This window comes from Martes martes (assembly GCF_963455335.1).
Source record: "Martes martes genome assembly, chromosome: 8".
Lineage (NCBI taxonomy): Eukaryota > Metazoa > Chordata > Mammalia > Carnivora > Mustelidae > Martes > Martes martes.
The window spans coordinates 93,577,054-93,649,142 of record NC_137895.1 but is presented as its reverse complement, the minus strand read 5'-3'; positions in this window follow the sequence as shown (position 1 = coordinate 93,649,142).

Genomic DNA, 72,089 nt, shown 5'->3' with positions numbered 1-72,089 from the left:
ACATGGCCTATATCTTGTCTGTCCAAAGAAAGTATAAGCTCCTTGAAGGTAGAAAACATATTGTTTTTAGCATCCCGTCCAATGTTAAGCATCTAGAACAACTTTTTCCTAATAAGAACTTAGCAAATATCTGTTAATTAGAGAACAAGGACTCCACCTTAAATAAGCTGGAAATGAAGTGAGCACTTCCTTCATGGCTGGTTTTAACATCAGTCAAAGTTCGACACTATTCTTTCCCTTTGCTCTATGGTAGTGTTTCACCTAGTCCACATGTAAGTCAACATATCACTTTGTCAAAGCGTCTTATATTAACAATTCTTAGAAGCAAATCTTGGGATCCCCGGGGGGCCCAGTTGGTTAAGCCTCCGACTCTTGATTTTGGCTCAGGTCATGATTTCAGGGTCATGAAATTGAGCCTCCCGTAGGTCTCGCCATTGGGCTTGGAGCCTACTTGAAGTTCTCTCTCCCTCACTCTCTGCCTTTCTCCCCCAGCTGGGTGCTGTCTTGCTCTCTCTCTTTCTCTCTCTCTCTCTCTCAAAAAAGAAACAGCAAATCTTGTTTAGGGGAAAAATATAAATATATTTTTGAGATCCTTATTGAAGAATCTGTCAATAAAAAGGAAGATTATGTGCTTTTCTTTGTGTCTTGCAAATACTGGAAAATATTTCTTTAAGTGTTGTCCCCACTGAGGACACTGGAACTCATCTTCCGCCACAATCGTAGTCCTTGTGTACTTCCCAGAAACAGACAGGGAGGAGCATGTGTGTAGTCGCTAGGGGAGCTGAGCTTTAAACTGGTCCAAAATTCAAAACAAGGAGTAAAGATGAATGAGAAAGTGACACCCAGGAAGTAAATCCTGGGATGAGAGTTTTTGAGAAAAGAGGAATTCAACCACAGAAGCTGGAAAACCAGAAAGAGCAAAACCAAGAATGGCCAATGATGGTGGCAGTGAATAAAAACGACCAGGTCAAAACCAAGGAATATTGAAAGACATAAAGTGTACAAATTGAGAGACATTCCCGAAGCTGTCACAGAACTCTGATGACTCACTGTGGCCTTTTATTCCCCTGGAACGTGGTTTCAAGCCATGGAGTCCTTTACGGACATCAAAGGTTTCTTACAATATCAGATAATGACAATGAAGAACACTGTATTTTCTTCTGTTATGTATTTTGCCTCTTTTACAAGCATGCTTCATGAGAGCAGACCTTCTGCACTCAAAACAGTAACAAATTATGTCGCTGCCTAAGCACCCAGTAAATGTTGGGCAAAGAGGTATGATGGTACTTTACATGACAGCACTCTCACAGAAAAACCACTCCCTCTCACTGTGCCTATTCACCAAGGACTCCAAGGACTCCGTAGAGTCTTTGGGTAAGCAGCTTCTGGCTTTGAGATTTAAAAATAAAATACAGCTTATTTCAAGTACTCTTGTCCTTTCAAGAATGGCTTTAGCTCAAAAAATCAATCCCCAAAGTCTAGAGCATACATGAAGATCTTTTCACTTCTCCATGAACACATTTATTTAAATACCCTACCTATTTTCCATGACAATACAAGAACTCTCACTGAGTTTTGACACCTAATTTATCAGGAAATTTTTCCATCATTAAGAAAATGGCTCTCTACAGCTATCTTTAGCCAGTAGCAATTAGAGAAATTTAAGATTTATGAATTAAAGCTAAAGGAGTTGTGAAATATGAGGCAGTGGTTTGACCTCTAGTAGACCAGAAATCCAGAAGTTTTTGGTGGCTAGCTAGGAAATGTTTACTTCTTAGTCACTGATTTAAAAAAAAAAAAAATCACCACTAATATACAACTGCTCTTTATTTAAGCTCCTGAATTTTGTAACTTGCCAAGATGGTTAACCAGCATGTTTGAATATCACTGTTCAAAAAGGAAAGGACAGCTCTTCTGAAACCATTCTTGGTAGCATGCCGTGTTTTAAAATAAGTTCAACTTCCTCAGTTAGTATTTTCCACAAATTTCCTAATCAGTCTTTTTGTACTAATCTTGTCAATTTACAACTAAACTTGTTTATGGATCAGGGGTTGGAGGGTATACCATTATAAACAAACATATATTAAAGTTTGTATATATTTGTAATGGATGATTTTGTTTATAAGAATTTTACTTTTGTGGAAATGTCCGTTTGAGCATTTGTTGCTATTTTAGATTTGAGAATTTTACATAATCAATCTGAAGCTTTAGAAAGTGAGGTGGAGGGGCACCTGGGTGGCTCAGCTGGTTAAGCTTCTGCCTTCACTCAGGTCATGATCCCAAGGTGCTGGGATGGAGCCCTGCATCTGGCTCCTGGCTCAGCAGGGAGTCTGCTACTCCCTCTCCCTTTGTTCCTCCCCCTACTCGTGCTTTTTCTCCCTCTGTATCTCTCCATATCAAATGAATAAATAAAATCTTAAAAAAATAAATAAAAAGTGAGTGGGGGGGTTAGTATCCTTTTCATCTCCCAAAAGTCCTGCATCATGTGTGGCTAGACCTAGTTTAGTAGAAATATACTCGAAAGAATTCTAACAACTTAAGAAGCAGTCACAGAATCTTCCATAGCCTATGAGATGGTAGAGATGAAATATTTAAAAGATGGACCCCAAATCTCTGAGATTTTGATGGGATCCAGAGGAGAGACTTGGTGACTTTACAACTGAAGTGCTCTGACATCTGTTATCTCTGCCAATAGATGATTTCGTTTCCATCCCAGATCCCAAACAGGAAGTTACTCTTCCCACCAAAGAGGGCAGAATAAAACTCCCCAAGGACCAAAGCCCTGGAGCAGTCCACATATGAAACACAAGAAGGTAGAACTCTAACCCCAAGGTTTAGTAAGGTGTATAGTCAAGCAAATGTCCAGCAAGCCAGTGCCTGTGTAATAAAATCCCAATGAAAATCATGTTGCATTCACTCTAAGAGGGGAATCAAACTTCCTTAAAAATACATGAAAAGATTCGGTTCTGGGCAGGGGCAAAAATTCTATAAAGACTCCAAGTCAGCAGAGAATGATTCAGATTGATCACTGTAATTAATTAGAATGTGAATTTTCCAGGAGTCTAGGGACTATGGTATTTTCATCTGTGCATTCCTCATGATACTCACAGATATCTATAGATAACGTTCAATATGGTCAGAATTTTTTCATTTGGGTTGCTACTATCAATTATCTTCTCCCAGTGAATGTGGTTCTTTTAGTTATTAAGTTTCAATACAGTCTAGGAATTTCTAGTCAACTTGGTCTTCATGGAAAAAACAGACTTCAGGTATTTCCTGTCAGATGTGTAGATCTTGCCGCCCTGGCTAACATGAGCTGACAACTTCAGTAGAGTGAGCCTACAGATATTTCCACTTTCAAGTTTAGTATTAGTTCATTTAACTAATGCCTGCTACTTTTCTTATGAATGCTAATATACTACATCCTACTCACTGATGGAGGAAAAATGATGAATTTCTATTGTGTCCATTTGTTTTCCTCTAGGAATCAAAAGTAATAACTTTATTGTACTTTGATATGCTAGTAATAGTTAATGAGGAAAAGAAAAGTGGCCTTCATTATAGTAAATAGGGCCAGTCTCTTGTTTGGTTTACCCTTTTCAGTTCTACAGACTGTGGCACCACTGTAGAAATATGTAAGAAGTTGGCTACGTGTGTGTGTGTGTGTGTGTGTGTGTGTGTGTGTGTGTCTTTATATACATATGAGCAGACTCTTCTCCATATAACAGAAAACATCATTTGACATTTCCAAGTGCAAATTACATAAAAGATTATTCTTATTTAGAATTAGGAAGTAGACATATTAGTTGTAATATTTGACATGATATGGAATCAATCAGTGAGTTGGAGGCTTACTAGGTCCCTAAGAGCTGTGTGAAATATGATAGTTCATAAATAATGCATGAATAAAAAAATTGGCATTTGAAAGCAAATAATCTCAGGACCCAGAAAGCCCACTCTGAAAATTCAATCTCCATACCTGGAGAATTCAGCCTGTCATTTGCATCTGGCAAAGAAAGAGTCAGAGCATTCCGCTAATAATCTTCTTTGCTTTGGGTTTCCCAAAGAGGCTATTAATCAAGGTAAACATAAGTTGTGATATCAAACTCTCTTCTAAAGTTTCCCCTTTCTTGGGTGAATGCCAGTGTATTTGTTGAAGCAATGATTAATTATGTGGATTTTTTTCGTTACTATAGTCTAATGCTGCTACTACCTGCTTTGGCTTTGAACTTTTCAGGAAGGAACTAACACAAAAAGTTATTAGAAGTTTTCCTTAGAAGTTAAAAATTTGTCATACAAATGAAATAGGCAAGTGCCTAAATTCATTATTAATCAAAGATGTTAACCCTTTAGAAGCTGATTTTTACGTGACTTTCATGAATCCATTAATCAAGAGTTTACCAAGAGATGGCCAGGTTTCAAGTTTCAAAGATCTACAAGACACTTATTTTTAGAGCAATAAGACCATCTGTAACCTTTGAAGCTGTTATAAACCAAACAGAGGGGGCTCTGGAATTTCTATAAAGGAGGGCCTCAGGCAGCAGTCTTTTGGAATGGAATACTAGAAATTCTTTTGATGATATATTTCATGGCAAGCACATTCTTTTTCTTTGGATTGCATATTCATTTGGTACAGGCTGGAAGAGGCAGAGATTGATAAAGATTACGAGAAACTCAAACCTCCCTTCCCCTTGGCATCTCCAATGACTATCCTGGTTCATTTACTGTAATGTAAGGTGCGAACTTTACCAGTACATCACGCTTCATATCTAAGCCTCACAGACTTCTAGGCTTCACATAACTGCATAAGCCTCGCCAACCACAACAGAAACAGGGCAGTGAGGAGTCAAGAGCGTGGTTGCTAGTGCCGAGCAATCTGGTTTGAATCATGATGCCAGCGTTTATGGACTGTGTGACATTGGGCCAGCTAATCAACCTTCTTGTCACTCCATTTTCTCATGTATAAAGTGGGGGAAATTTACAGTATTTTTGTCACTGGATTGTTGTGAAGATTAAGTGAATGATTAAAACTAATAAGCACTATATATAAGTGTTAACTAGTGTTTTCATACATGACAGAAGGAAGTCCAAGGCTGGGGCCTCATGCTCCCAACAGAACAAATCCCATGAGGTGCAGGATGGTGCCATGTGAGAAGCATTTTATCTTGATGGTAATGGTTCTTCCTGGTGACCATTCCAAAGACAGAAAATAAATAGCTACCAAGGCACACCTCCTGAAACAGGCTAAAATCCAATACCCAGGATACATGATAAGAAGACAAAAAAGAACACATTTTATCTAATCCCGTAACTCCAATATGCAATGGAAATTATTCACGTAATGTTGGGTACACAAGAGCAACGGAATTACTAGGCTCTGATTTGTTTTTGTGCCCTGTATGCTCACAAATATGCAAAAGTGACTTGTACATTTTAAATGCTCACAGAGTGCAACAGCTGGTAATAAAAATTGGGTTGTCCCGCTGGGTGTCACATGCTAAACAAAGAGACATGAAGGGCCTGAGAGAGTATTACATGATGTTGGAGAGTCCAATGGAAGTAAAGGGAGGACCTGAAGCTATGACCGGATGTCTTAGCACCTCTAGATGGGGTTCCATTTTGAGAGGATAACAGGGTTCGTAGACAGAAAGCAAAGGATAACGGAGGACAGAGGCCAAGCAATCTTGACTATAGTTTTGGGAGGAGCCACAACTGGAAGACCTGAGTGTCTGGGATACATATTCAGATTTTGATGTTTCCCAGAGGAGTGCTGACCTTTGGGTGGGAAACAGAACACTGAAAAGAGATACTCCGAAGTATCTGAGAGTCTTCGTGCAGGGGCACCAGCATAGTCACACAATGGTAGCATGTAAACCCAAGTATCTTGCTCACGGGTAAAACAACTTTTGTCAGTTAACATCCAGAAATAGCTTTTAATCTCACTTGTAACACCTGGAAACAATTCTCAAAATCTGTACACTCTCAAACACCAGGCTTTTGTTTCTCCTAAATTATACCTCTGGTTGTTTTTTTTTTTTTTCTTTTAGCAAACATGTGAGCTTCATTTTTCCCTGTTTTGATTTTATTCTTAGATTATTTTACATGTTCCTCAAAACTGGTAAAAGAAAGAGGGATGACTTGTTGCTTTTATTGTTCTAGCAATTTCCCGTGCCTAAAACTTCTGAAGTATGATTAAATTACAATGTACAGAATAAACTGTGACTTAATCCTCATGGTTCCCAAATGTTCTCTGTGTTGTAAGATCTATTTTTAAGATCTATTTTTTGTAAGATCTATTTTTATCAATTGAGCAGTATTGCCTCTATTATTTACTAAGCACTGTCTATGCAGAGCTATAAAACCTAAGGAAGATGTCAGAGTTCCGCCCTGTGGTTTTATAACCTACTCATAAAAGTTGAACCATTTAGCTAAGTAAAAACTTTGATGTACCTACTCAGGGTCCCTCATGATCTCCTTTTGGGTCATGCAGATAAGCAAAATTAGACAGTATCTAAATGCTTTAGGGAATATGTGTTTTGTTACTTATGGCACACTAATCCCAATATTTCAGCTCTTAGTTCTTTTAGCCCCAAGGAACAGAAGTCACCCAATCTACTTTATTTATAAGAAAAAATGAAAATGTATAAGTCAGTAATTATGGGGCACGTGGCTGCCTGGTCATAGTCATGAATATGCATGAGAAGCTGGATCCTGCTTGGAAATCTACACCATTCACACCAACCCATGTGCACCCTCAACTCCAATTCCATCTCCAAAATTAGCTGTGGTGGGACCAGACTGGTCTTTAGAGTCACTCTGGGGCAGAGGTGCTCTGGACAAGGATGAAGTCAGAAACAAAAATACAGGTACAGCACAGAACACAAGGAAGCAATTTCCAGCAGCACAGAGATTGACTTGGCAGGACATACTGGCAGGAAACAGAAACCACAAGAGCAGAGACACAGGCCCAAGAAGAAGGCAAATACAGATCAGCAGAAGTATGAAGCTTTTCCATTAACTCAGTGCTTTACCACACACGAATCTCATTCGAACCTTACAATGCACTGTAAGTAGTAAGGAATCAGGTTTTTGAGGAATCTCCCCTGATGGTCTTTAAACATGAAAGTTTCCATTTTTCTAACCTCTGCTTTCAACCATGCCAATTGTCCCAATTTATCATTCAATATTATCTTGAGAAGACCCCACTTTTTTTTAAAGATCTTATTTTTAGAGCTGTTTTAAGTTTATGGGAAAACTGCACAGAAAGTACCCAGTTGCTATTTACCTATTTACCCCATCCCATCCCACACATAGTCCCCTCCATTATTACTATCCTGCATTAGTATGATACATTTGTTGCAACTAGACCCCCCCTATTTATTCATTTCTTTAGATGGCTTTCTCTCATCCTTGCCCTTATCTTTTATTTACCATAAGCTTTTCCCCCAGGGGTTAGTGGTAGTTCCTGAGACATCGGAGATACCGCAGTTAAGAGGGTTGGCTCTGGAACTAGGCTGAAAAGTCTTGTACTCCAGCTCTGCCTCTCACTGCCATGTGACTGTGGTCACATTACCTAAATTCTCTGTGCCTCAGGAACAATACTACTCACTTTATAGAATTGGTATATCCGATGAGTGCCTGTAAGAGACTCAGAACAGGGCCCGCCTACAGTAAACTCAGTAGGTGTTGGTTTTATTGCTCTTATTTCTGCCGTTGGTACGACTCCTCTTATGCTCACACTCCTATTTCTCAAGCTTCCTCCCTGCCAGTTTGACCTCAAGTTCGAGCACCACATTCCTAAAGCAGAGCAAGAAAAAGCTCACGAATGGCAATGGTCTAGATTCCAGCTCCAGACAGACTTGACACTTTAATCAAACTTGGGCGTAAGGAATCCGGAAGCTGCTGGAAGGGAATTCAAGAGGAGCCATAGGCATCGGGCCACGCAGAGCAGCCCATGGGCTCACGTCTACTCTGTAGAGCAGGGTTGTAGCCCTGTCCTGCCCCACACGCAAACCCAATGTCATTGCCCTTCTCTCAAAATTTGCTGGAGGTGTGGGGTTCTCTGAAAACAAAAGCATTAGGGATAAGTGGGTTCTGCCAGGGGCCTGGCCTGTTCTCTCAACAGGTCTCGGCAGTGTGGAAATCAACATGTGAAGGTGAGAAGGGGTACTGCGAAGAGGCAAACGGAAGGAGCATTGGCGAAACAGGAGTTCTCTCTTCATTCTCCACCTAAGGAAATCAAAACTGTCCTGCTCAAATAAGGTGTTGGAGGAGGTCATTGAATAGACACGACTGCTGGTTGACCCATGAGCTGGATTCAGGCAATCAGAGGCTCCTCACTGCCTTCCCTATCCTTGGAATGTGTGTTCTCCTTGTCTTCCTTGATCCCAGAAGCTGCCCCAAAGATGTAGCCTTGAGATAGAATTGGGTGTTGAAACTATATGGACCATATATACGTGACTGACGTCATTAAGGCTTCCATACAAACTTTTAAGATTCTGGCAAACGGGTGCTGAGATCTATTTATCTTGTGGCCACCAAGACAATCCCCATGTGTAAGTTCCCTTGCTTGTTAAACCTGCCACCTGCCAATCTGGAATAATCTCCATCTTTCTTCTATCTCTTCATGTCATCTGTGTTTGACAGCCGGTTTCAGGTTACACCCAGGAAGCGCCCAAGGAGGTTGAAAACAAACAGTGGGATTGGCTTCATAATCATGTAGTCTGTGTGTATGTGTGCAGTGAAGGATGGGAAATTAGTGGATAAAGGTAAATAAGAAACTGAATTGGCCATTTATTAATAATTTTTGCAGTTGGATAATAGGTACATTGAGATGTGTTTCGCTCACTCTTTCCTTTTTTTTTTTTTTGCATGCCTGAAAATGTCCATAATAAAAACAAATAAGCAATAAAATAAAGCCAAACACTTTCTTCTAATAAATCAATGAGAATTGAGGGTGAGATTTCTTCCTATATTTTATCTGGATTCCTAGTCACCAGCATATTCCCCCACAGAGAGCGGAACTCAGTATATAGACATTGATTGAATGAATGTTGGAGTGTTAAAGGTCAGAAACAGAATCAATAAACCGAGAGACCAAGGGAGAGAAATGCGCACAAGTGTGTACCTATGCGCTTGCATACACACACACACGTACACACGCAAGCACACACTGGGACCTGGGATAAACAATGATGAAAAATACAGGTCCTGCCCTCATGCTGCTGCTATGTGTCTTTTTCTCTTGATCTCATTAACCATTTGCCCACATGAGGAGGAGGTTTAGAGCAGAGAGGCATTCCCAATGAGGGGAGACAGAAGCAGTGGGACAAACGGGCTCCAGGAATGAAATCACCTAGTTAGGCTTCTGCTTATAAGCTAAGAAAAGATTGGAATTCAGGCCTGGCTTAGCTCCCTGTCCTATATTTTGTTCATTAGACTTTCCTTCCTCTATTGAACATTGATTAAGCCCTTCAATCGATTACCTCCTGCATCACTTCAGGCCTTACTGGGAGATGAGATGCATAATTCAGGGACAAGGCAAGAGGCTGGCCAGCAAGCCTCCAGTATTGATGTGGATTCCAAAATTGTGACAGAAAGTGTGTCTACCTAAGGGCTTATCTGAAAGAGCTGCTCTAAGAGTTTACCCGTTTAACATTTGTGAAAGTTTTTAAACACAATGGGAATTTAAGTTTGGAGGCTTGCCTTTACCAACCCAAGTGCATTACAGGTGTATGATTTGCTTGTTTGTTTTGGTGCGCTTTGGAAACAATGTTGTTCTTGATGCTTAATTTATAACTCTGGTCTTTTATACTAGAGACAATAATAAAACATCTTTCTCCATAAAAGTTAGTGTAAAATTGAGGGAATAGCTCCACAGTGAGGACATTAGTTTCTAGGTGAAAATATAAAGGAAAGGCCTCAGATATGAGCAATACTGAAAAAAGTGTGTGGGGGTGGGTGTTGGAAGGTGGGGAGGGAGGAAGATAGGGATTACTCGGAGGATGGAGGGTTGCTTTTATCTTTTATCTTGCAAATACATGTTGAGTCTCTCTGATGGGGACGTTGTAGAGGACTAAGGTAAATTGTATTTATAGGGCATAATACAAAGAAGAGTACCAAATGATACTTGTAACAAAATATGTAGAAAAAGAGACAAAGAATGGGAGCCACTATTTATTTAAGTATCTGTCTATGTTCCAGGCTCCGCTAAGTCCTTACATGCATCTGATTTAATCCTCAGGAGAATTCTCTGTGTTGATATGTTATTATTCCTATTTGACCATTGAAAAAATTTCTTTGGCAGCTTTAAGTATCTGTCTCAAGACAACACATAGTACGTGGTAGAGCCAGAATTCAAGCCCAGACAACAGTACTCCAGAGTCCATGTTTAACCATTATACACCCCTGGTGCTGGCGCTCTAGGGTACATTGGTGAGGAGATCAGAGACAGAGGAATAAGCTTGAAAGGCAAAGCCTAATAACATTAACAGAGGGACAGGATTCCCAGGGGCAGCAAGGGCCTGGAGGGCTGTGGGCACCTTCTGGGCGGGCACGAGAACCAGGCAGCTGCCAACACAGCAAGCTCTACCAGGACCCAGGGAAGCCTGCACCTCGGGGCCTCCAGAGACTGAAGGCAGGGCTAAAGGCAAAGGCAGTCCAGGACTATGGTGAGGAAGTGGAGCGGAGCCCAGAAAAAGAATCTAAAGATGCACGGAATGTTGTACCAGATGTTAATGAAGTATTTTTAAACGTTGACAATCCATTCAGTCTTCTACATTCAGTATGCAACCACATCTGTGATTTACCTCAACTTTAGAGAGTTCAACAAACTTTCTCGAGTGTCTCTAAATGCAAAGCACTGTCTTAGGTTTAACAGAGTTTTATAGATTTAACAACAACAACAACAAAAATGGTACTTCCAAACTGGATAAAAAAACCAGAAATGTATATAGTATAACTTTAGCACAGGACCAATGGTGTGATACGTTATATAACAGACATTCGAAGTTCAGAAAGGAGGAGGATGGGGAGCGGAGGAGACAGTAAATCCTCCCAGGAGTCTCTGGGGAGGGTGGTGATTTAAGCCGAGACATGAAGAATGTGTAGGACTTCCGTAGACGTGAAGTAAGTGAAGCAACCTAAGTAAATGGAGTAGCTTCGGCAACAGCTTAGCATCCGTTGACCGAAGGACACATATGGGAATCAGTGAGGGGATGATTATGACTGATAACAGGTGTATGGAGAAATGCACTGAGAATAAAACATGGAGGGAAAAAAAAGAGAGAAAGGTCAAATTGTGAAGAGCTGTCCATGTCAGGCAGAGTTTGGTAACCTCCATCAACAGTGGGCTTTCCAATAAACTGAAATAAAGGTAGCACCAAGAACCAAGACTGAAACGAAAGATTCCTACAGATGCAGTTACCAGGCAAAGGTTAGCCGTGAGACTCTGATGCCACCATGAGGTCTGAGGATGAGCCTTCCTGAGCATCGATACCGTCCCTCAGGTCACTGACCAAGTCTTCTTCTCACTGCATCTGAAGGACATGACAGTGGATGGACCATGGCATGACCCAAGTTCTACTCTCTGCAAATGGAATGCGACTCCAAATGGCCTATTTGGAGACCCAGACTACATGCCTGGACATCCCTATAATATCCCTGGCTTTGAGATCACCCAGGCCTAGAGGTATCCAAGCCAGATCAGTGCCACCCAGACTTTCTCAATTGAGATCCTTCTTCCTATAATAAAACCATTTTCCTCACATTCACGGATTCACTGACACCCCACTATGAATTTTGTCGCCTAGACAGTGAATATCTCCAATTTGTCTCTTTTCTTATATGTATCTGATTAAGTCTTATCTGCTTTGCCTCCCATAATGCTATGGTTTCTACTTCTTCGCACATTTGTCACTCAGTAACAGCAATATTCTTATGGTGTCTTCATCTTTGCCAGAGAGTTAGTAATAACCTTGAGAATGGTGGCCAAGAAGAAACTCCTAAAGCATATAGTGATGTCATACAGTTAAGAATTCTGAGACATTCTCGTCAGGCTCCAAGAGAATCTGGGCACCATGGAGGAATCTAGGAGATAGAGTGTACCTAGGCTGAACACTGGATAAGAAATAATAAGATTCGACTGGCTCTCAAAGCTCTGTGAGTTCCCTTCACCTGCAGTTGTGACAGGAGAGCTAGAAAGCTATACGCCAGGGGAAGAGATGGGCCACATACCCCCACAGAAAGGAGTCAAAAGTTTAGAGTCAGAGCATGGTTTGTTGAGGTCACAGAGAGGAAGCATCTGGCTCTCACTGAAGCCCAGGGCATCACTTTGTACAAAGAAACACCACATACACACAGGACAGACAACCTCAGAGATGGTTGGCAATCTCACATGGGTCACAGGGATCTGAAGAGAAAAACCTGAAAAGAGTATCAAGCGAGAAGTCAGCCCTCTCCAGTGCCTCTCCAGTGCCTCTCAACAGTGCCAAACTTCTCAGCAAAGAACTACTGCATAAATTAATGGTGTTCGGGGGGCTTCCGTTGGATAAACCCTCTCACTAAGACGCACATGAGGCTTATCCCCCTGACGCTTCCCTCCCCACCTTCACTGTTAAATAAATGCTCCTGAAATGAAGGGAAAAAGAAGGGTTTCTATGAAGAAAGGATATTGGGGATTATCTGCCAGAAAGAAATGCCTGGAGCATGGGTGAAAGTTAGGTTGAATTGTAGCCAAAGTCTCAAATTTATAGGGTGGAAAATTAGACCATTACTTGGACTGACCTGCAGTGTGAGAGTCTTTACATCAAAGCCAGGCAACCTTCTGGGTGGCAATAACTAATAAAAACAACTTTCTTAGCAGGAGGGTTTCTCAGAAGTCTTTAGAAACTCCTCATTCTGGTCTTGATTCTCCAAGTACTAGTAACCACTGGACTGGACATCAGCAGCCAGAAAAGTGGACATGTCACCACTCCACCTGTATTAAATTCCTAGGGCCAATGTTACAAACTACCACAAATTTGGTGGCTTAAAACAATAGAAATTTTTTCCCTCATGGCTCTAGAGGCCAGATGTTCAAAAGCAAGATTTCCACAGGTCCATGCTTCCTCTGAAGGCTTGAGGGAAGAATCTTTTCTTTTTTTCCTCCAGCATTTGGTGATTCCTGGCATTGCTTCTCTTGTGGTCACGTACCTCCGATCTCTACCTCCATCTTCAGGTGGCCTCCTTCCTTACATGTATCTTTGTGTCCTCTTCTCTCCTCAAATCACTGGATTTAGGGCCCACCCTAGGTCCAGGATGATTCCATCTGAAGAACTTTAATTACATCTGCATAGGTCTTATTTTCAAATAAGGTCATATTCTGAGGTTCTAAGTGGACACAGACTTTGGGAGGTCATAACTCAACCTACTATACCATCAAATCCATTGCCACTATGAATAAAGCTTGAGCTTGTTTGCTACCTAGTTTCTTTGGGACCAAGTTACATTTTTCTCACTCATTGTAATGACTGGGATCTTACTTAGTTCAGGCTTAGAATATCATAGGCTGGGGAGCTATAAGTCCAAGATCAGGGAGGGTGCCAGCAACCTGGTCAGGTTCTGGTGAAAATGCTCTTCTGATTGTGGATAGTCATTCTCTGGCTATATCCTCATATAGTGGTGAGGGCAAGAGAGAACTTTTTAGGGTGTCCTCATGAGAGCTACACCTTTATGATCTACCACCTCCCAAAGGGCCTACCTCCTAACACTATCATATTGGGGGTTAGGATTTCAACATATGAATGAATTTGGAGCAGAGGGGATGCAAACATTCAGTCCACAATAATGGATCAAAAAGGAAAATAGAAACCTCAGAGGTACAAACCATTGTGGCTTCACAGCGCAGTCTTTCTCTCATCATCCATTTTTAATAAGATTTGATAAAAAGTCACTCAGTGGAGAATTGAGTGGAGGACACAATAGCATTTAAATTCTTTAGCCCCTGGGCAGGCCCATGCTTCTCTGCCAGACAGCCCTGAGCCAAATAGCTGGAGTTTGCAGGGAATAAGATTATTCTTCAAAAAGCCTTCTCCACGTAGGTAAGAAAGCTCTGTAACACACATGCCACAAGGAAACCTCATTCTCTACTTAGGTCTACAGAAACCTTCAGTTAAGTTATCCTAGTAATGCAGAACCCTAGTGTTATCAGAAGAGATTCATGTTCAACTGGGCAGAAATGTTGTTTGGCATAAAACTATCAAAAAACATTTTTTGGTCCTTTTTTAATATCATAAAAATATTACTCTCATAAAGCTTTAATAAAGCTCTTTACCTTAATGATATAAAATATAAGGTCAAAAGTATTCATTTGATTTTATAAAAATCAAAGATTTTGTTCAACAGAACATGTCATGGACCAAGTTAACAGAGACATGACAGATTTGGAAAAGATATTTGCAAAGTCTGAAATTGACAAAGGATTCCTACAATCAACAAGAAAAAGACAGGGACCCCCACCAGAGGACATGCAAAGAAAACAATTTAGGGAAAACAAAACACAAAAAGTCAACATATGAAAAGAAACATTAGTAAAAACATTATTCATTTTTAAAATGTAAGTTAAAGGGGCAGTGGCCCCAGTGGCCCACTGGGTGGCTCAGTGGGTTAAAGCCTCTGCCTTCGGCTCAGGTCATGATCCTAGGGTCCTGGGATCGAGCCCTGTATCGGGCTCTCTGCTCAGTGGGGAGCCTGCTTCCTCCTCTCTCTCTGCCTGCTTCTCTGCCTGCTTGTGATTTCTGTCATATAAATAAAAAAATAAAATAATAAAATAAAAAAATTTTAAAAATTTTAAAAAACCTTTAAAAAAATGTAAGTTAAAGCAATAATGGGATACCACTTTATATCCATTGTACCAGCAAAAAGTAGAGAGCCTGATAATGCCAACCTGGCAGAAACACAAAATAAGGGAACTTTCATAACTGCTGGTGGGAAGGCAGACTAGGAAGGCATTCTGAGAGAAAAGTGGCTGCAGTTAAGTCAAATAAACAATTTTGCACATATGCCTCCTTAATCACACTCCTAGGTGTATAAGCTCTGAAAAATCATCATCTACATCAGTAGGATGACAGGTACCAGTATGTTTGCCCCAACACCACTTTTGGAATGGGAAATCATAGGCCATCTAGGTATCCAGGACCTGAGGAGTGAATACACCAAATGTGATGGGTGGGTCCCAAGGAGGACCACACAGGATTAAAGGTTATGGATTGGATATTCACCCAACTGTCCAGTAGATCATAGTGTTCACAGAAAAAAAAAAAGATTAAAATAATAATAGTGAGATCTGTAGCCCAATACTATGTAAACTGTAATTAATGCACACAATATGATAGCTCATATTTTACAAAATATGGAAGCAAAAAGGTCACAATAAACATGAACATGGTTATAAATTGAAGAGCAGGTGGTGAATAGGAATAGGAAATGAAGATACAAAGAAAAAAATTACAAAGTTACTTTTTCTCATGGAAGGATCTAATATAGAGCACTTTGGAAGCTAGGAATTTTTATAATGGAACATTTTGAAAATCCAGTCAGAAAGGACATTGAGATAGAAGAAAAAAGTACAGTCTTGCTCCTTTCAACTCCATCACTTTCAAATTATTGACTATAATACAAATTAACTCAGACCGGTAGCACAGACATCCTAGGTGTTTCTGAAAATCAAAGTAAAAAGAGCCATTTCTTCCCATTTGCTCGCTTATTCAACCATTAGGAAGTGTACATTATGTGTGAGGCACTGATCCAGGTGCCATGGGGGAATCCTCCCTTTTAGGTCTCCACGGTGTAGAGCCTATACACTTTGGGAGAAACCCCAAAACTGCCTGACCCCTCATCTACTACAAGGTCAGCAGCCTGGGCCCGGAAACTTGTACCCAAGACAGAAATCTGAAGAGTAAACGATGTGAATAGCTTTCCTTTTCTCTGCTTCTCCCCAGCAAAGCACCATATCTTATAACCCCTCAGAGTCTCTTAGAAATACTCTGAAAAATCTCCTGATTTCTTAAACATAGCAGAATTTTTCCCATGATATTAGAAGAACATGTTCTAGGATACAAGAGGATGGGAAAGCCACCCAACCAGGCTTTTCCTTTCCCATTTAACAAAATTCATTTTCATTTGGAAAAAAAAAAAAAAAAACATAGTTTAGAAAACAGGAAAACAGGTGTATGCCAGGATCAGACAGAAGGGGTCACAGAGGACTCCTGAGACTGAGAAGAAAACAGTTGGGTATGCCTCCTACCTCAAAGTCTGTCAAGTCTGTAGATAAATTTTTACCCTTTTAAGAGTTTATGAAACTTCTAAACTCAAGAAATAAAATTTAATTGGTGCTTAAATCTTCTCAGTGAGCCCTACTCAGTCAACCCCATTTAATGGAGTTCATTATCTGTTGTTTCCATTCTATGTAGGACTCTTCTTCCCATCGAGAAACAGAAATTGAGTATAGTAATCAGAATTGAGAGCTGAGTTAGGAAATATAAATATATGCTTAAGAGGAAATATTTTAGGGGCACCTGGGTGGCTCAGTGGGTTAAGCCTCTGCCTTCGGCTCAGGTCATGGTCCCAGGGTCCAGGGATTGAGCCCCACATCGGGCTCTCTGCTCAGCAGGGAGCCTGCTTCTTCCTTCCTATCTGCCTGCCTCTCTGCCTACTTGTGATTTCTCTCTCTGTCAAATAAAAAATTAAATAATTTTTAAAAAAAAGAGGAAATATTTTATTGTGCTGGTCAGTGGTACACGAATTATTCAAGATGTAAAAATGAATATCATATAAGCTAGCCCCGAAAAGCACGTGTTAGATTAATTTTAGGAATGCATATCTTAGGCCAAATTCAAAACTCTTCCTAATTCCATAAACAGAAATTCAGTTTTCTATAAGAACCCTATCCTTGATAAATTATGTTTTGTGTGTCTTCTTAGATTTCTAATTATATATATTTTTATAATCTTCAGTGAGAAACTGAAGGATACAGATAAAGTTCCCTCCCTTCTTCTAGTTTTAAGTCATGACTTTGAAAGAAAAATGTATCAGTTGGAAAGGAAGAACTAACCTTGAAATATGGTCAGAGATGAGAACTTGGTCTTGTGAGCCTGGCATATAAGAATGTAGGTCTCAAGATCAGATTCTTGGGTAACCTCTATTCAGAGAGGGCAGGAGGAGGAAAAGGAGCCACAGAGAAAGACCCCCACGAGATGTGCAAGAAGAATTAGAAGAGTATATCATTCCAGGTGTCAAGGCATTTCAAGGGGCAGGAAGTCAAAGGCTCAGAGAGATATCAGGGAATGAAAAATAAAATTACACTGATTTCAACAGCTTGGAGGTCACTTTAAGAGAGTAGTTTCTGTAGAGTGAGTAGTAAGGGCTAAAGGGACCAGGATAAAGTATGGGGTAGGAAGTTGAACAGTCATGACTGCTAATGCTGTCATATCATCTCTCAGAAGTGGAGGGATAATGATGATAGTAATAACCACCACTTACTGGTTTTTGCTACATGCCAATAACTGTGCAGAGTATTTTATGCCTATTATGCACTCATTAATTCAACACCTACCTATTAAGGATCTCTACCTCCAAAATTCATCCTAATTTCCTTGCACTTTCTTCATCCCTACTGTGGCCAAACCAGTCTATATTTCCTCTCCTCTTGCCCCAACTACTCCTATCTACAACAGTAAACAAAATGTTTAAATCCAATTAAATATAATATTTAAAAAAAAAAAAAAAAACTCCGATGGCTTTCAATTTCACTGACATAAAATTCAAAGCTCTCCAAAGCTTGTGTGCTCTGGTCCCCACGTTTATCTCCAAGCTTATATCCCACTCATCTCCTTTTGGTTCCTTATGCTCCAGCTGCAGCGGCTTTCTTATCATTACTTGAATGTACCAAATTCATTCCTGAAGGTGAAAAAGTTAGACGTCGAGGTAAATAAGCAGAGAGGGACTGCATGAATCGTACTAGGGAGGCCACCATCCCGAAAGATACAAAGCCTTTTAGTCATTCAGTTACCTAAGATAGTACTGAAGCATGGTGGGTAAGAAGCCAGCTCCTGAAATTGGATATTGTGGATTCAGATCCTGGCTCGACTACCCACTGGCTATCTGATGTTGCTTAACCAACTTAATCTCGCTAAGCCTGTTTCTTCATCAATAAAATGAATCAAATAATAGAACCCCTATAGAGAAAATAATATCTCTTACGTTACTGAGAATATTCGATTAAAAAAATTGCAAGTAAAGCACTCTCTATGTATGCCTTGCCGTAAATATTAGCTATTAGAATGCATTCAATAAGTACTGGGCACAGTTCTAGGCTGTGTGCCAAACAGAGAAAATGATATTTGCCCTCTTAGAGCTTTCATTTTATATTTTTAATGTGGGAAAGGTATTTTTAAATACTATGTGCAATTAAAAAAAAAGAAAACATAAGTTCATGACCAGCTCCCTGATGCAGGAAGATGTTATAATGTTCCTAGATGTCCGAGAAAATGCGGAACTCAGTTTTGTCAAGAAACATATTCTATTTTCAAAGGACAGAAAATTGATTGAGATTATTTGACATTCAAGACCCATCTATCTTTTGAAGACCACACGACAGCCACACAATACAAAGGTGACCAAGAGGAAAGGAACTCACAACCTGAGGATGAGGTCAACTTGACCAACAGAGATGATTGTATTTTCCCCAATCCTTTCTACCTTCGTATGAAAAATACCTAGAGGAAAGGCAACTGCAAGCTCAATTCAAGATAGCATCAGAGCCGGCTGCCTGAGACACGCCGGGGTGGTTGGTGTAAAATAGGCACAAAACAACTATTTTGAATGAGCAGTATCGAAAAAAGTAAATGCGACATTAAACTGCAACGGAAGTATTGCAGTACAAGTACAAGGAAAGTAATAATTCCACAAGGATCTGCATGAATCTATTACATCTGTAATATCACATCCGGTCTTGTACAACATATTAAAAAATAAAGTGGTATTGTTGCTTTGCTTTTCAGATTACAAAAGCAATATATTCTCATTGTAAAAAAAAATAAGTATAGGAAAGCTTAAGATAGAATATTGAAATCGTTTACTGGTAACCACTATAAATTATTTCTGGGTACTACATTTTCTAATCTCATTAATTCAATTCATGTTTAGTGAATATCTACAATATGCCTATAATTCTAACAGAAATCATGTTAGAAACAGTGACACGGTGGCAAATAAGAGGTGTAGTCCTTGACCTCAGGGAGCAGGGACATGGGAGAGAGAAATCTGTGAGCTAGCAACTACATCTGTAACAGAATACCCAAGATGATCACAGGTGTGGAAATCATGTTATTTGAAAAATAAGTTAGTGGAAGGAAGTAACTCTGTTTCATTGGCAGAAGAGAAAACCAAAGAGAAATTTTATAACCGTGCTCAAATATTGAAGGGAACAAATAAATAAGAGAGACTGGGTTTGATTATATTATATGAGAAGACAAAATGAAGATAGTATATGGAAGTTGCAAAGAGATAAATTTGACTCAGTATATGAAAGAACTTTCTAGTGACTGGAGTGGACTAAAATTGTGACAGCCTTTTTTTTTTTTTTTTTAAAGCATTGGGGAATTCTTCACCCCAGAAGTGGCAAGGCTGGATGGCCACCATTAGGAATGCTGGAAGGATACTTCATGCAAAGCAGGGATTGGACACTTGTCTTCTTTTAGGAAAGGAAAATTCAGAAGCAAAGCATCAATGACTTACAAAAAAAGCAATCAAAATCTCAGACACTTGGGGAAATAGCCCTAGATAGTGTAACCCTGGGTTTTTTGTTTGTTTGTTTTATCTGAGGGTATGAGGAATTTCTTTTCCTTACCCTGAAACATGAAATATAAGGTGAGATTATAGTATAATTAAAAATTCTGAGAGTCTATTGTGATACAACAGCATTGGGATTACCAAATTATAGTGCTTTATGCAAGTTAACGTGCGGTAAACCAAGAAGATGGCATAAGGTTAGGATGGGTAATACTTTGGGGCACCTGGGTGGCTCAGTAAGTTAAGCGACAGACTCTTGGTTTAGGCTCATGTCGGGATCTCAGGGTTGTGAGATTGAGCCCTGTGTTGGGCTCCACACTGAGCCCTAGACTGTTGAAGATATTTTTCCAGATGAACAGGAGGAGGAGGAAAGAAGAGACCATGATTCTGATGGGTTGAGGGATAAAATAGGGAGCTTCCCTCAAAGTGGACAGGAGATGAAGGTTGAAGGGTCACAAGATTCCCTTTTTTGGGAAATGGCAAGATACTAGAAGAAAAAACTGCAGTTCACTGACTCCTGAGCAGCAAATTCTTAATCTCCCAAGGATTTTTGGTTCTAACCGTGGTGTAGAAATAAAGTCTGAACCTGAGGAGACCACCCTGCATGAGATCACAGTGCCCAATTTGTAACCAATAGGGACCACACACCAGGCATCCTCGTGTCTGGCCATGGATAGAACTGTAAGTCATTGGCACATCCAATGGGTGGTGTGAGGGACTGGGACCTCAGCCGAATGAGGATTTAGAACCAGATTTAAACTGATGCATAGATAATTTTAAATACATTATTTCTTGCATACCTGAGTCTGTGGACCAATGCATCAGAACTCCCACCCATCCTGCCTGATTTATCTGTTTTAGTTCCAACATTTCACAAAATCACTCCCTTGATACAAAATACACACAGCACCTGTCCTCACACAACTCTAGTTTACATTTGCTTGCCTCAAATTGGTATTTCTTAAATTTTTGGAGGCGAAAGTCTTCACATATACAATAACAAAATGCTCCCCAAAATGCACATACAGAATGTTTCAAACAATTGCAGAGGTACATACATTCCCTGAAGCACATCCTCTAGAGGACTTGGACCTCCTTTTTAAGCATGTTTGTCTATCTCTGGTACTCTTAAATCTCTCTCTTTCTCTCTCTTTCTGTGTGTGTGTGTGTGTGTGTGTGTGTGTGTGTGTGTGTGTTTCACTCCCTGTCAGTCACAAACACGATGCATCTTCAGCTTGCTATGTCTAGGATGCCCACTGTAACTGACTCTGCTTTTCACATAGATAAGAAACCCATCTAACATCTGATATTGTATGGCAATCTTAACACATGGCTACAAATCCCTGGACATTCTTCCCATCAAGTGGTAAAGTCTATGTTTTCTGCTCCTACATTTGGGCAGGATTATGACTGCCCTAATATAGCACAAGAGAAGTAATACTCTGTGATTTCTGAAGCTAGGTCATAAAAGGCTGCACAGCATCTGCCTTGTGCTGCTGGAACACCTGTTCTTGCTGTCCCAAGCTGCCCTGTAAACAGGACGACTACCCTGAGGTCACCATGCTCTGAAGAAGTTCTAGCCACAGGCAGAGTCATGTGTATTTATTTTGACTGAGAGTCCCAACTAAGCCCAACATTTGAGACACTCCAGCCCAGACACTAGATATGTGTGAGGAAGCCTCCAGATGATTCCAGCCATCAGCTATTCAAGCCACTACCTTCCCACCCCACCGCATTGTTTCAGTCTTCCCAGCTGAGTCTCAAACACCTAAAAGCAGAAATAAACCATCTCCTCTGTTTCCCACCTGAATTCCTGACCTACAGAATCAGTGAGCATAGTAAAACAGTTGTTTTGGGACACCACAAAGTTTGGGGAAATTTGTTCTGCAGTGATGGAAGCATTGGCCAGCCGTGACAGGGACTGGAAGACAGGAGAATAACACGACAGAATGAATAGCCATGTCTTGAACATTATCTCAAAAAGCCAATCAGATTTTAAGTCAGAAAAAAGGTAGGATGAGCTGAAAATCTAGTTTGGTTTTGTTTTTTTTTTAAGCAACGTACGTTGGGAAACGAGAAATTAGAGTCCCCATGTTAAGCACAGTGTGGGTCAATTATGAGGCTAATTGCATGCCAATAAGCGGATAGGGAATTGGAGGGAGAATGTGCCCTGGGACATGAGTTATTGGATGAAAGGAAGAGAAACACTGTGTGGAAAAAAGGAGCAAAAGATCTCAAAAGGTTTCAGTGTTTAGGAACTTTGCCAGCAGCTTCTAACCTTGTGAAGGTTAACTTTTTAGTTAAGGTCTCTGTGCAACTTAGGGCATGAAACTCAACTTAGGTTTGTCTGCTTTTGATAACATGTTCATGATGATTCTTTAGGTCTAGCAACTCCCTACCCACCCACTCCCGATGTAGATCAAATTTTATTTTATTAAAAAAGGAATCCTACAATTATAGTTGCAGATATTTTGAGGCTTGTCAAAATTATGCCGGCATAAGCACAAACTTACAGTGAACAATCATAGAGAAAGGTATTGCAAAAGTAAGTTTATAATGTAGTTTTGCTCATGATAGAAACTTTTTTCACTTTTTCAGGGTGGCCTTCTTTTCTTTTTCTTTAAGAAAACACTCTAGTACCTCACGCTCTTCTAAGTGACAGTATTATCAATGTCTCTTTGCCCACTGAGGAAGGGTCTAGGGGTGACAATTCTCATTATTGCTTTGAATCAACTACAAAGTTTCATATTTTGTAAGTTCAGTGGGATTCAGATAAGGTCCAAAAAGAGATGTTTATATTTCCAGGACAGTTTATTTTCCTGTAAAATGATAGAATATATTCTTAGCTCAACCATAATATAGCTTTCCATCTCACCCTTGCTATGACTCAAAAAACTCAATTATCACAGTGTTTGATATGGGTCTGGGTCAGCTCTATATTTACCATTGGACTTTAAGTTCTTGTATGTTCCTCAAATAAACTCTGATCATTCTAAGGGGAGAGTTAACGCTTATTTCTTATGTTATCACTTTAAAAAATGTATCACAACTTAGCTAGGGGATGAGAAAAAATGGTAAGGATAGGCATTAAAATGACCACGACTCCCCCTGTTCTAGGATGCCCTCATTCTTTCCAATCCTTTTACATGGCATTAAAATGTACTCTGTCTAGTAACTCTCCCAGGAAATGGATCTCATTAGATTAAGGTTGCCAAATACAAAACAAACATTGCACAGGACACTATTGACACTAAAAAATTCATTATTTATCTGAATTTAAATTTAACTGGGCATCCTGTATGTTTGCCTTCTAACAATCCTACATGCAGTATTATTGGAAGAACTGTTCTTCCTTCTACGAACCCCTCCCAGCCCTCCTGGGACTTTCTAGGATTTGACACTAGCACTGTTAACACAGAGCTAATCTGAAGATCAAACAAAGACAATCTATATTACATATACAAAACGTTTAGTGTCTGGGTTTCATAGAGAGAGTAGTGGCATTTTCTGAATTGACTTGGTGTTTCTCACCTCCTGTACATGTATGTGTGTGTGCACACACACATACACACACAGTTAATAAGCACATGTGCCTCTCACTTTCCTCCAACAAGATGGAAAAAATCGTGTAAGTGGGAAGAAAACCTCTCTTCTAGGTCCCAGCACAAGGGCCCCGAGGCAGCCACCATCCAGGCTCCACAAGTCTATGCTGCCAATAGTTGCTTTACTGAATGGGTCCACTTAATGGACCACAGTATCATGTAATTGAACATCTCCATAAATAAAACCTGGCTTATTCTGAAATTTAAAAAGGGAACAATTTGTGTTACTGCAAGATTTCAAATCTCCCCTTGCTATAGTTTTTCCCACACTAGGCAGAGAATACCTCCCAACCATGCTGGGTCATCTTTACCAGGTTAGTCTACCAGAGGCCCGGCCGCTGGCTCAGGCCAGCCTCTTTGATTAGTACTTCTCTGTATTACACTCTTGTTGCACTTAGAAGTAGAAAGAATTAACAGCCCTCTAGTCCAAATTTCAGATTTGATAAATGGGAATTCTGAAGCTTGGAGGGGACATGATACACTGAGGTTACAAAGGTAATTAGTTACCAATACTGAACAAGGTACCCAGTTTTTGACCATGCATTGTTCCTTCCAGCACCTGTGGCTCCCTCAGCAACTCACCTTTATTGACTAAAACAAACTTGATCAAGTCTATCCTAGAAAAATAATTCCTGCTGTGCAGCCTTATAAGAAATTGCTTTATAAAGCAGATTATTACAGTTGACTCTTGAACAAAATGGGTTTGAACTACATGGGCCCACTGATACACAGGTTTTTGGTGTTGGTTTTTTTTTTCAATAAGTACAGACAGTACTGTAAATGTATTTTCTCTCATAAGATTTCCTTAATAACATTTTCTTTACTTTAGCTTATTTATTGTAAGAATATTGTATATAATATACATAACACACGAAGTATGTGTTAATCGACTTTATGGCAAGGTTTCTGGTCAACAGTAGGCTATGAGTAGTTAAGTTTTGGGGGAGTCAAAAGTTATGTATGGATTTTCTACTGCACGGGAGTTGGTGCCCCTAATCCCAGCATTGTTCAAGGGTTAACTGTAATTTGCCCATTTATTAGAAAGAACCACCTCCCTTCTGGGATAAATAATACTTTTTATCTAGACCAGGAGCTGATTAACTTTTTTGGTGAAGAGCCACATAGTAAACGCTTCGGGATTTCTAGCCACACTGTCTCTGTATTTCCCCTTCCAATACAATGTGTTGGAGATCCCTTTCCAACCAAATTATTTAATTAAGAGTTATTTAAGATCTCCTTATGGGGCAGCCACAGAGATGCCCCCACAAAAACCTTCCTATACAAGAACGTGTTATGAGAAACATATTTCATTAATAGCCTTCAACTCCAACATTCTTGGGTCCACCCAGAGATAGCATTTATACCAAGACTGCATATTTTAAGGCTATTCTCAGACACTAACTAAACATGATGAGGGTACCATAATGGGCCATTTCACATTATATTACTGAAAGCAGAGGTCAGTAATTTTTTTTCTCTACAGAGTCAGGTAACGAATATTTTTAGTTTTTCCAGCCATACACTCTCTGTTGCAACAACTCAAATCTGCTGTATTATCATGAAAGCAGCCATAAAAGATAAGTAAAAGAATGGGTGCAACTGCATTCCAATAAAACTTTATTTACAGAACCAGATGGTAGGCTGGATTTATCCCATGAGCCATAGTTTGCCAATCCCTACTCTAAGGGGTTGGGAGGACTTAGTTCAGGAACTCCCCACTGACGAACTAAAAATTTCTCAGAACTGTGCTATAGTCTGAGGCTCTTCGTACCCAATCTTTCCATCTTTCTCTCCTTTCACTCGTGTCAGACCTGTCTTCTCCTGCTCTCCCTGCCTACCCCTCCTACTTCCTCCTTTAGTCTTCATGGGCATTTCAGCCAATAAAACTTCTTGCACATCAATCCGCTGTTGGTATCTTCTGCTCTGAAAACACAACTGACATTCTTTGTGTTTATTTCAAATGTGATTGACTTCCAGTAGATTCTGTGTAAATGATGAATAAAATGAGACATGAAGTAAAAATTGCCACATTGGTCCCAAATAGCTAAAAACAAAGTGATATACTCAAGTCAAATATATCATAGGGTGGAAAGAAGGACAAAGTATGATGTAATGGAAATCACCATGGATTGGCCTCAGAAGAGCTGAAATTAAGTTCTTACTTTTGCCATTTTCTGGCCCAATAGCCTTCAACTTTTTAAATTCAGGAATTGGTTAATCTTGTTTTGCCCACTTCAAAAGATTGTTGAGAGAATACATGAAAAAGCATGTCACTGTCTTTCAAGACACTGTATTTGGCACCACATTTAAATTGTTACACCTCTTCTTATCCCCAGTCAGGTCCACAGCATCCCATTGAGAAGTTGAATTGTTGATTTTAGAGAAAATACAAGATCATTTCATGCAAAAGGATAGCAAAGCTTATGCATAATTCAAGTGAGCTATCCTGGCTATGGTCCTTGGTGGAAGTATGAAGGTTCTGCATCCTACACAGCAAGCTTAATTCCCTCACTGACCAACTGATTGTGAACTAAGGACAAAGGAGGCATCACTCAACTACATCAGTAGCCCCTTTTCTAAAGGGAACAAACTGTCATCATTATAGGATTAAATATTCAAAATGTTTCTCCTGTTTACACCGGACTAGGAGTATTTTCTTCTTACCAAATACAGCCTCACCACTGCCAGGATCAGGTCCCAGATCTCTCACTGACCCTTCAGACTGAAATGGATTAGTATTCACTTCCCAGATATGAAAGGAGGCAAAAGAAATAACTGAAAATCTTCTCCGGTTTGTATTTTATTAGAACAGGGAGGCACGGAAGGCAACAACCAAAGCAGTTCTGCACCTGTGTGAGCTTCAAAAGTCAACACTTGTGTATTGGGCAGGCTACATAAAATAACTCTCTTGTCAAGAGAATGGACTGAGAATAAAAAGCTCAAGGACTCAACGTGTAAAAAGAATCATGTAAACGGAGAAAGAGGTTTTTAAGAATGCTCATTGAATTTTGAAACATTCACATAAACCCAAGGGAAGAGTTGCTGACTCTACTTATTCATTCACTCAAAAACGTTTACTGAGCACCTACCATGCCAGGCACTGCTCTAGGTACAAGGGTTTGGGGGTAACCAAGACAGACAAGAGTCTGCTTATATTTTTTCCTAAGAAGATAGCTCAAAAGAACAACATACTTCAAAATTACTTTCAGAGGATGATAAAGGCTGTGAAAAAAGATATAATGGAACAGAAGGAGGGGAGACATGAGATTTGAGCCTAGACACAAAAGATGCAAAGGAGCCAGCCACAGGATAACTGGGGGGAGGGGTTTATAAATAGAGGAAATGGCAAGTGCAAACACCGGGAGACAGGGACAAACTCAGACCATGCCAGGAACACAAAGAAGGGTAACGTGTCTGGAGTTTAGTGAACCAGGGGGAAAGTAGTGTGAAATAAGTTCACAGAGGCAGGCAGAGGCCAGATCAGAGCCAGATAAGGAGCTCAGATTTTATTCGAAGTGAAATGGAAATCAATTAGAGGCTTTTAATCACCAGATTAATAAGTGGAGACAAGTAGATCAAGCAGCATGACTCCTTCTTAAAGATATTGACCTTGTCTTGCTCACCTCTCTTTCCCTGGGGACCTGGTCAGGGCTTAACACATAGTGTGTGCTCATTAATGCTCATTGTACTGAATTGAGAAAAACAATTTATGTTCACCCTGTACTGATCCTTTAATATTTTGAGCCCCTTGAGGGGTATATTTGTTTCTTACTCGTTTTTGTCATTTCAGTGACTGAAAAAATATCTGGTATTGCACTTTTCAGAAATATTGGTGAATGAATGAATGATGCACATACTGAAATTCCAGTAAAAAGCAAAGTTGTTGGACAGACAGATTTCATTCTTGGGGAGAACTGTTACCTTCAGGATGTGCTCTAGCCAAGAGAACATTTTTGAGAGTGAAAGGGAGCTGTTGTTAATGATTATGTTGAGACAACAAGTATGAAGTGGGACTATCTTGGGCACCATGGTTTTCTTGAATATAGTTTTTACTCAATCTTTCCGTACCATCAACTCATTCCACTGCTCATTGATTCCATATTTGCCAAGAAAACTTCTGATGACTAACTTTTATTGGCATTGTTTTTAAACCAAGCTACCATCTAGATCCGTTCTCCAGTCAGAGATTAATGTGTGCATTAAGAACGTAGGTTGATCTCAATTCTTCCACTAAGAAACCAGTGTGCTAATTTTTTCCCAAACTATTGTTTGCTGATATATTGACCCAATCATAGAGTCAAGATTAGAAAATCATGGTATACTGTTCTTTACAAAGCTTTTATTTCACATTTCTTATCAACTTTTAGAATCAAACTGTCAGTCTGATTTTTTTGTATTTTCTCCTTTTTTTTTAAAGACTTTTATTTATTTATTTGACAGATAGAGATCACAAGTAGGCAGAGAGGCAGGCAGAAAGGAGGAAGCAGGCTCCCTGCTGAGCAGAGAGCCCGACGTGGGGCTCCATCCCAGAACCCTGGGATCACGACCTGAGCCGAAGGCAGAGGCCCCAACCCACTGAGCCACCCAGGTGCCCCATATTTTCTCCTTTTTTTAAATAAACCTCTGACCTATCATTTTCAGCAATATATTATTGCTTGTGGTTTGTTTATTTTCCCTTTGACAAAGCCAGAGATATAATATAGTGCTTTACTACATTTTGCTTTCAAACATGAGTGATTTTCCTACAGTTTTGTCAGTTGCAGGAATGAGAAAGCAGGTTTGTTTAAACAAGTTCTCTAATAGAGTAATCCTGGTAGGCTGGATCCCCATAATCATATTCATTTGTTTAAGTTTACTTTTCAGCTGATTTGCCAAAAAGCCTTGGCTTGTCAGAACAGAGCCCGGACAGAAGGGAAAACTGTAAAATGGAAAAATAAAGTGATAGAGTTGAAGTTTCCTATCTGAGTTTGCCGTTTCCTCTATATTATTCTGAAAATCGACATGGATCAAAGCACAGCCTGAAGAATGAAGAAAGCAAGGGCGTGTGCCTACCTGAAGCAACATCTCAGAGGTGTGTTCAATTGAATTCTAATGTTGTAAGTTCAGCTCCCCATGGCAATGTCCATGGCTCCCCAGAGGAGCTTGGAAAAAGCCATAGCTGTCCTCTACTTACACACAGCAGGAGAAGCTTGCTAGTTCGATGAGTCCTACAGAAATATAAACCCACCACCTCCTGAAAGTCACCCCTTTTCTGCCCTAAGCATGCCAAGAGTAATCCCGCATGAGGACAGCTGCAACCGCTGATCCTTTCACCTGAAACACCCTTCCCCTAAATCTTCACATGACTGTCTCCCTCTCTCCTCTCAGCAGAGATTTCATCTCCATAGAGCAGCTTTTCTCAATACGAATCCCATTCATTACCCTGGTTTTCTTCTCTCAGTAGCGTTATGCATCCAATCACTTGGATGTTCCTGCTTTCACTGTCTGCCCTACACATTCATATGCTTCGAACTAAGTTCTCTGAAGGCAAGAAACTCGTCTGCCTTGCTCACCGTCATAACCTCAATATCTGGAATACTGCCTGGCACAAAGTAGTGTGTAGTAAAATTTACGTAAATGATGAGTGAATAAATGAATGTTCTTCAGGGTACCACCCTGAAACCTTCTGCAATAGACATTCCAGATCCGTCCCTTCCAGAGCACCCACTCACTGCTCCCATCACTCTGACACTGATTCATCAACTGCCTTGGATAATGAGCTAGCTAGTTTCCTGTGTCCTTTTCCTGTCTCTAAACAACTAACATGTAGGCACCTCAGGCCACAGGCCGTGTCTGATCCTCTAATGTCTCGTTAGCCTGGGTGCTTAAACAACTACTTCCCTTTCTATATTGGGAGTTTTGCATAGACCCAAACCACTTCTGATTCATCTGTGTATGCCCTGCATTCAGCAACAGAGTCAATCACATAAGAAGTTTTAAAGTATTTGTTGAACCACAATCATATTTCCCTAACCAGTAGTTCATTCAGGATGGTGGATATTAATGCTTCCAAAAGAAATACTTTTACCTCATTCCAAAATAATCCATTATTTTCTTTTTTCCAACTTTACTGAGATACAAATGACATATAATATTGTATAAGTTTAAGGCATACAACATGTTGATTTGATTCACTTATATACTGCGAAATGCTTACACCAGTGTTAGCTAATGAAATTCAAGAAGAGGTATTATGCAATACAAAACAAAACAACAACAACAAAAAAAAACAGAGATCAGCTCCTGCCAACTTAACCCCAAAAAGGAATTCATTAGAAGGAAGTGGAGTACTCACCAAATCAAAGGAAAACCAGAACAACCAGGCTTTAGAAATGACAGGAACTGGGGCGCCTGGGTGGCTCAGTGGGTTAAAGCCTTCAGCTCAGGTCATGGTGACAGGGTCCCGGGATTGAGCCCCGCATCGGCCTCTCTGCTCTGCAGGGAGCCTGCTACCTCCTCTCTCTCTCTGCCTGCCTGTCTGCCTACTTGTGATCTCTGTCTGTCAAATAAATAAATAAAATCTTTAAAAAAAAAAAAAAAAAGAAAGAAAGAAAGAAAGAAATGACAGGAACTAGGAAATTTCCAGAAACCTGGGAAGTAGGACCTACAGAATAGATAGTCAGGGAGACATTGATGTGATTATTTGGTCCTAACCATTTTTCATCCTCTATTTAAGATATGAATCCTAAGGTTAGAGATACTGCCTTTCTTACTTTACATTATGTGTTCTTCCTTCTCCTTAGTAAGGCAAGATATCTTAACTGAGAATCCAACTATTACTATAGGTGATGGGGAAGAAATAATTCTTCAAAGCTAATAGACGTGTATTATTTTGAAGAAAGGGAAATACATCCTGGGAAGGAATATACACCAAGAATCCAACAAACAACTAGGCATTCATTTAATGGCAGATGAGAGGAACGATATCCTTTTACGTGCTCCATGATGGCTATTGAGATTTTGTCTTCCATTCAACAAATGGAATCTACTCCAAAAGAGTATCTACTCTGTATCAGGCATTGTGCTAATGTCAAGGATCTAAAAATATGGACACAGTTCTTGCCCTCCTGGAGCTCACAGTCCAGTGGAAGAGATTCCTGATTCAACAGACATTACAATGTAGTATGATGGAAATGTTCAAGATGAAGAATGAGATCCCCAAGTAGAGTGCTCACAACTCAGTCTGGTGACCTCAGGAAAGCTTCCCAGAGGAGCTAAGATTTGAGCTGTTCTTTGTAGTTTTTGAGCAAGTGAGGATGCATTCCAGATAGAGGAAATACAGGAAAAGTAAAAATTGTAAGAATCATGAAACAAAGTAAAGCATGGAGAGAAGAAAGAGAATATGAAGTAGATTGAGGGAACTACTATTTCAAAAATAAAAGAATCAGGGAGAGCCTCATTAAGAAAGTGACACCTGACAAAGGTGGGAAAGTGAGATCTATGGACATTTTGTGGGAAGAATGTTCCAGGTAGAGGCAAGAGCAAAAATCCCAAGGTGGGAGCACACCCGAACTTTTCTACTTGGCTCCCTCTTTCCAACTCAACTTGTATAAAACTGGGCTCATTGCCTTCCTCCTCTACCCCAACTGTCAAAATATTCCTCATCCCAGTTTCCCTGGTTTGATAAATGATGTCACAGCTAATCTATTCAGAAATGTAGGAGACATTCTTGACTTCTTTCTCTCTTTCCTTGTATAGTCATCAGGCTTAATCTACCTTCTAAATATGTCTCAAATTTGTTAATTTCCCCTTCATCTCACTCTTGTCCAGGCCACCATTATTATTCATTTGGATTATTACAGTGGACATTGGAACCATTCTCCCTGCCCTGCCTATTTCCAGTCTACACAGCAGCCAGAATGCATTTTGAAAATGCAGACTAAATCATGTCACTTACCTGTTAAAACAAAACAAATGAGAAATTGTAGTGATTTTTTATTGCCTATGGAATTAAATCTGAATATATGACATGGTTTTCCAGGCATTTGGTCCCTGTCTACCTTTTCAGACTCATTTCATGCCACTCCCTTCCTTGTTCACAATGATCTACATTAAACTCTTTTCCAGTCCTTCATATACAGCATATTCTCTCTCACCTTGAACACCTCATAATGTGTTCTTTGTGGCTATAAACCTTTGCTTCATCTAAATAAGTGCCATCACCTTCATAGAGATAAGACTCAGCTTAAATAATACTTCCCCCAGTTAACTCCTTTCCTGTGTCTCTGTTCACTCTGTTGCACACTGTATTTCCCCCATCATAATACTCATTATATGATGTTGTACACTACTGTATTTATTTTAACCATGTGATAAAATTCTCCCTTTGCTGTGCTATAGGGTCTTCCTCTGGGGAACAGAAACTCAGGAAACTATTCTTTAATTGGATTGTACTTTGTGATATGTGTTATCACATATTTGCCCTTAATTTCTCTGCAACTCATAGCAAGAGTCCTAATTGTGTCCACTGGTAACCATGAAGGGAGAAGTTTCTTCTTACCTACTCCTAATACCACTTTATTACCTGATACCTTGAGGAAGGTTCAAAGAGTTCTTTCCTGTAGTGTTCAGGCAGTTCTGCAAAGAAAGAGTTGAGTCAGGGCAGTGGGATAGAGGACTGTGCTTTGTCATTCCAGTTTCAATCCTTCATTCACTTGTATACAGGGAGAAAGTTCTCATTTCCTAGGACTCCAGGAAATGCCCTACCTGGATGATTCCTTGTTCCCCAATTCTTCCCCTCTCTCTTCTAACTCTGAAGTATTCTTCCTTTAATGTCTTTTGCATCTAGAGTCTACAAGCTCTCCACATTTCCCCAGGCTGCTTCACCCCTCTTTATAAAAGTAATCAACTTTTAGTCCTCCATTCCCTCCCTGTCCTACATATTTTGCAACCCCATTTATATCAATGGTCTTTCTTGTCTGCCCAGTTTCTTCTGGTCCCTCAATGAAGAGGAAGGATTCTGGTGTTATGAATGGAAAGAAAACAATAAAGATATCCTCTGTGCTGTAGCTATTTCTCCTTGGAAAATCTAAAGTCAAATACTATCATAAAGATTTCTTTTGAAAATTCTTCAATCTGAGAACTTAAACTTGAGGTTGAATACTATATTAAAATGTCAAGGATAATCAACAAAATAATAGAGATAGATTAATAAATTTCAAGCCCAGAGAAAAAGGTGGAATGCACAGAACATATATAGCTTGATCTTTTTGTTAAAAAAGAAGAAGAAAAGAAAAGAAAAATAGGAAAAGTGCAACAAGTGTCTATGGGCAAGATAGTTTAAAAAATTCCAAATATATAAATCATAATAAATACTAATGGACTAATTTGCCAGTTAAAGAACAAACGTTGCCAGATCATACATACACATCCATGTCTGTTTATGTTTGTGTATTTTGCAAGAGATACCCTTAATGCATGGCAAGTTTGAAAGTAAAAAAAGAGAAAAGTGTATATCAAACAAATGTAGGACTACATGAACATCAGACAAAACAGACTTTAAGACAAAAAAATTTAAATCATAAGAATATTGATGCATAATGATAAAAATTCAGTTCACAAGAAAGATAGGAATTTTCTAAATGAATGAGCCAAATAAAATAGCCTAAAATATATAAAGTGAAATTGAAAAGAATTTAAAGATTTTATTTATTTATTTGACAGAGAGACAGAGAGATAACAAGTAGGCAGAGAGGCAGGCAGAGAGAGAGGGGGAAGCAGGCTCCCTGCTGAGCAGACAGCTGGATGCAGGCTTGGTCCCAGGACCCTGAGATCACGACCTGGGCCAAAGGCAGAGGCTTAACCCACTGAGCCACCCAGGCACCCTGAAAAGAATTTAGAAATAAATTTAAAAATTCATCATCATAATCAGAAATTTAAAAACATCTCTCAATTATTAATTACTCAGAGCCAAAACCTCAAAAATATATAAAATATTTGAACAAAATTAATATGTTTGATCCAAATGACATCTTAAACTTGTTACTTAAGAACCAGACAATAATCATTATTCTCAAGCAAACGTGAACATTTGCAATGATTGACTGAATACTAGACCAGACATCACTGAATTTCAAAACATCAATATCATATAAAGTATGTTTCTGAAAACACTACAGTTAAGTTAGAAATTAATAACAGAATATACCCATATCTTGGAGCTTTTAAAAACACACTGTAAATAATTTCATGGGTTCAAGAAGAAATCATAATAGAAATTAAAAAATTTTAGAACCAAAAAATAATGGAAACACTACATAGTAAAACTTGTGAGATGCAGTAAAAGTGGTAGTTATGTTCACATACTATAAAAGACTGCCTGTGATTTAGGTATCCAGTTAAGCAGTTATTTTTAAAAAAAACAATAAAACCAACCCACAGAAAGAGCAGGAAAGGAGATAACAGCAGAAATTCATGAAATAAAAATCTTTATAACTGAGAAAATCAATAAAATCATAAGTTTGTTCTTTGAAGAGACTGACTAATAAAACACACAAGCCTCAGGCAAAACCAATCAAGAAAAAAGAGAGAAAGTATAAATAAAGAGTATATTAGGAAGGAATAAATGGGACAAGTGTACAGATGCAGAAGACATTTTAAAAGAAAAAGGAATTCTATAAACAATTTTATACAAATAAACTTGAGAACTTATACAAAATGGACAAATTCCTAGAAAAATATACTGTACCCCAATTGACTTAAGAAAACTGAATTGTTCTATAACTATTAAAGAAATTGAAGAAATAGTTTGAAATCCTCCCATGAGAAAAACACTGAGCCTAGATAATTCAGAAAGAAATATGACCAATCTCCTAGGAACTGAACATTTCAATCTTAACAAATTCTCTCAGAAAATAGAAAAAGGAAGAATAATCCCCAACTCATTCTGCTGGATCAGTATAACACTGATACTAAAACTAGACAAGGAGAAAACAAAGGAAATAACAATATAAATTATGAAAATAAATGCAAAACTTCTAAATAAGACAATAGAAAATTTAATCCAGGGACACAAAAATGGTATAACATTAGAAAATCAAAACCTACTGATCTGATTTTTAAAAGTCTACAAAACGACCCAGAGAAAACGTTGTTCATACTACAGAAACATTAGAAGTAATTTGTTGAAAATCAAAACAAGAATGCCCATTGCACTCGCTCCTATTCAACATTGTGTTTGGGGTCTTAATTAGCATGAAAAAGGAAAAAGTGAATTAAATATATAAAGATTTACAAGGAAGATGCAAAATCAGCGTTCTTCACAAATGATATTATTTTCTACATAGAAAAAAACTATTAAATACACTAGGAAGAATGTGAGAGTTTAGCAAGGTAGCCAGTCACTATTAGATTAACATATGAAAATCAGTGACATTTTTATATAACAGCAACAGTTACAAAACACAGATTATTAAAAACGCCATTTCCAAAAGCAACAAAAACTCTTGAAGACATTAAAGATCCTGTGAACACATCTAGAGAAAGTTTAATAAGGTTCATATTTTTCTTAAAATCATTAAAGATCTCCAAAACTGAGAAATATTCTGTACCATGTTCATGGATAGTAAAACTCAATACCAAAAAGATGCCAAATGTTCTAAATTTCCCTTTAGAACTGAATAAAATTCTGATTTAAATATTGAAAAAACTGATTCTAAAGTGTACAAGGAAGAACAAAGGGCCAAGAAAAGTCAAAACACTCCCAAAGAAGAAAAAGAAGTTAGAAATAGTTACCCTACCAGATGTAAATTCTTATTCTAGAGTTATAATAATTAAGACTGCAATATTGAAGCTAATACAGATAAACTGACCAGTGGAAAGAATAGAAAGCCCAGAAACAGATCTGTGCATACATGCCATTATCATTATGAAGACAATCACATGCATACCCATTCTGAATGCAGAACATGGGATTTTCCCCATCCTATTCTACAGGGAAGAAACTGAAGATCCAGAAGGTAATTAGCATGCCCTATATCTCAAAGCTAGTCAATTACAGTGCCTGAATTTGAAGACAGGTCTGCCTGAGTCCAAAAACCATACCATCCCAGAGCAGAGACCTTGTGTTATTCACCTTTGTACCCTTAGCACATAGTAGGTCTTCACTGCTATATACTTTTTGATCGGTCTATTTGCACCCACTTCATTTTGATTTGGCACTTAATTCACACAGGATACACTGACCTTTACAACTTTACTCATGTAATAGTGACGTTTACTTTAGAGAGAAGGAAAAAACATTTCCTTCCATATAAAACTGATCAAAAGAAAGAAAGAAACATAAGGCAATGGAAACTATCCTTTAATAAATAACTAATATACATTAGACATTGTTCTAGATGCCTATAAAACTATCTTATCTGTGCTATATTCTAAAGCATTGGAGAAGTGGATTTGAATCTTGACTGTCCCTTATTAGTGGTATGAACATTAGAAACTCAATCTCTCTGAACCTTTAAATTCTTAACTGTAAATAGATAGCAGCCAGCTACTACATCTAGGAGATATTGATAGATCCAAATGAGCTTATATATAAAAGCTTTGCAATGCAATATCCAAATCAGTCATCAAAGACTGATGACGTTTTATTGTTGCTATCTTAAACATAGTAATTCTATTTCACTATTTTATATGGCATAAAACATAAACTTTTAACTTAAAAACATAACACTTCTTCCTCCCACTGTTTTAAGCTTATCCCCATTTGTTGGGAGTCCTGAATGACCCACAGGGGAAACTGCTACTCAGCTAGCTGTGCTATCTTTTAAGACTTAGGCCATCATTTCTCTGAGCTGACAACCGGGAAGGAACTTGGGACCAAATAGCTCAATGAATATTTTCAAATTGTTTCCTTTTAGAGAGTTCTAGATGAAATAACATTTTTCTAGGAAGTAGAAATGACGGATGATTACCAGGGTTAAAACATTTAGATTCTTGCTTTCCCTAAATGCAATTTGCTTCTTGCTTTTCCCAAATGCAATGGAAATTGAGTTGAATTAGTCTTTAAACAAACTGGGAAAAATAGTCTTGATTTTAATATTAAATTGTATTAAAGAGTAAGCCGTAAGTAGGATTCCAATTTTTACATTTATTAAGTGAACCAGAGTGGTAATTTTTAGTTCGTGAGAAATCACGGAATTATGATAGAAAAAATTGTCTGGGAAATTGGATTAAACTTGAGCTATATACAAGATCAGAATAATTCTGAACTCTGAAACTCTCTGGATCATCAAATGCGTTTAACAATTAAAATTTCAACATATGCTCAAATTCATTACTAAAACTCAAGAAATGTTAATGACTAAAATACCAATATGGAGATATTTGTACTAACACTCACATCCCTGGTTAAGATATAAAGGCAAAGTAGGTGGATAAATTCATTAAAACATACAATTTGAAACATGATAAATGAAAGTCAAGATACCTAATCCTTTCTAAATAAAAAGAAAAAAAAATTCATCTCACTCTAGCTATTTTCAGAGCATGGGGATCTTGCTAGAAGGAAGGAAAAGTATGTTTAACCCTATTTTTATTACATGGCTACAGAGCTATTCCATTATTCAGTATAATGAAATTGGGCCTTCTGTCAATAGACGGTGTTAAAAACAAAATTCAACTGAGTAAATTTAAAGATCCAACTAGCTTTATTCAACAGTGCATGAATTGGGCAGCATCCCATCTAGCATATAGAAAGGATCTCTGAAGAGTTGTATGAAATGGGAGATTTTTAGAGTCAGAAGGAGCAGGGACAAGAAGATAAAGCAAAGAGTGAATTATCTCATCTTTCTTTGGGGAACATGGCATCTACCAGGAGGGTGACCTCACTAGTGTTGACCAGGAAGGTCTAGACCAGCCTGTTTAAGGCTACATTCCTGGGGGAGGCTGAAACTGCAGTTAGGTTGGGTATGAAGTTCCAGGTTGGTGATGTGGGCTTAGCACGGGTGACGCTATTTTGAGACTATTGTCTCCTTCTTACCAGTCAAAATTCCTGGATGTTAAAATAAAAGATTTCATTCCCCACACACCCTAACACACACCCTAACACACACAGTCTAATGAAGCTAGTGGTTCAAAAATCCAAAATCATAAGGTAAAAACCCCTCCTCCTCTGCTAAGGGTATCTCTAAACTCTGGGAGATAGCACCAAACAGTAACATACGAGTAAAAATACTTAATGAAAAAGAATTTTCTGAGTTGATGCTGAGTTTTGTCAGGAGAATTTGTTTATACTGGGGGTTGGAGGAGAAGGAAAATAAAACTTTCAGTTATGGGCACATAAAGCAATCAGTTCATTTGTTAATATGCTTTTTAGGTTCGTTATCAAAACTTGAATTGAACTTTTATGGTACATTAGCTGAGCTATATCTAACATTCTTTTGAAAGGAGAAGATTCATGTCAAAAATTAGCTATCTGTGACCTATTTCTAATAAATAAATGGATAGGTGCATATGAGCTGCCTCTGCAATTCCCACTGACTTGAAAACTGCTTACTTTGGACCATTTTGGGATAATTCTAGAAAGTTATAATGATTTTCTGGGGCCATAAATGATGAAACTCTGAGAAAGCGATTACATTACCATAGTTTTACTCTGGAGTTCACTGTAATGAAACTGAACCCTTTGTCAACAGTTAAAAATATTTCAGGTTTGCTCAAGCAATCAGTATAGTGCTAATGTCTTTGAGTTGACTTTATAATTGAGACAATATGAGCCCTGTTGAATGCAGTTGTTATGATAGAAAGTTAATCTAAAGAAGGTAGGGACATGATATAATGCACGAGTTTCTCAACCAGCTTCAACTTGGTCTGTCAGTTTTAACAGTGAATGTATCAGACTACTGAATATTTTATTGTTGTATAACCACCAAAGATACTGTGCAGACAGGGAAGATATTTTAATCCCCCCCCCCACCCCCACCCCCGAGAATACAGGACCCATCAATGTCAGGAGTGGCACAGTGCAGTTGTAAAGTGAAATTTTCTTTTGCATTTCAACAGCAGAAAACATCTCTGGCTGCCAACAGTATCTGCATTTAAATTCTTCAGAATCACAATTGCTTGTTCTTGCAAAGGACAAACATTAGGGCCTAAACGGCCTTTGAAAGTCATCTCATTTGGATTTGAGTGAGGGCTAAATTATATATCTTTTCCAACTAGGAAGAAAGAAAGTGGATTAAAGAAGAGAACTGTTTGAAATGCACAACGTCTTTCCAGGAACTGAAGGAATTGCATTCAGAGGGAGTTGAATTCCAGACTAGTAAACACATTGGTCGGTAATCCTCTCTTTGTTTACTGAAAATGAATCACTCCTCGATTTCTGAAAGGAAACAAAGAAATGTGCTTTGTGTTTGCTAAGGCTATAAATCCTCAAGTGGAGGCCACTCCGGGCTCACGGCTGGTGTGGCTGAGTCCTGCTCTTACGGATGCCGTGGCCCAGTTTCAAGAAGAAAGTCAGCAGAATTGTTGAGCAAACTGATGGTTATGCTCCAAGAGAATCAGCCTTCAGCCCGTGCCTACTGTCAGGCCACTGATTTATTCCTCTGTGTCAAATGGCAAATGTGTTCAAGCTGGCAAAGGTCGGTCTCCATGACAACAGGTCCAACTCTTCCCTCTGGAGAGAAAGCTGGAAACCATTTTGGACACTTCTTATTGGCTTAAGAATGTCAGCCGCACTTGGAAACCTGCCCAGGCTGTATTTTGCCATGACTGGCAGAGATAGAGACGGATCCCGCACGGACCACTCGCCACCACAGTCATGAAGATTAACTCCGCTCACGGGAAATACCAACTTTTGAAAAAGTTAACGACTCTATACTCCTGGTTCCTTAGGCAGAGCCCCCGTTGGGAGATATTCTGTTAAAGATAAACCGAACAATATGAAACATTTTAGTTTTAGTTGAGCAAAAGGCCATTTTAATTGAGCAGCGCCAAACAAGAAGTGTTGAGGACCCATCAGTGAACCCGAGCCTTGGGAGAACAGGATCTGGGAGCAAGACTTCTATCAAGTGCAGAAGTGAAGGCAAGTTGATTGCCTATAGCTTAAAGCCTAGCTGGTCGTTTGTGATTGGCTGTTCTTACACTCCTGATTTCCTAACCTTGAGGCATTTACAAGCTTGGTTTTTAGGTTACTTAGGTAGGCCACCACAGCATTAGAGCCACCTCTGATGTGGGAAACAGAGGCAGAAGAAAAGTTACCAAATTTCCTTACTACCTAGAGCCCACTGACAAGTCCTTGAAAGAGGCAGAGTGACATTCCTCTAGGGGCACAACGGCCTTCACCTTAATACTTTGCGAAAGGCAAAAGGCAATCCTAGACTGACCGCCCCCGCCACCTCCAACCAGGATCCTGTAACTCTACTTTAACATATAAAAATTCCTTTGGAAACTTCCTGTATCTCTAAACCCTCCAAGATACGTGCTGGCAATCATTCCCAAGCACATGGCCCACCAATATACATCTGAAGGGTCTCATGACTAAGGTTTTATTAGATGGTAATAAATGACATTTTCCCAACAACCGCTAGCCCCCTCGAGGCCCTGGAAACCTTGCTTCCAAAATTCCTTAGAGACTTACGCTATCCCCACCCTCTCCCAACTTGCAAGTATATAATGGACCACTTCTCACAACCCTGGGGCAGCAGCTCTTCCGGCCCATGGGTCCTGTCCCTGTGCTTTAATAAACCACCATTGTGTACCAACGACTCTCAAGAATTCCTTCTTGGTTGTTGGCTCTGGACTCCATCCCCTGAACCTCACTTATATTCTAAAACTTCATCACCTCAGCCTGATGGCCTCCTTCTTTAATTAATTTAACAGTCCTTAAAATAATGGATTTCAAGAAAATGACACACCAGTGAAAAACAATACAGCTGGCATCAAAAGCTGGGAAGAGCTTCTCTCTAAACATATTTAAAAATCAAGAGGTGGGAGGGGAAAAAATCACATCTTAGGTGTTGGGTGGATTTTTAAGAGATCTCTTTATAGCCATCAAGTCATTAGTCATAAGGTCATGAGAAAGCAAGAAGAGCCTCTTTTGCCAAAATAGTAGCAGTATTAGAATTTTTTTTTTTAACACAAAGAAAATGATCTAAAAGCACTTCCCAGGTCATCTAACATTTCAAGTATTCTTACATAAACCTGTGTTTCCGAGTAAATTACACAAACCAGAGACTTCTAGCATCTGGGAAGCTTTTTAAAAATGCAAATTCCTAAGCCTCACATGAGACTCACAAAACCAGAATCTCCAGGGGAACAGCCCTTGAATCTTTACTTTTCCTAATAACCCACAAGTCATTCCAATGATTGGAAATCATTGGCCATCAGTGGCATATAAGTTCCTTAAGGAAGGACGCAATAAAACTGTAAACCAAATGAAACATTTAAGATGGAAACTGTGTTTGCATCCTTAATTACATCTTGAATAACCAATCTTGAAATGTGTATTTAATTATCAAAATTTAAATTTTGCCCTTAAAAAGAAAACTTTTCCATACTTTGCTCTACTTAAGAAAGAATGTATAGGTTTCTAAAGTTATCATGTTATATGTTTAATAATACAATTTAAAGATTTATACATGTGAGTGGTTTCAGCACAACTCAAAAATTCTAGTAATTAGTGCTTTTTATTTATTTTTTTTAAGATTTTATTTATTTATTTGACAGAGAGAGATCACAAGTAGGCAGAAAGGCAGGCAGAGAGAGAGAGAGAGAGGGAAGCAGGCTCCCTGCTGAGCAGAGAGCCCGATGCAGGACTCGATCCCAGGACCCTGAGATCATGACCTGAGCCGAAGGCAGCGGCTTAACCCACTGAGCCACCCATGCGCCCCTAATTAGTGCTTTTGAACCCCATTTAGCCTAAGAGAACTAAGTTAAACCCATGTCTTCTTGAGCTCCATTAATTAATTTGTCACCATGCATTTAATAAGTTCACAACTTATTCAGTGCGGTAAAAAAATAAATAAATAAATGAACAGTGGCAAGCAAACTTACTGATGTCAGTGTGTATTGCTTTATTTGCTGTTTGCTCTCCTTATATTTTACTAAATCTAGGTCATGCCACCATTCACATAGGAATCTCAGGCATGCATTGCTTAATATCTTGCGATGATAAAGCACAATGAGCAAACAGCTCCTTTAAGTGGAATATTAATGACCAGTACAGCCTGTAGCAAAGACCCCTAATTGTCCTGCCTATCAGGCCTGGCCTCCAGCTGGCCCCTCTCATTACATGGGAGAGTATTAAACTTGTTTTATTTAAACCACTGTTATTTTGTCTGTAAGTCAAACCACCACATAATATATAACCATTGCTCGGCTTTCTATTTTAAATATGCTCCATGTTAAGGAGCAAAATTTTTCCTCCGCCCTTCAAGATTCTTTCTGATGGTCTAGGAAATAAATTGACAGGAGACTGATTAACAGAAGAAAATCACATGCAGTCATGTACCTACTAGGGGCTCCATAAGAATATGAGGCCCACAGGCTGTCAGGCAGTTGAGGTTTATATATCTGCTATCCAGAGACAAAGAGAAGCGGGTAGGGGTTTGGAACTTCAAAGGGAAGGAAAACAATTCACAGGAAGATGAAAAAGAGTAAATGTTTGGTAAACAAATGTTTGCTGGGCCATATAGAATTAAGGGGACATAGAGAGAAAATTTTAACAAGCAAATTTTGCTAAATTTCTCCCTGTCTATGAAGCCTACTTTATATTATTCTATCTATGGTGATTGCTCCCTTAACACAGAAGGTCCTCCAACTAAATACTTTAAGGCAGTTAGGGGGAAGGTCAAAGTTTCTTCCTGAGCCATCTGTTTATTATAAACAATCAACCTAAAATCATCCAAGTAATAATACATAATCCAAATAATCCAAATCCAACAATGCCAAAGAGACACATTTTGGGATGGCAGATTTTGCTCCCCTACAGCTAAATCCAAGACTGTCATTTCCACAATGCGAGCATTTGGAATGATCTAAATTCTGTGCATTTGCACGTGCGTGCGCACACACGCGCGCACACACACACACACACACACACAGAATATCCAATGACAAAGAATCTCTCCTTGACCAAACCTTAGTCAGGTTCCCCTGAACTCTTCTCAACAAGGCCCTGACTTCTGGACTTCTCTGATCGTCACTATCTAATTTTAGCATGAATACTTAATGCTAAGTCAGTTCAGCCAGAATCTCCCACTTGGATACCTCATCATCTTCAATATCTGATGAGTTCCTCATCCCTCACCATCTTCCTTGAGATGTTTGATCATCTTGGCCCTTCAGCAAAAAACCTATTAGGTCAGTTTAGCTAGACACTTTCCTTACCCCTTACATTTCCTCTTAGTAATTTTCCATCTGCTGACCCTGCTCTGCTCTTAAATTATAAATTTTCACTTTTCCTTGTATTCAGAGTTGAGCATGATCTCTTTCTCCCACCGTAAAACCCCATTGCAATTGTTCTCCACCTACCACAATAGTCCTGAATAAAATTGTCTTACCATTCTTGGAAATTTGTTAAGAAAATCACTCTTTTCTTTGACACCAGTCAATTAGTCAGTGGAATCTATGCTGATGCAATATTCATGTTAACTGAAATACCTGTAGAAGAGATGAAGCCAAATGGCCAGCTCATAATACATGGATGAATCTTAGACTCAGGGTTTAGATACTGAAAGTGTTGCAGTCCTTCCCTGGATTTATTGTATCTGTGATAATCTGTTCTGAGTAACATACTAGGGAAGAGGAAAGGGAATAATTGGACAATTAGAAATCAATAACTTTTTATGTGAATGATGAATACATTTATGAATGTTTAACCTAAACTCTCATTTAAAGGAGTCATAATCTCTTTGCTACAATTGTCCCATTTTGAGCCAATATTTCACTGGACTATTTGACCTTGATGGAAATTGCCAAAGTATCATGGAGAGCTTTGGCACAATCAGCAACAGGGTGTTTTCTGTAGCAAAGGGAAGAAGTAGACCGTATTCTGACCTGAGTAATGTTTGCTTTAAAAAAAAAAAAAATTTGAAAAAAAAAGATTTTATTTCTTTATTTGAGAGAGAGAGAGAGAGTGCATGTGAGTGGAGGAAGGGGCAGAAGGAAAGAATCTCAAGCAGACTCCCACTGAGTGCAGAGCTTGACTGAGGGCTCAATCTCATGACTCAGAGATCATGAACCTAAGATCAAGATACTGAGATTGTGACTTGAGCCAAAACCAAGAGTCAGGTGCTCAACTGACTGAGCCACCCAGACACCCCTGATCTGAGGAAAGTTTAGATGGCAGGTATGAATCTATGTTACAGAATTACATGTAAGAACTTGGCTTCTACTGGAAAACTTATTTTAATCTCAAAAGCATCCAATAACACAAACGAACATTCAGCATAAATTCTCACATGTAAGGTTATCTTGGGAAGGAGGAATGATCCTCCTTTCTTATGCCCGCTTTTTTCCCCCTTTTATCTTGTACTCCATCTTCAAAGGCGAGTCTCTCAAATTTTGATTTACTGTATGATTTGCTTTTTGGTCACTTTTTTGTCTGTCTTTTGTCACTAATTTCTTTCATTTGGTTTCCAAGGCAATACACGCTTTTGTAATGAATGCTTTTAAAACACCTCTTCTATTTTCCATTACAGTTATCCAGAGAACAATACTCCATTATTTGTCTAGCAAATATATTTTACTATGGATCAATTCTGGTTTGTTTGTTTGTTTTTTCATTTTGAGTTTCTTTATATAATCAGACTTACAAAACGCCCAATTTCATAAAATGTGAAAGGTAAAATACTGAGCATTGGAAAAGCTCACTTTGATGCTCTATACATCAGTATACCTCTCCTCCTTTTCTCCACATTCACTGGCAAGATTCACTAGAGGAAATCCAGCAGTTGGTCAATGAGCCAGTGAATGTAACACTCCCTTAAAAGCATGTTCAGATTACTTAGATAACGTAGAATTTCGTCCTTTAAAAGCACCATTTTCTGCTTAAAGGATCATCCTCCACAAGGCATAAGAAAATGTCTCTCCTCTTTACGTGGAGCCCCAGGCATTAGTCTAGTGTCAGATACCAAACATGTATACTTGAAAGCAGAAAATATTTGCTAAATCTTGCCTGCCATAAACAAATTACATGAACAAAAACTGGTGGAGGTTTCCTGTCTCAAAGAAGTAAAGTCTTAAAGATGTAAAATCACTCTACTAGTAATTTCTACATTTCAGTCCTTAAAGATGGGCTTCCTTGTGTTTAACTCCAATCATTTCTGCTTTATTTCAATTCCAGTTTCTCCTACACTTCTCTGACTTTACCTATACACCTGGCAGTCTTTTCTTTCTGCTTATTATATCATTTTGAACAATCTCATGACATTAGAAACATTTATGCTTGTCAGACTGAGAACGGCTACCCAATCCATGATTTAATATATTGTTTATCATTGGCTACCTCTCCAATTAGACTTTCTCTTCAAAGTACAGTCTCAGGAACCCACTTTTTAATTCTGGGAAAAAAAAAAAAGCTGTTTTCCTTTATAGGCTTATTTCATCTTTGTTTTCTGATTACAGAAGCACATCTTGAAAATCTAAAATATAAGGCCATCATAATATATAAGAAAATTCTGTATTACAGAAGAATTGAATACAAATTCTTTTATTTGCCACAGTCATTTACATATGCAACAATTATAGTTTTCCCCTAAATCTATGACTAAACAAGTATATTCAATATAAAACAGGCTTCATGCATGTCTCTATTCTGTGAAATATCTTTAATGGTGTTCCATTGTCTAGTCAAAAAATATCAATCCTGTAGGTTAACCTCCAAAGTTTTCCATTATATGGCCCTGATCTTTCTTTCTAACCAAATCCAAGTACCTTACATTACAGCAAGAATGAATTATTCCTTATTCCTCAAATGTATCTTTTACTTTCCCATCTTCATGATCATGCTCATTCTCTTCCCTTTGCCTGGTACAACCCCCACCCATCTAACCACTTGACCATCTATCTCACCTCCACCTGTCATTACTTTTGCTTGCTTTCACCTAATTTTAATTCTCAATTCTTCCACATGGGCTTTCTTGATTCTACCTCCTGGCTCAAGAATCTGCCCATCCCCCGAATTAGTGTAATATATAATTTGTTTCTCTTTATAGTTCTGACATTTTCACCTTTACTGGCATTTCCTGCCTTACCATTTTCCTATATAAGGGTAAATATCAAGAGGGGGAAAAACTTGACTATTTTTATTCTTTGTTATAGTCTCAGCTAGACCAAAACAGTGTTTTAAATATTATAGGTCCTCAGTAAGTATTTAGTGAGTGTTTTAGTTTCCTGTAGCTGCCATATCAAATCACCACAATCTCAATGGCTTAAAACAATGTAAACTTGTTCTCTTACGGTTCTGGAGACCAGAAGTCCAAAATCAGTTTTAATAAAGTAAAAAGACTAAAGTCAAGGTGTTAGCAGGGCCATGCTCTCTGTAGAGGCTCTGGAATAAAATCCATTTCCTTGCCTTTTGCCATTTCCAGAGCTGTACTCTCTACATCTCTTGGCTCATAGCCCCTTCCTCCACCTTTATGGCCGGAAGGTAGCATCTTCAAATCTCTATTTGCTTCTGTTACATGACCTTCTCCTCTGGATAGACTCTCCCTCTATCTTCCTCTTTATGAGGCTATGTGATGACATTTCAAGCCCACCTGGATAATCCAGGATAATCCCTTCATTTCAAAATCCTTAACTTAATCACATTTTTTGCCATATTAGGTAATACTCATCATTGTGCCATTATTCATAGATTCTAGTGATTAGGACATGAATGTCTTTGGTGGGCATTATTCAGCCAGCCACTGCAAGTTTAAGTTAGCAACCTTCACTGGTGCTGTTCATTATTTTTTTGCCACTGATTTGGGATGGTGCTAGTGAGCCCTCTGACCAAAGCAAGGCTATTTGACTTTAAAAAAAAAAAAAAAAAAAAAATTATTATGTGCTTTTCTGCTAAAAAGACTAGTAGGATACTGAATAATTTATAAAATCCTTTCCCATTTAATCACCAAGACAACTCAATGACTCCAGTATTGTCATTATCTAAGTTTAAGCCATACAAAGGTCCTGTACAAAGCTGTAGGACTGCTCTGCAAACAAGCCAGGTCACATTGACTTCTTTCTCTTGACACTCTAGAACCACACCCTTGACTCCTTTTTGGGCATTTTTCCTAATTCCATAGTACCCCTTCTGTTAAAACTTTGTAAGCCACACACACTAAATAGGCCTTTTTTTTTTTTTTCTAAATAGGGTTTTAAAATGTCACCTTTCAATGCAACCTTCAAAATATTCATACATGCTGAGACTCTATCTAACAAATTTTCCATCTGAAAACATCAATGTCCTCATAGATATAAATTCAATACTAACAGTCTCTGCTCCTACCCATTGTATTCTTTTCAGTAAGAGCTGTGTATTCCAATCTGGTGGGAAAATGGCCATGTAGGAACAGAAAACATTTCCCTTCTTCCCTTCTAGTTTCTTTGGCTGGTCTAATACTTAAATTGGCACAACACAAACAGGAGAAAACAATTAATTTGGTATGTACGTACTCCAAAATGTGACCAAAGCAGGCAGCTCTTATGCTTTCAGACAACAAAACAATAAATTTTTGAAGAATTGACAAAGAAGTTTGGGCTTGGGGTGGTAAATTAGTGAAGAAGTAACAAGTTTAGTTTACACAGCCTTCTCAGCCTATCACGCTGAAAAAATTTCCTTTACCCTTCTAGATTCTTTTGGTTAGTCTAATAATCAAATTCATGTGAGACAGATTAACAAGAAAAAAAGAAATTTAATTATGTACACACAGCGTTCCTATAAGAATATGAGACCCACAGGCAGTCAGATAAATGAGACTTTTGTGTTACCCTGAGCTAAAAAGAAGAGGGTAGAGGTTTAGAACTTCAAAAAAGAGAAAGATAATTCACAAGGAGATAAGAAGAGCAAATTCTTGGTAAACAAATATTTCCCATGTCATGTGGAGAAGTCTTTCCTATGTACAACAAAATTATCTTTGTGATAGTTCTCTTCCTGGTGATCCCCTGAAGCACTAAATTCCCTATTCCTGTTGATCAGAATGCTTTCTAAATCCTGGTACAGGGAGGGTATTGTAGGGGCTGAGAACAAGCTACTGCAAGATGAGTCACTTTGGCCTGAACATTATTTCGAGTTTAAAGCAATCAAAACCCAACAGATTCAAGAAAATTTCTTTATCTCCCCCTTGACTCCCTTCTTGTCCCAGGAAGAGAGCTACTAACAGAGATTCCCCTTTACCTAAGAAACTTATCTTTGCAATAGGGCAACTTTGGTTTTCCAAACATCTCCTTTTACCTTCCTGCTAAGATTTTTCTCCTTTTTGTATTCCAATACTCCTACCCTTCTCCTTAGCCCATATAAGTGTTATGTTGCCTCACAGTCTTTGGAATCTCCATATCTGTGTAGACTGTCTTTATGTACGTTATTAAAGTTTATTTTCTCCTTTTAATCTGTTTCATGTCAATTTGATTCTTAGTCCAGCTAGAAGGACATTGAAGGGTAGAGGCTATTTTTCCTCCCAAGCAGTACCTTTCACATGGGAGATTTATTTACTGCTTTCAAGGAGACAAAGGAGGATCAAAGTGTTCTTCCTGCCCTGGCTGTATCTTAAGTCACTTTAATTAAAAATAACCAATATGGACGTGTCTGGGAAGTCTGAGCATCCATCTGACTCTAGGTTTCAGCTCAGGTCATGATCTCAGGGTTGTGAGATTGAGCCCTGCTTTGGGTGGAGCCTGCTTGAGATTCTCTCTTTCTCTCTCTCTCTCCCTCTGCCCATATCCCACCCACTCCCCACCCTACCCCCTGGCTCAGCTTATGTCTGTGCATGCTCTCTCTGTCTCTAAATAAATAGATAGATAGATAAATAGATAAAAAAACAAATAACCAATATGCCAAAATGGTATATTTCAGGCTGCTTCTCTCTTGCCCTTCCTTTGGCACAGTCTAAATGTTTCCAATAGAGTCACATTCCTTAGGCACTGGACACCATACCACAGCATACTCCAAAATCTGGCTCCTGACTGTGCCTCTACTCACTCCCCACACAGAACTCTGTTTTTGCCCATACTGTGGTCTGTAATTAGATATCTGTCTTCACCCCTCCTTTGTCTGCTTGAAGACATCAGCTCTTCCTTCAGGACTTAGCTCAATCTACCACCTCTCTGAGGCCTATTTTACGAGACTTCCCTCAAGTAGACAAGCCATGTACTCCTTTATCCCTGAAGGGGAGCAAAATATAACACCCCAAAATATCTCTTTGAAATATTGATTACTTTCAGCCGGTTATTTTTAAGAGGTAGTAGATACAGGTGAAGCTCTGAAAACTGAATAGAAATCACCCTTTCATTAGAGACATTTATAAGGGATATCTCCCTTTCTTTTTTTTTTTTTTTTTTAGATTTTATTTATTTATTTGACAGAGAGAGATCACAAGTAGACAGAGAGGGAGGCGGGGGTGGGGGGAAGCAGGATCCCTGCTGAGCAGAAAGCCCGATGCGGGACTCGATCCCAGGACCCTGAGATCATGACCTGAGCCGAAGGCAGCAGCTTAACCCACTGAGCCACTCAGGTGCCCTCTCCATTTCTTTCTAACTCACTTTTGTTCAGGGTTTCATCACCTCCACTACTTTCTGTCCAATTAGAAAGGTTTTTGCCAGGCTTTCTCTAGCAGTTAAAGGAATTTTTTTTAAGTATCAGACAAGAGGTCCATTTAAATTTAAGTTAACTAAATCTAAATAAAATTCAAAATTCTGTTCCTTAATCACACCAGCCACATTTCAAGTGGGAGAGAGTGCAAGAATTCCTGTCCCCCTCAAAGATCTGTCTAGCTGAACTAAAATCAAGTTAACATGAGTCAGATTAACAGGAGAAAATCAAATTTAATAACACATGTATATAGGGCATCCATACAGACATGAAAATTCCAAAGATAATCAGGCAAAATGAGATAAACATGTCTTCCTGAATTAAGAAGGGAGTAGGGGTCTGGGATTTCAGAAGAAAGGAATGCAATTCACAGGGTAATAAGAAGAGCAGATATTTGCTCTGCCACACCGATGGGCCGCTCAGATAAAATTTATCTCTGTTAATAACTCCTATTCTGGGAAAGACCCCCAATTTAGATTGTTCTATGTAATTAAAGGAGGAGCAAAGTTTCTCTAGAGTCTGCAGGGCATCAATTGCCTTCAGCTCAAATAATCTTCATGCCAAAGTGGCCCATCTTGACACAGCCTGCCGTCAGCCCCTACTTACTCAATAGCCATGTATGGCTAGTGGATACCACGTTGGACAGTGCCTATATAGAACAGTTCTATCTCTTCCATAAGTTCTATTAGACAGGTTTAATGTAGGTTATGTTGCAGTAACAATACCAAAATCTCAGAGGTTTAAAACAGCAAAAGTTTATTTCTGAGCACTCAAAATCTGCTGCAAATCAAAATGACTCCAGGGTACTATCCTCCATGTGGCAACTCAATATTATAGGCCCTTTTGGTTTTGTGGCCCTTCTGTATTCCCATACACTCCCATAATCACTGTAGTAGGAAAAGAAAACATGGAGTACCATGAACCAACGTTTAAGTGCTTCCACCTAGAAATGACAGCCTGAGAAGCCTAATGCTCTGTGTACATAGAGATAGGAGATTAGTAAACGCTGGTGACATCCACCTGTGATCAAACTGCTTCCTTCCATGTTCCTTCTTGTAATTAAGACTCAATTAATTAATACTCAATATAGTTTGGGGAACACAGTAGACTATTAGTAAATGCTACTTTCCTACCTCTTTTTCCTAAATAGCTTTTTATATGATGTCCCAGATTCTGGCCTCAGCTTCATTTAATCCATTTTCTATACCATCAGAATGACCAGATCATTTTCCTGCTCAAATTCTTCTACAGTGTTCCTCACTGAACAAAGATTGAAATGTACTGTCTTTAACATGACATCCAAGGCCTCCCAGAGTTTGGGCCAACTGGCTTCGCAAACTTATCTTCCGTTGTTCCGTGTGCTCCAACAGTTTTATATATGGCCATTCTACCCCTTGGTCTTATGCATAATTCCCCAAACTTATGCTCTAACTTTGTCTCCTTGGAATGTCCTTCCTCTCTTTCCCTACCATCGTAGCCTTAAAATGCCACCTTCCTTGACTTCCTCAATTAAAATTAATCTTTCCAGCCCATATCCTCTTGTGCCCTGTCTCTTACTCTGGTTATGTATCTATTATAAGCACAACAAGTAAAAGGATGGAGTCTTACTCATCTTCAACCCTCTTACTCATAGCCAGGAACATAGTCTGTGTTTAGTAAATGTTTGATGAATTTAATAAAAACCTTCCTGTGGGGAATCTTTCTTCAGAAATGTTCCACCAAAACTATTAGCATCTTATAAGAAAAACAATACACCCGTGGATTAGAAATATAATGCTTTTTTTCAATAAACATTAATATAGCATCTCTAATCTTATAGAATAGGACAGGCTACAACCAAATAGTCTTAGGTTGAAAATATAAGAAATGAATGGTTACCTTAAAATTAAAAAGGAATTACTTGGTGTCTTGCTGCCAATATAAGTAAACATTTTGAGTACTGTTGAATCAGCATTTTCTGAGACTTTAAAGTGATGGAAGATTATAATTTACATACTTTATAAGTAGAAATCAGGAAAGTGAGAGCTTATTTAAAAATAGTCCATGAGAACTTCCTGTGTCCTTGAAATATTTGTGTATGTTTTGATGTTATAAGAGAAAGTAATGTGAATTACCTCTAAAATTTCAATATCATTAAGAAGGCAATCAAAAGAGATTTTGAAAAGAGATAGCAAAGCCTTAAATTGGAAAAAGGAAGTATAAGGAAAGATGTGACATAATTTGTTAAATTATACAAGAATAAGAGGAAATATTTTTTGTAAGAATGGAAAATGGGAAAAGGAAAGACATTATCTCAAAACATCTGGAGATGAATGATAAGCTCTTCCAAATAGGGTGAAAACCTTGAAGAAATATTATCTCAATGATAGTCTACATAAAAAAAAGGAGAAAAGCTGGGAGGCTTTTCTCAGTCCCCTACAGAGATTATCTGTAGAACAGAAGATAGGTGACAAACAGATAAAGATGTAACAAGCTATTTCCTAGGAGAGTGTTCTCTAGGGTCTCTGGAAGAGAAAGGATCTTACAGCTCATTTCTCTATTTGAGTTTTTTAAAAGTTTAGCTTTATTAAAAAAAATACGTCCTCCCTCATTTTCAAAAGATCCCGGAAACATATAAGTATACTTTGATATACCTCTTGGGAAGTAAAGCAGCTGGGCTTCTCAAGGCTGCCCTGTATCATGAAAACATCATGGTGGATAGGCCCATACCTGGGAAAGTCAAAGCAAAACAACACTCTCTGATGAGCCAATCATGAAGAAGAGAAGAACACATTCGTGCCTGTGTAGCAGGCGACATTCTTTAACCCTTCCTTTTGATTTTGCTGTGCTGCTCATACTAAAAAGATTAAGCCCAATTAGAGCAAAATCCTCTGGGATCAAGGCTACAGATGTAATCCCCACCCAGGGCAGTGAGCTATGCTCAAAAAAAGAAACTGTTCTACAGCCCCAGAAGGTCATTCTTGGTGGCCAACATACTCACAAATTAATGTCACTGGTCACAAGAACCTGAGTCAAGATCCTTGAATCGAGAGGGAGGGATACCATCTAGTTGTACCCTTGGAAACTTTCTTTTAAAAAGGTTTCCAAGGACTCTGATGAATGAGTCTCTATCAGCATAGAGGACAAACCAGCCAGCTAGGCTTCAGTTTGCCCCACATCCTAAATTAAAGACATGTAAAATGAAAGTCTCTGAATGAGTATAAAGAATGCAGGCCCCATTCTTGGACAGCACCACAGACCCTAAGAGATTCACCCCTTTAAATTCTAGATTCAGCACCTCAGAAATGAGGCTGGAACAACTTCTGCTGCCCCATATAAGCCAGTAAGAGTCCCATACGTTCCTGCAGGTCACTGAACCATATTCTTTGCTGGTTGACCTCAGTCTGATTACCAAGCCCAAGCTAGTTTGGAACAGACATCTATTCTTGGTATCTGATGCCATAGCCTGTTGCTGTGACCAGTCCTCCAGATTTCCCCTTGATTTGGCTTTATTCAACCCTTAGTCTTGATGTTTGCCTGGCTCTTAGGTCCTCTCATTCCATGCTTCCCAATCCCCTTAGTCTGCTGCCTCATATCTCAAGCAGAAACTGTCAGAAGCTACAGAAACAAAACAGCCCTTTGCTCCATTTGGCCTGGCAAGAAGGTAGGTGAGCTCCAGCCTAGGGCATACAGAGGGTACATACCCATCATATCATTCTGAGCACGCCTCCCATCTTGAATGCCCTGGTATTCTCCTTCATGATATCTTCTCTGCAAAGGAAGCCCTTTTCCATCCACTTCCCCTACCCTCTCCCCTACCCTGTGCTCATCTCCACTGCCATCTATTCTTCAGATGTCACTTCCTCCAGGAAGCCATCCCAGGCAGCAGGTTCTCCAAGTACTTGGTACATATGTCTTTCCATGATAGTAGTTTTACTATTTAATCACAATGATTTTTCTAACTTCTATCTCTCCCATACTCTGAATGGTTAAAAACTGAAGATGTTGCTTTCCTTTCTTTTGTGCAACTTTAGCACTTAGCACAGTACTTGACTTACTATAGATTTTTTTAATAAAGATTTTCTTTATTTATTTGTCAGAGACAGAGGGAGAAGTAAGCTCCCCACTGAGCAAGGAGCCCAATACAAAACTTGATCCCAGGACCCTGGGATTATGGAAGGCAGATGCTTAACCAACTGAGCCACCCAGGCATCCCACTATAGATATTTAGTTAATGTTTCTTAAATATATAAATATGGCTTTCTAGATCAGAACTTCTAGATGATTAGAAAATGTCACCATATTGGCTCAAGTACTATTTTCTTTTTACCAAGTAGGTGCAAGATAATTTCAGAGGAGCCTGAAATCAGTAAGAAGTTTCTTTTTTTTTTTTTTTAAGATTTTATTTATTCATTTGACAGACAGAGATCACAAGCAGGCAGAGAGAGGAAGAAGCAGGCTCCCTGCTGAGCAGAGAGTCCAATGCAGGGCTCCATCCCAGGACCCTGGGATCATGACCTGAGCCGAAGACAGAGGCTTTAACCCACTGAGCCACGCAGATGCCCCTCAGTAAGCAGTTTCTTTACCAAATATCTGCTCTAAAGGAAGTTGTGGCCAACCAGTTATCAACAACTTCACTTCTTAATACAACTGGCCTGTATTTCTGAAGGCTCTGAACCACCATCCACTACAGGACATTCTCAAATGGGCCACTCCTACCTCCTATCAGGCAACAGAGAAACCTCCTTACTGAATACAAGTGAGTTTTTTAAATGTTGTTAGTAAGGGAAGTAAGTAAGAGGCATCCCAACCATCAGATATTGAAGCTTCAGCAAACATATAGGGACTCAAAAAAAAAAAAAAAAAAAACACCATATAGGGACTCCCTTGACTACATCATACATCAGTGTGTTCACACTAAGTCTGGGGGCCTAGACTTTTAAGGGGGTGACCTTGGAGAACTGGTTCCAGAAAGTTTTCAGTGACCCATTCTCTGTTAACACTTCAGAGAAAAATCTACTCTTGTCTTAAAATTGAAGGGAACCCAGACTTTGAGAAAAACTTCTGCAGGGAGCAAATGCCACCTCAGCCCATACCTAGACTCTCCTTCCAGGAAAAGTCTAAAACATTGAAAGCAGGTCCACTTTGCACCCTGGCTGAGTTAGAATATTGACATGAGGGAGGCAACCAAAGGAGGCAGCTAAAAGCATCAGCTTTGAAGTCAGCCAGATCTAGGCTTGAATCAGTTCTACCACTTACCCTCAGTGTGATTTTGGGCAAATGCTTTAATGTGATTTCCTATCTCTAAAATAGGGATGAAGCATCCTCATAAGATTAAGAATTAAATGAAGTAACTCTTAAGTATATAGCGTTTAATGAACAACACATAACTAACATGTTATTATTGTTGTCATTATACACCCTTTCTCTACCATATTCTAACGTTCTCAGTCAAGATTCTAGACCATAATCATTTATGAAGCCCTAAAGAGCATCCATGATCTAAGGTTCTGAGACCTAGGCACATATCCTTGTCTAAAGCCAACCTATGGATTTCATCTGGTCTGGGGATCATGGTGTGGTTTGGGAATCATCAATGATCATCAGCTGTGAATAATGCTTACACTATGTATTATCTGTTATAATATATCTAATCCTCTAGATCTGAGACTAAGATGTGTGATCAGGTAATGAACTCCTTAAGGACAGAAATCGGATATCCTATTGGTCCAGCACCTACCATCCATCTAAAATAAAAGTTATTCAAAGTCATTCAACTGACCCAGGTGGCTCAGTCAGTTAAGTGTCTGCCTTCAGCTCGTGTCATCCTGGAGTCCCAGAATGGAGTCCTACATTGGGCTCCCCGCTCAGTGGGGGGTCGGTTTCTCCCTCTGATCCTCCCCCTCTCATGCTTTCTCTTGCTCACTCTCTCTCTCTCTGTCAAATAAATAAATAAAATCTTTTTTTAAAAAATAAAGATTTTATTTCTTTGTTTGACAGAGAGATAAAGACAGCGAGAAAGGGAACACAAGCATGGGGGAGCTGGAGAGGGAGAAGCAGGCTTCCCGTTGAGCAGGGAGACTGATGTGGGGCTCAATCCCAGGACCCTGGGATCATGATCTGAGATGAAGGCAGATACTTAACGACTGAGCCACCCAGGTACCCCTAAATAAAATCTTGAAGGAAAAAAAAAAATTCAACAAATATTTGATGTAATGGTAACCTGGATCTTCCTACTTCTAACCTTAGAGTCTGGAGTTCCTTTATTCAGTTCAGTATGTATTGAGTTCCTCCCAAGTACCAACCATTGGATTAAATGCTGAGAAAACAGAGATGAGATACAGCCCTTAGCCTCAGAGAATTTATGTTTTTGATGGTGTTATTTACCCAAACTCCAGTACATGCTGATCTTTGCAGATGATCCCTTAGACCATCCCTAAAATCTGTTTCTGCTCCGGAAATGTGATTTCAAACATGTGCTTAGCTCTAGAAACACCAGTCCCCAGCTTTTCTATTCCTAGCTCTCATTAAGGCAGTGTCAGGGCATGTGGGTTCATATATTCCCTAATATATGAATATATTCCTGTAATAGAAATAGAACCACTGGGGATTTCCAAGTTGGTTAGGAATATGGCCCTGAAGTCAGGTAGAATCCCAACCGCCTCCAACTCACTAGCAGTAGTAACAAATTTATTATAAAATTGCTCTGTACTCATTTTTAAATCTCTTTTTTAAAAAGCTAGTAATGGGATGCCTGTGTGGCTCAGTTGGTTAAGCAGCTGCCTTCGGCTCAGGTCATGATCCCAGCATCCTGGGATCGCGCGTCCCACATTGGGCTCCCTGCTCGGCGGGGAGCCTGCTTCTCCCTCTGCCTCTGCTGCCACTCTGCCTGGCTGTGCTTGCTCTCTCTCTCTCTTTCTCTCTCTGATAAATAAATAAATAAAATCTTTAAAAAAAAAAAAAAAGGCTAGTAACATTTATTTCACAGGTTTTCTTTTTCTTTTTTTTTTTTTAAAGATTTTATTTATTTATTTGACAGATAGAGGTCACAAGTAGGCAGAGAGACAGGCAGAGAGAGAGGGGGAAGCAGACTCCCTGCTGAACAGAGAGCCCAATGCGGGGCTCAATCCCAGGACCCTGGGATCATGACCTGAGCCGAAGGCAGAGGCTTTAACCCACTGAGCCCCCCAGGTGCCCCTCACAGGTTTTCCATGAAGATTATTTAAGATGGAGTGTATGAAGCTCTTAATACAGTACCTGGATCATAGCAGGCATTTAATAGAGTAGTGGTATTATTTTGAATTGAGAACATAAGATAGGAGGAGTGTCTGTCACATTCATTATTATATCCCTAACATTTAACACAGTGTCTGGAACATAGTGGGCCCTGAATAATTATTTAATGAATTACCTATCTTATTCATTAATTTAAAGCATGGGTTTATTCAGCTTCCCTCTACTTCTACCTGGTCCCTTATAACAAAAAAAAAGAGTAAAGCAAGTTAAGTCTGTCAGACATGATATTGCTATTTAATAAACCTGGAATGGTCAGCCATATTTAAAACAAAAGTAGTTTTGGGGGTACTTACATTCAGGTTAAAATCAGGATAAGGGACAAGATTTGAGGCATGCCTTGGCCATGTGGACAGATTGTGACAGTCAACCTTTTAATGCTCTTTCACTGGTCCTGAGCAAAGGCTTCCAAGGTCAGCAGACCTCTGCAGAGCTGTGTTCTGGATGAACGTTCTGGGACTTCTATACCCAAGACAGAACCTCTGCCAGGTGTCTGCCTCATCCCTGGAGGTATTTGTGTCAGTTAGGAACTGGGTTTGTCTGCAAGTTACAGAGATCTGATTACAGCGGTTTAAATGCATAAGGGTTTGATATCAGTAACAGGAAGTCTAGGGGCAGTAGCTATCACTGTTTCAAGCAGCTTGAAGATTTCAGGGCCAAGGTCTCTGTGATTCTCTTGGCCTTTTCCTCATTGTCTGCAGTGTCCAGATATGAAGTGTGTATTCCAGGCATGAAGAAGGAACAAATGGAAAAGCCAGAAACACAGCATCTGTGCAGAAAAACAAGTGTTTCCAGAAATCCTACACTTCAGTTTTAGGCATCATGGGCCAAAATTCTATCATGTGGCCTCCCCCAAGTGCAAGAGAGATTTGGAAATGCACAGATTTTTTTTTCAGCTAGACATATTGCCGCCCTCAAAAAACTCTCTGAGTAACACAGAATGGAAAATGGAGATGAGGTAAGCAGCTAGAACACTCTGCCCCAGTATGGCTCACTTCCTAAAACTTGAGGTGAATGACAGCCAGGGCTTCTTACTGAACCCTTCATCTTTAATTACCTCCTCTACCAAGGTGTTATAAAAATATGAAGTCTTTCAATGGCTGCTCAAAGCCCAGCTGTCTGTCAGCCTCTTGATCCAGAGAGATAACCCTGCTACCAGGTCCGTAGAGGTCATTCACTTTAGACAAAGATGCTTTTAATATAACAGTACAGTCAGTCTCATCCCCAGTCAAGAAAAACTGTTTCTCTCCCCTCATATGAAGGCATCTTCAAACCAATAGAATAAACAGGATCCATTTTTTCTTCATTACCATACAAAGCACGATAGTCATTGAGCTTTGACCTTCTGCACAGTGGAGTCCTTGTAAGAAGCCTCAACACACCCACATTGTTTCCCAGCAGAAGAGTTTCCTAGACTCATGTATGAGTCCCCCCTCCTCCTGTACACACATCATCCTCGTGATTACGAAGAAAATTATCTCACAGAGCAACAATATTCCCAGGTCCGTTCGGAAATACACCTAGAACAACCTCTGTAATCTCATGGGAACCCAAGAACCAAAAGATAGGTTTCAAGAAATCACTTGGAGAAGTAAACCAAAATACAACCCCCACCAGCACTCCCAGTTCACTTCAGCAGGGATTCCACTCTCAAGGAAAATTTCCAAACCCATAACCCATGAAGTCTTAACTGCCCCAAAAGCATAAATAGACTCTTCTCCCTGTATTGAAGCAGGGACCAAACAACACCCTCAGTTCACACTCCTGCTTCATCCAAATTTCAAGCTGACTCTCAAGACCAGTAGAAATGGCTACTTTACTTAGACAAGAGGGAATACGGCCTAGAGACCTTGAGGCTCCTTCCCAGCCATGTCCCTAGCAGGGGTGTAATAAGGTCACAGAACAAGAAAGCAACCATCAGATGCCCACCTCCCTGAGTTCAGAATCTAAAAGATAGTAGTGAAAAACCTGGGGCCTTCAGGATCTGGTCCCGCTTGCCTCTCCGGTCTCACATCCTACCGCTCCCCACTTTGTACTCCATTTCCATACCAAGCCATGCTCTCTCTGACCTCTTTACTTTGTGCATCTTGTTCCCCTGCCTTGAACATCCCTCCTCTTTCCTGCCCTATCCTGGCTTATTCTTACTTGTTCTTTAGGATGCAACCTGGACACCCCTTCTGGGTTAGATGTTTTGCCTCTTTTCATTTTATTTCCTCACCAGTAAGCTCCATGAAGACAGCAGCAATGTTCACCTTGTCCCGAGTACATTCTCCATGCTTGTAACTCTGCCTGGCAGTGTGAGTTTAAGAATGAATGAGTGAGGTGTCTAAAAGGAGGTACAGGCTGGTGGCTTTGTGTTCTGTCTTGGAATTTCCTGGCCAGATTTTTCTGCATCTCAGGTGTCTAAACTCACCCTGCTGCAAGAATGTGCAGGCAGAGGGAAGAAAACACAAAGGATTCAGAGTACAGCTCCACAACCAGGCAAACAGCTCATTAACAGATTAACTAGTGAAGGGCCAGAAACATCTCAGCGTATGCTGTTAATCATTGTGTCTGTGTAAGTTTCTTTATAGGTTTGTAGAAGGATTGTTTTGTCTTGTTTTCTCTTGTTTACAAGTATTCCTATATTATTTTCTTCTTCTGATTGGTTACAGCTGGATTTGTTGGAGGCAATTTTAAACATCTTGTATAAATTCAACTATCATCATGATTTTAAAGAGGAAAAAAGCATACGAACATGATTGTAGTCCCCAGACAAATCATCGCAGCCTTTGTCTTTAAAATTCAAGTACAGTAATCCCTCCTTATCCGTGGGAGATACGTTCTACAACCCTCAGAAGATGCGTGAAACTGGATACTACTGAACCCAATCATACTATGTTTTTTTCCCCTCTACATACATATCTATGGCAAATTTTAATTTGTAAATAAGACTCAGCAAGAGATGAGCAGCAATAACTACTAATAAAATAGAACAATCATTGTAATGTGTTCTCCATCTCTCTCTCCCAAAATATCTGACTGTACTGTACTCACCCTTCTTCTTGTGATGACGTGAGGTGATTAAGTGCCTACATGATGGGATGATGTGAGGTCAACGAAAGGCATGTAACAATGGCGTTAGGCTACTATTCATCTTCTGACACTTCATCAGAAGGAAGATGACCTGCTTCTGGACTGGGGTTGACCATGGATAACTGAGACCACAGGAAACGAAACTATGGATAAGGAGGGGACAACTGTGGATACTGTAATGTTAAGAGAACTTCAACAGAGAAAGGAAATGGGGAAAAGCATTAAGTGAATTGTTTTGCTTTAGATTCTAGGCTGTCTCCCTGCAGACAGAACAAATCTATGTGCCAGTGTATTAGCCTTGTCCTAATAACTAGGCTGTAGGCATTCAGAGGACATGGGATCATAAACCCACACTCTTCTTTCCTTCAAATAACATGACTAACAGCACCAATGAACATTAGTCTGGCCCCTCACAAACTGGCCAGAGTACAGGGTCTAAAACTCTCAACAGTTACCATCCTCTACTTGGCATTCCATGTATAAGTATATATAATCTATCACCACAATTTGTTGTGAACTCATAGGTGGGAACAGGGACTGTTTCTTCCCACCTTTGTATCTTGTACAACACCCAGATATCTGGTGCACTGTTTGCTTACGTGTCTTATTTTTTTGTTTTGTGGTTTTTTGTTTATTGTTTTTTTTTTTTGGAGGGGCTGATTGTCAAAAACAACTGGGATGTTGAACATTTAATTAGAGCTCACTAAATATTTTTCCTTGTTTAACTGATCAATTCCATGACATCAAAAACATTCAATTCTAATAATAATTATGCTTTTCACCATTTTCGTCCAAAACCTTATGACTGTTTTGCTACTGTGTAGCTAAAGTGTTTTTAAATAGATATTGAATTGCTTCAAAATTCCATTAACTTTTACTTTTTATCTAGCATGCTCATTCTTTTAATCCATGAATTTGACTAATGGAAATTGATTTCTTTCTCCTAAGTGTCATTTTCTTGCCACATCTAACCTACATCCCTTGCTACTAACCCATAGGTTTGATGTAGTCATTTCTGGTGTTAAATTTATAAATGATGTTTCTTAAACTTGAAGAATATTGCTTTGTTATCTTTCCAGGGGTATTTAATCTAAAATGTTATTTTCCATTCTAGGGGAATTTTTACTTTTTTTAAGTAGAAATTCAAATGAGATCTACTCTATCTCATTAAACAGTCAGGTCTTAGGAAGTGACTGTTGCTATCACCATTTGTTACAATGGTCTAGGAATCACTCATTATGTAAAATACTTTTTAGTTCTACTCAGTGAGCATGGAAGGTACCTTGGTTATGCTTGTCTTTGAACAGTCCTACCTGCTATTAGCTATCTGTATGACCTTGGGCAAGTCATTGGTCTCTCTGAGCTTTTGTTTCCTCATCTGTACCTGAGTCACAAGGTTGCTGAAAGATGTATATAAGAAAATGTCTGGGAAAGGTCCGCGAATGGTGCCTACTACATAACAGGGAGTTTAATAAGGGCTCATTATCTTCCCTAATCATCTTCCTGGAGATTTTCCTCTCTTCCTATTCCTGCTCTATACCCTAAGGGCCTTGCCATCAAAGTAGCTAATGATCCTTGAATAGAATACTTTTAATACTGAAGGCCTGAAAAGAAATTAATGTTCAAAAGAAATGAATTTAGGGCATCAGGAGAGGTGATGGGGGAGAATTCTGAGTCCAAAAGTGCTTCCGGGTCCTGTCATCCTACACTGTTTTGGTCTATAGATTCTGCCATCACCCAAGGGTCTATCCCTCGTGCTTACTTTTACAGTCAAGCAAAGAGAGAACAAAAAGTTGAGTTTTTCATGATATTTGAAATTAGATGAGTCACTTGGGAACAGTGCAGCTTCCCTCTAAATTCTGGCCACAGGGTTCCATATCACCCTAATGATAAGAGAAAAGAACAGGATAAAAAGTTTTTCTAAAGAATTAAAGGCATGATGGAGTCTCTGAAGCAGGTGTCTTAACTGGCTATCAGCACATTTCTGTTCACCTCCCAGTCTCTTGAAAGCTTTGTAATGATGTACGTTGAAATTCAGTGACAAAATAAAATGATGGGTGTGGTCAGGTGTACCTTCTAGCTTTCCAATGCTCCTGTAAGGTGGAGATTTTCTAGGAGGATTTAAAAATACTTCTTACTTTTATTAAGTGTCAGTTCTGCTGCTCAGCAGTAATTAAACTGAAAGGAAAGTGTCAAGAATGATAAATTACTATTACAGGTTTATTCTTTCTTTTCTTTTCAGCAACTAGTCAGCCTTGCATCATGAGATTCTAAAATATTAACTTTGAGGGTATCGAAGGAGAAACCCTCTTGCTATGTTATTTTCAATAAATGATGTCTCAAATCCACGTAAATTGTAAGGTCTATGATTTAAATATAATCCATAGTGTCTGAATACCCCATGTTTATTCAATTTCATTTAGAACTATTTGACCCTCCAGAAGTAAATTACTGTAGCTGAAACAGGCATCCATGGCCCAGTTTGCTATATGACTAACGGGAAATAGCTTTATATTTCAATATTCAACATAGGGAATACAGTAGGGGTTAGTGAATGATTTTTCTGAATAAAGTCAATCATTATTAAAGCTTTTAAGAGACAAATTTCTAAGTGCTTCTGGCATATCCATCGAATCCAAATAGAGCCTTAGGGATCATGAGGAAGAGCATTAAAAGCCAATTACTTTTTCTGAGCATCATATTCCAGACTGTAGGTCTCATTATTTGAGATAATCAAATTTCCAGCTTATTTCTCAAACAAACAGAAGCTAAGATAATAAACAGGGTAGAGGTATGGAGCAATTTAAAGACCCCAACAACTGATTAGTTTTGGATGAATGTATCCAATCGCAATGAGGGTATGTGTGAAATCTAGAAACATAGTTTTCAAGTCAGCAGTGTGTATTAGCCGGGGATCTCCAGATAGACAGACAGATAAATAAACAGATACAGACAGACAGACAGACAGATGTGTCTATTATATTAAGAGGAATTGATTCACGAGAAGGCTGAGAAATCCCACGATCTTGCCATCTGCAAGCTGGAGACCCAGGGAAGCCAGTGATAAAGTTCAGTCTAAGCCCGAAGGCCTGAGAACCAGAGTACCAACATTTTCACTAGATATAAGGAATGATTAGAAAATTAGTCAATGGCAAGTAAAAGCGCAGAGATTAACCCTACAGATAACTAAAATTAATTGAACATTTATTATAAGTCCAGCTCTGTTAACATTTATTATCACATTTTATATTCACAAAAACCTATTTTACAGATGAGGAACCTGAGGTGCAGAGAGTTTAAGTGGCTCACCTAGCATCACCCAGCCAGCAAGAAGTCAATAGATTTAACCAGAGTCATTGCTTTTAACCACAATTCGATGTTTCTTCTCATTTCAGGAGGAGCAAGGATTGTACCCAAGTGGAAAAATCATTGTCTAGAAGTATAACAGAAGGAAGCCGCAGAAAGATAAACTGAGACATTTATCAGATTTATTTTAATTCTTAATAGAATATATTTAATAACATGAATTAAAGCTCTTTTTTTTTTCAGGTTCTCCCTACAAAGTTGCAATTTAATACTATACAAAAAAAGGAACAGATAGCTAACAATTAAGTGGCCCACTTTTATAAAAGACAACTACTCTTTGGGGCAAATATCTTGTAAATAGATTTAAGAATATTTCTGCCTTTGGGAATAAAAGAATGTTATGAATAGAGAACCTGCATTTCAAACTTTCTTATGTGGTTTTTCAAATCTACACCACTCCTCTCAACCATAAAATTCACTTTACAGAGTTAGATTCTAAAAACTTGCCATATTTCTATGCACATATTTTAATATGCAGTTAAAAACAAGATTATAAAAATAAACTTTTTATGTTCTATTCAAATCAAATTTTCTAACTAATCCCCTCAGTTAAAGAAAAGAAAACTTCATATACACACAACTTTCTTTCTTTTCTTTTTTAATGGAGCTTACCTAAAATAGCAAGCCAGTTATAGGGTTAAGGACTTGTGTATTTATCATCCTTTTCAACAGAATTATTTAGAAAAACTCAATTCCAACAACAGTAATTTCTAACAGACTTCCAAATTACTATCATTTCTTCCCCCTATTTCTTCTTCAGCTTTCTTCATTCTCTTCTGTCTCCTAAAATCTTGACAATTACCATGGTACTCCAGCCCATAAGGATCAGTCATTTCTTGCCTGTGCACAAAGGCGAAGAAATTAATGGATCTTTTAGCATTATATATGGAAGCTGTCAGACTCTAGGATGGCCCCCTGTGATTCCATCTCCTGAGGTTCATGCTTTTGTGTAATCTTGCCTTAAAAGTGAGCAAGAATTGTGACTTGGTTCTAACCAGTAGAATATGGCAAAAATGACGATACGATATTCCTTTGATTACATTGTTATATATGATTCTGTCATGCCAGCAGACACTTTAGAAATACTCCTCGCTCCTTTGATTAAATAAGTTGCCACCTTGGAAAGCCCTTCTGGCAAGGACTTCTGGGAGCTATGACAAGGCCCCAGGAACCAAAGATGGCCTCTAGCTGACAAACATTAAGAAGCTGGGCCTTCAGTCCCACAACTTCAAAGAAATGACTTCTCCCAACAATCAGAGCAAGCTTGGAAGTGTTTTCTACCCCAGTCATAACTCCAGAAGAAAAGGCAGCCTGACTAGTGCCTTCATTACAGCCTGTGGGACCCTGAGAAGTGGACCTAGGCAAGCCATGTCCAAACTCTTACTCCACAGAAACTGTAAGACAATAAATACGTGTTGTTTTAAGTCACTAAGTTTGTGGTTAATTTGTTATACAACACAAGTAAAGTAGTACATATAACTTCCTCTGAAATCTTTGAGCCAATTACCTTACACTGAAACCTCCCACTCTTCTAGCTCTGTCTCTTAGTTGCTTGATTTCATAGAACCCTCTAGACCCTGTTCCCCTTCTTCCTTGTCTATGTATTAACTTTTTCCTAGATGTATAGCCTTCTATAGGCAACTTGGAATCCATGGCCTATGCTTTCATCCACTTTCTTGTCAATATCCTCAATAATCTATTCTATTTTTCTTCCATAGCAAATACCTGGCAAATCTCCAGACCTGAATAAACCATTTCCTTCTCCATTCTTGCCTTGTGGTCATTGAGAAAATCATTCAGCTGCACAAATCGGTAATACTGAAAATTCAAGGGTAGAGAAACATTTATTTAGTCAAAATTAATGAAAAATGTGTATGCATTTTGCAAAGAATATTTTAAAAGTGACTGACAAAGTACTAGACGCAATTTCAAGTGAAAACTCTCTTCGCTGGCAGTTGATGCATTAAAAAGGTGATTTCTTTAGTAATAATGCTATTCCAACTATATTTTTAAGCCCTGCAAACAATTAGTCAATGATTCCTGCTACACCTGGCTCAAAGAAGCAAAGAAAATGAGGATTCCAAGAATCCTTCCTTATCACTCAGTGAAAGTCGTGTCATAGATTTTCTGTTCTTATTTCAGAAACAGTAATATTCTTCATGTTATTTGGTGGGGAAAAGCTACTTTGATGTTCTAATTTGCTTTGACTTAAGCTGTTATCAGTTAGAATACCAGTGGCTCCTAAGGGCATAATGAAATTTTTTTTATGATTAATAGTCCTTGAGAGTGTGAAAGATAGGGCTAAACATTTTGTCAAATGTATTAGATTGATTATTCTTTGTTACTGTCCTTGTCACTTACTAATAAAAACTCTTAACAGTTTTTCCCCTACAGATATTCCTAAATGCACCATTTACATATTTTACTTCTTTTCAAACACAGAGAATCCAGAAAGTAGACATTATTTTGATGAATTCTACCTATTTTATGATATTAATATACTGGCTAACTAAAAACAATAATTACATTAACTAATTAGTTAATGTATTTAATTTATAACTTATTTAATTTATTAAATTTATAACTTTATAATTATATAATATATATATTATATAATTATATAATATATATTATATGTATTACATATATTATATATATTATTATATATTATATATATTATATATATAATTATATAATTATATAATATATAAATATATAAATTTATAACTATTTAATTTATAACTAATTAGTTAATGCCAATTAGTTAATGTATTTATGTTATAATGCCAATTAGTTAATATTGAGGACAGATTTGCCATATAAAAGTTAGTGTTTTTTCAATTCTAAATATATGCATTCCTAAAGTCGGTAGAATTTTTCTATGTTTGTATTTATAAATATGGCTGAGAATTTTTTTGCTTCTCTAAAATATATTATTTCCTCTTCAAGCTTCAGCATTTTCTGTGTTCTCTCTCTTCTTTTTCTCTAATAGTCTCTTCTTTTTCTCTAATAGTTTCTCTCTCTTCTTTTTCTCTAATAGTTTCACAAAGATAGCCCTAGGATATCAAAGTCTAGACCCAAAAGATAAGTTTTACTCTCTTTTTTATAGGAACTATGTTTAGTTAATAATGGGCCACAAAATAATATTTTTAAGTGGATAGAATATTTATTTATTCATTACTCCTTCTCAAAGAAGTTACGTTTTGTGTAAAGCTATGAATTCACTTTGGTTATATGTCTGCCAGATTCTGTGAAGTGAAGTTAATCGTAAGTTTCTTTTACTTCCTGTCTACCCTCTTTCCATCCTTATAACAACCAACCTCCTATATCAAAGGAAAAAGTTCCATCTGACAGCTAGCTACCAGCCTTGGTTCCTTTCCATAAGAAGCCATTCATTCAACAAATGTCTACCAAGTGCTTAATATACGGAAGATGTTGTGTGAGGAGTTGCATTTCTCCTCATTAAGCACTCGCCTTCTGCCTGAAATAGCTTTCCTCTGTGCATTGTGCTGCACTTAATTTGAGCTGGTTAACTACTCACCTTTCAGCTCTCAAACTGGTCAACACATCCTCTAGAAAGCCATCCTGACTGAACTCAGTGTCCCTCCCAAGGGATAACATGGCACTTGTTTTTACCTCTTCTGTATCACTTTGTGTTACAGTTAACTGTTAAGTTGTTTGTGACCCTAAATACACCATAAGACCTTTGAAATTAGGGACTTATCCAGTCAGCATTCCCCAATACCTAGTAGAGAAACTGATAATATCAATGGTGGTGAATAACTATGGGTTCAGAGAGGAAGTGCTGTGGGAATCAAAGAAGCAATAGATTAATTTTCCTGGAAGGATTATAGAAAGCTTGGCGACTCATAACAGACCTAGCAGGATAGATAGAATCTGGAGAGAAGGCATTTCAAACAAGAGAAAAAGTTGAACCAATAATGATGTAGGCTTTGTAAAAAGTAGTGGGACATAGTGTAGATTGGAACCAGAATGCTGAATGAAATGTTCTGGCTTGATTTTCTACAGGCAGATATATTCTTAAAATAGACTGGAGCAAAAATGAAAATAAATGAAACAAAATTCATCATCAACTACCAACTTCCATTTGAAGGATTTATTGTCCATATACAGTTCCTACGTTTTATCTCAAACTGCTTTTGTTATCCTGATCCCTCTATCGAAAATGACCTTGAACTCAAACACTGAGCAAGGTTTGCTTAAGTACCAGCCCCTCAATAAAAGTACCAACAATATTAATAGTGGTTAGGATAATAACAACAGCTGTTGATAACTGAAAACTTATCATGTCCCAGGGATTATTTTGGGCACATTAAACACACCTCCAATAATCTTATCAACCCCAAAACATAGGTATTTTAATCTCCATTAAGAAGAGGGAAATGGACTCAGAACTCTCAAAGTGAATAAGGAACACATCCAATATTCAAGGCCAGGTCCATTACCTTGAGAATCTACACTGTCTTTACCTTATTGCCTACTTCCTGGACTTTCCTTCTTCTGGAGCCCAATGACAACTTAGCCATACCTCAATCCTAGCAACTGCCATGTTTATCTTGTAATAATTTTTATGCCATACTAATCCTCCCTTCTTCAGTGAGCTCCTTACTTTGAATATCCAGTTTGATGTCACCAATCACCAAGTAATGCATAAATTATCCAATGCAGTCAATAAACAGTTACTAAATAAAAATACTCTAAGATCATTTCTTTTTAGGTTTCATTTATTTACTTGACAGCGAGGGAGAGAGACAGTGAGAGAGAGACAGTGAGAGCAGGAACATGAGCAGGGGGAGTGGGAGAGGGAAAGCAGGCTTCCTGCTGAGCAGGAAGCCCAGTGCTGGGATCATGACCTGAACTGAAGGCAGACACTTAATGACTGAGCCACCCAGGTGCCCCTCTAAGATCGTTTTTTAATAAGAGCCCAAATTTAGCTGTATTAAAGAGATGCACAAAATCATCTTACTCGTAGTGTTAATGATATTTGAAGTTAAGCTCTTCCAAACTGGTTTTTGTTGCTGCTTATATATTTTTACAGTACCATGGAGAGGAAGGAAAGAAAGAAGGAGGGAAGGAAGGAAGGAAGGAAAGAAAGAATGAACGAACAAAAGAAAGAAGAAAGAAAAAATAAAGAAATACTATTATTGGAATGAGATACATTATCCTTTGTCACGCAGGCTTAGGGGGGAATCATCTTTTATTCTTATTCATAGAAGGAGGCATATCCAGTGCCCCTTTTCAAAAGGTTTTTGGCTTTTATCACAAGCCTTCTCTGCAGTTTTTGAAAGGAAACCTTGGCTAGTAACCAATACTCTTGATTTTATAAATATACACCAGGAGTAATTGATGATTCTTCTCCCTATACAAGCAGGGAGAAATAAATTCCTACCCTGTAATATATATACAAATTCAAAGCCTCTTCAGTGATCTGCATGCTTAAGTTTTCCTCTTTGAAAATTTGACTAAAGCAATAGAATTTAACCAAATTGACTACATAGCCCAGTTTAAGATTCATTCATCACACAAAAATTAAAGTCAATTTAGTTCCGTCAATAGGGCCTCATTTCTGGTTGTCACCAGAAATAACTTTGCATATGTTTGTGAAGTCGGATTTTAGTCATCTCAGCGTTTGTTCCTATATAGCCTATTTCCCTTTGGATTACATAAGCAAGATGAAATGTATGAAATAAGAACTCAAAGGAAAGAAAGCAAAGGAAAGGAAAGCAGTTTGGATACAGAGGAAAACATTTTACTGTTATATTATATTATCTTATGGTGTGTGTGTGTGTGTGTGTGTGTGTGTGTACGTGCATGCCCTTGCTCCTTGTGTCCTGTGGAGCTGATCTGAACAAGGTGATAGCTTTGAAATAAACATACATAAGAGAGCTACAGAGGTAGAAGGAAGCTGTAACAAGGCCTTTAGTTATTAAAGATCTAATCAAAAATGCGTTCGCGTTTTTCTTGTTCTTGACTTCCTAACATTTTTGATGAATGTATATTCACAATATCAGTCTAACTCTGTAAAATTAACTAAATAATTTGTAATTCCAATCAAGTATCCCACCATGCCTGTTTCCTCCCAGAGCAGCTAAGAATGAGAAGTGAAGAAAATTTATATAAGTTCTTCCTTTGGTCTTGGTAGTCTGTGTCATTGCTTGTGGCTCAATTTCCCTTTGTCAACAAAGGAAAAACTACCCTAGAAACATACATAAGTTAAATACACAATCAGAATGCATATGAACATGTTGGAAAAATCTGATCACTCCATGACTGAGGGTTTGTGGACTTTTTATAATTGGCAGGGTAGAATAAAAGCCCCTTCCCTGGTAAGAGAAGAGAAACTTGAGTGTCTGAGAGAAACTTGATGGGTAAGCCACCCATCATCATGTAGTGCTCCAGCTCTGACATTTTCTATAAAACCTATGGGGAGACTTTCTAATGAAAACCAGGTCAGGAAGGGGCAAATTCACTTTAACTTAATAGAGTCAGATTTATTATTTAGCAAGAAGGCTCAAAAACATAGGGGGAATGTTAAGTCCTTACATAAACCAGATGTAATCTTCAGAAGAAAATTAATTCACACTGTGTCATGTATTTAACATTAGGTAGATGAAAACCTGCCATAACATGGGTGAAGAGTTAACTGGAGTTAAAGCACTAACTACATATTATCCACCTCAACAACAAGCCCAGAGTTTCTCGCCTTCTCTGTGATATAACAATAAACAAAAATTATAATAGTAATAAAAGCATAATCAAAGATTTCATTTTTACCCCATCTAAACTTCTAGAGACAGAATGTACAGGACACCAAAGAAACCAGGGACTGGATTGTGTTATCTCGCGAAGGAAGGAAAGCATGCTATGAGGAGGGCACAGAAGCAGCACAAAGATACCAGAAAAGGACAAGCCAAATGATAAGCCTGCCAGGATGAACATTGGACCAAATACTGAGGAGACTGATAGAGAAGAACAATGGAGATGATGAGATTTTGTTACATTGTTTGGACAAGGAAATGAGTTGACAAAAGCAAAACAATTACCAAATTCCTGGCACTGTACAGTTGGGATAACCACTTGAAGCTCTCTTAAACCCTCCCCAGAGTTTAGCATGAATTGAGTCTGGGGGAATAATGGTCAACATCTAAGTGGGAGTAGGATAAGATGGGAAGATGGTAGGTGGACAGTGAATGGCAGCGTCAGCCCCTATTCTCCTGACAGGTGCTGGTCTGCTCTTTAAGATTCTACCCTGAGGAGAGCCTGGGTCAGTTAAGCATCTGACTCCTGATTTCAGCTCAGGTCATGATTTCAGGGTCATGAGATGAGTCCTGCATTAGGTTTTGTACTGGTGTGGAGGCTGCTTAGGATTCCACCTCTCCCTCTGCCCTGCCACTCGTGGTCACTCTAAGTTAATTAATTAATTAAAATTAAAGTTAAATAAATTAAAATAAAAAAGATTCTGCCCTGAGAGGATTTTCAACCTGCAGGTTACTTCCCTACAGTGATTGTAAGCTTAATTTCCTGATATCCACAACTCAGAGCATGGTGAAGGCAGCCCCATTAAGGACAGGGAAGGAGGAGAGACCCACCATAGAGATGACATAAGGTTTCACCCAGAGAAACATCTTAAATCTCCTATGCCAGAGAGATAGAAGCTCAAAAGAATCATCTCTCATGAATATTGGTAAACTCCATTTCCTTAGGAACACACCTACTTTTTCAGGAAAAAAAAAAAAAAAAAAAAGTGTGACCTGCTTGAAGGATAATCAGAAAACAAGAGGTTTTTAAAAATTTTTTCTAAATTTTTTTAAAACGGAAGAGAAAACACCTCCATCCTTCCCGGGTAGGCTTGCAAACTTATAGCCCATTCCTTCATTTGAGCTAAGAGGCTCTGCACCCTCCATTCCATTCCACCAATCCATCTGAAAACAAGAAAGTCAAGTAGTGCCATTGAAGGCCTCCTCTCCCTCTTGTCCTCCTTGGGATGCATGCTTCATGGAATCCTGGCTCACATGTCCAGCTGGCAGCTTCTCAACAAGAACAAGGACTAAGCAGCTATTTGCAGGGCACTGGGTCAGCTGGAAGACACTTCTGCTATTACTAATTTAAGTCTGATTCATGATCTAATGATAGCTCTATATTGATAGAAAATGACTATTATCTACTGCTTATTGACATCATGAGAGCACAATATTTGAAGGAAGATTTAAAGAAACAATACAACCAAGATCTAGTTCAGATGCTTGGCATATTAATATAAATTAATTTTAATCACTCTTAAAACTTAATCCAATCTTGGTTTCATCTTTTCTGAACAAAGACCTCAGTGGCTTGCTCACTTCAGTGTGGAGGCACTTCTGCATTCGCTGAGGCAACCTCTGAAGTACCAGAGAGACCTCTTCAACCCAGATCACAAGCCACCCCGGGGGGTACTCAAACTAATTTGCTAACAATGTGTACCTAGTCAATGCTTAGAATGGTGGCAACCCTCCATTGACACTTTGCTATCCAATCATTTGAAAACCTATTTTCTACTCTTCTGCTGCTCCTTTCACCTGCTCTAAACTAAAGAGAACAATCTCTTTTCACGGGAAACTTCTGGGCTCCTCCTCCTAACTCCAGATCCCATTACCTCTCACCAACTTATGAAAACCTGAAGCACTGACATGTTTATTTGTGCCAATGAAATCAAGTCTGATTGCTAGTAAAAGGGCAACAATTTTATCTAATGCTGAATAGAAGAGAAAAGAAGTCATAAAAAATATATAAAATATATGTCTCCTTCCACATCTTTACTCTATTTCATTAACAAGTTTCCAAAATCCAAATGTTCTGCATTAGTCAGAAAAGGCCTAGTTTCTTCCCTAAAACTTATCTAGCAGGGACACAGAATCCTGCTGACTGCTCTTCTTAATTTTTTTCTAAAATACTCTGTGAGCTCATCTCTCTCTGTTCCTTACCCCATCATCTCTCACCTTTCCCAAAATAAGTCCTTGAACTCCTGTGCGATCATAGTATTGTTAGGTGCCACATGTGAACTTAGTGGCATTTTTTCTTGATATGTATAAGATCTGTATCTATATCGTTGAATCATAGTTTGGATATTTACAAAGGAAAAGAAAATTTTTAAGTATTCCCCTCTGTGTGAAAGTTAGCAGGGT